The sequence below is a fragment of the Haematobia irritans genome, chromosome 1 (genome assembly GCF_050003625.1).
Source record: "Haematobia irritans isolate KBUSLIRL chromosome 1, ASM5000362v1, whole genome shotgun sequence".
In the NCBI taxonomy this organism is placed as follows: domain Eukaryota; kingdom Metazoa; phylum Arthropoda; class Insecta; order Diptera; family Muscidae; genus Haematobia; species Haematobia irritans.
Window position 1 is genome coordinate 161,490,586 of NC_134397.1, and position 72,089 is coordinate 161,562,674.

Consider the following 72,089-nt stretch of genomic DNA (forward strand, 5'->3'; position numbering starts at 1 on the left):
GACTTTAATTCGTGACCACCCCCAAAAAATTGAAAAATCCATCCAAACCTAAAAAAATTTAAATTTTTATATGAAAAACTTCTTTTGCCCATATCTCCTTAAATATGCGTCCTAGAGCGAAAAGGACTTTAATTCGTGACCACCCCCAAAAAATTGAAAAATCCACCCAAAACCTAAAAAAATTGAAATTTTTATATGAAAAACTTCTTTTGCCCATATATCCTTAAATATGCGTCCTAGAGCGAAAAGGACTTTAATTCGTGACCTCCCCCAAAAAATTGAAAAATCCATCCAAAACCTAAAAAAATTTAAATTTTTATATGAAAAACTTCTTTTGCCCATATCTCCTAAACTAAGCGTCCTAGAGCGAAAAGGACTTTAATTCGTGACCACCCCCAAAAAATTGAAAAATCCACCCAAAACCTAAAAAAATTGAAATTTTTATATGAAAAACTTCTTTTGCCCATATCTCCTTAAATATGCGTCCTAGAGCGAAAAGGACTTTAATTCGTGACCTCCCCCAAAAAATTGAAAAATCCACCCAAAACCTAAAAAAATTGAAATTTTTATATGAAAATCTTCTTTTGCCCATATCCCCTTAAATATGCGTCCTAGAGCGAAAAGGACTTTAATTCGTGACCTCCCCCAAAACATTGAAAAATCCACCCAAAACCTAAAAAAATTGAAATTTTTATATGAAAAACTTCTTTTGCCCATATCTCCTTAAATATGCGTCCTAGAGCGAAAAGGACTTTAATTCGTGACCTCCCCCAAAAAATTGAAAAATCCATCCAAAACCTAAAAAAATTTAAATTTTTATATGAAAAACTTCTTTTGCCCATATCTCCTTAAATATGCGTCCTAGAGTGAAAAGGACTTTAATTCGTGACCACCCCCAAAAAATTGAAAAATCCATCCAAAACCTAAAAAAATTTAAATTTTTATATGAAAAACTTCTTTTGCCCATATCTCCTAAACTAAGCGTCCTAGAGCGAAAAGGACTTTAATTCGTGACCACCCCCAAAAAATTGAAAAATCCACCCAAAACCTAAAAAAATTGAAATTTTTATATGAAAAACTTCTTTTGCCCATATCTCCTTAAATATGCGTCCTAGAGCGAAAAGGACTTTAATTCGTGACCTCCCCCAAAAAATTGAAAAATCCACCCAAAACCTAAAAAAATTGAAATTTTTATATGAAAATCTTCTTTTGCCCATATCCCCTTAAATATGCGTCCTAGAGCGAAAAGGACTTTAATTCGTGACCTCCCCCAAAACATTGAAAAATCCACCCAAAACCTAAAAAAATTGAAATTTTTATATGAAAAACTTCTTTTGCCCATATCTCCTTAAATATGCGTCCTAGAGCGAAAAGGACTTTAATTCGTGACCTCCCCCAAAAAATTGAAAAATCCACCCAAAACCTAAAAAAAATTAAATTTGTATATGAAAAACTTCTTTTGCCCATATCTCCTTAAATATGCGTCCTAGAGCGAAAAGGACTTTAATTCGTGACCTCCCCCAAAAAATTGAAAAATCCATCCAAAACCTAAAAAAATTTTATATGAAAAACTTCTTTTGCCCATATCTCCTAACTAAGCGTCCTAGAGCGAAAAGGACTTTAATTCGTGACCTCCCCCAAAAAATTGAAAAATCCATCCAAAACCTAAAAAATTTAAATTTTTATATGAAAAACTTCTTTTGCCCATATCTCCTTAAATATGCGTCCTAGAGCGAAAAGGACTTTAATTCGTGACCTCCCCCAAAAAATTGAAAAATCCACCCAAAACCTAAAAAAATTTAAATTTTTATATGAAAAACTTCTTTTGCCCATATCTCCTTAAATATGCGTCCTAGAGCGAAAAGGACTTTAATTCGTGACCACCCCCAAAAAATTGAAAAATCCATCCAAACCTAAAAAAATTTAAATTTTTATATGAAAAACTTCTTTTGCCCATATCTCCTTAAATATGCGTCCTAGAGCGAAAAGGACTTTAATTCGTGACCTCCCCCAAAAAATTGAAAAATCCATCCAAAACCTAAAAAAATTTAAATTTTTATATGAAAAACTTCTTTTGCCCATATCTCCTAAACTAAGCGTCCTAGAGCGAAAAGGACTTTAATTCGTGACCTCCCCCAAAAAATTGAAAAATCCACCCAAAACCTAAAAAAATTTAAATTTTTATATGAAAAACTTCTTTTGCCCATATCTCCTTAAATATGCGTCCTAGAGCGAAAAGGACTTTAATTCGTGACCACCCCCAAAAAATTGAAAAATCCATCCAAACCTAAAAAAATTTAAATTTTTATATGAAAAACTTCTTTTGCCCATATCTCCTTAAATATGCGTCCTAGAGCGAAAAGGACTTTAATTCGTGACCACCCCCAAAAAATTGAAAAATCCACCCAAAACCTAAAAAAATTGAAATTTTTATATGAAAAACTTCTTTTGCCCATATATCCTTAAATATGCGTCCTAGAGCGAAAAGGACTTTAATTCGTGACCTCCCCCAAAAAATTGAAAAATCCATCCAAAACCTAAAAAAATTTAAATTTTTATATGAAAAACTTCTTTTGCCCATATCTCCTAAACTAAGCGTCCTAGAGCGAAAAGGACTTTAATTCGTGACCACCCCCAAAAAATTGAAAAATCCACCCAAAACCTAAAAAAATTGAAATTTTTATATGAAAAACTTCTTTTGCCCATATCTCCTTAAATATGCGTCCTAGAGCGAAAAGGACTTTAATTCGTGACCTCCCCCAAAAAATTGAAAAATCCACCCAAAACCTAAAAAAATTGAAATTTTTATATGAAAATCTTCTTTTGCCCATATCCCCTTAAATATGCGTCCTAGAGCGAAAAGGACTTTAATTCGTGACCTCCCCCAAAACATTGAAAAATCCACCCAAAACCTAAAAAAATTGAAATTTTTATATGAAAAACTTCTTTTGCCCATATCTCCTTAAATATGCGTCCTAGAGCGAAAAGGACTTTAATTCGTGACCTCCCCCAAAAAATTGAAAAATCCATCCAAAACCTAAAAAAATTTAAATTTTTATATGAAAAACTTCTTTTGCCCATATCTCCTTAAATATGCGTCCTAGAGTGAAAAGGACTTTAATTCGTGACCACCCCCAAAAAATTGAAAAATCCATCCAAAACCTAAAAAAATTTAAATTTTTATATGAAAAACTTCTTTTGCCCATATCTCCTAAACTAAGCGTCCTAGAGCGAAAAGGACTTTAATTCGTGACCACCCCCAAAAAATTGAAAAATCCACCCAAAACCTAAAAAAAATTAAATTTTTATATGAAAAACTTCTTTTGCCCATATCTCCTTAAATATGCGTCCTAGAGCGAAAAGGACTTTAATTCGTGACCTCCCCCAAAAAATTGAAAAATCCATCCAAAACCTAAAAAAATTTTATATGAAAAACTTCTTTTGCCCATATCTCCTAACTAAGCGTCCTAGAGCGAAAAGGACTTTAATTCGTGACCTCCCCCAAAAAATTGAAAAATCCATCCAAAACCTAAAAAAATTTAAATTTTTATATGAAAAACTTCTTTTGCCCATATCTCCTTAAATATGCGTCCTAGAGCGAAAAGGACTTTAATTCGTGACCTCCCCCAAAAAATTGAAAAATCCACCCAAAACCTAAAAAAATTGAAATTTTTATATGAAAATTCTTCTTTTGCCCATATCCCCTTAAATATGCGTCCTAGAGCGAAAAGGACTTTAATTCGTGACCTCCCCCAAAAAATTGAAAAATCCACCCAAAACCTAAAAAAATTGAAATTTTTATATGAAAAACTTCTTTTGCCCATATCTCCTTAAATATGCGTCCTAGAGCGAAAAGGACTTTAATTCGTGACCTCCCCCAAAAAATTGAAAAATCCATCCAAAACCTAAAAAAATTTAAATTTTTATATGAAAAACTTCTTTTGCCCATATCTCCTTAAATATGCGTCCTAGAGTGAAAAGGACTTTAATTCGTGACCACCCCCAAAAAATTGAAAAATCCATCCAAAACCTAAAAAAATTTAAATTTTTATATGAAAAACTTCTTTTGCCCATATCTCCTAAACTAAGCGTCCTAGAGCGAAAAGGACTTTAATTCGTGACCACCCCCAAAAAATTGAAAAATCCACCCAAAACCTAAAAAAATTGAAATTTTTATATGAAAAACTTCTTTTGCCCATATCTCCTTAAATATGCGTCCTAGAGCGAAAAGGACTTTAATTCGTGACCTCCCCCAAAAAATTGAAAAATCCATCCAAAACCTAAAAAAATTTAAATTTTTATATGAAAAACTTCTTTTGCCCATATCTCCTAAACTAAGCGTCCTAGAGCGAAAAGGACTTTAATTCGTGACCACCCCCAAAAAATTTAAAAATCCACCCAAAACCTAAAAAAATTGAAATTTTTATATGAAAAACTTCTTTTGCCCATATCTCCTTAAATATGCGTCCTAGAGCGAAAAGGACTTTAATTCGTGACCACCCCCAAAAAATTGAAAAATCCACCCAAAACCTAAAAAAATTTAAATTTTTATATGAAAAACTTCTTTTGCCCATATCTCCTTAAATATGCGTCCTAGAGCGAAAAGGACTTTAATTCGTGACCACCCCCAAAAAATTGAAAAATCCATCCAAAACCTAAAAAAATTGAAATTTTTATATGAAAAACTTCTTTTGCCCATATCTCCTTAAATATGCGTCCTAGAGCGAAAAGGACTTTAATTCGTGACCTCCCCCAAAAAATTGAAAAATCCATCCAAAACCTAAAAAAATTTAAATTTTTATATGAAAAACTTCTTTTGCCCATATCTCCTAAACTAAGCGCCCTAGAGCGAAAAGGACTTTAATTCGTGACCACCCCCAAAAAATTGAAAAATCCACCCAAAACCTAAAAAAATTGAAATTTTTATATGAAAAACTTCTTTTGCCCATATCTCCTTAAATATGCGTCCTAGAGCGAAAAGGACTTTAATTCGTGACCACCCCCAAAAAATTGAAAAATCCATCCAAAACCTAAAAAAATTTAAATTTTTATATGAAAAACTTCTTTCGCCCATATCTCCTAAACTAAGCGTCCTAGAGCGAAAAGGACTTTAATTCGTGACCACCCCCAAAAAATTGAAAAATCCACCCAAAACCTAAAAAAATTTAAATTTTTATATGAAAAACTTCTTTTGCCCATATCTCCTTAAATATGCGTCCTAGAGCGAAAAGGACTTTAATTCGTGACCACCCCCAAAAAATTGAAAAATCCATCCAAACCTAAAAAAATTTAAATTTTTATATGAAAAACTTCTTTTGCCCATATCTCCTTAAATATGCGTCCTAGAGCGAAAAGGACTTTAATTCGTGACCTCCCCCAAAAAATTGAAAAATCCATCCAAAACCTAAAAAAATTGAAATTTTTATATGAAAAACTTCTTTTGTCCATATCTCCTAAACTAAGCGTCCTAGAGCGAAAAGGACTTTAATTCGTGACCTCCCCCAAAAAATTGAAAAATCCACCCAAAACCTAAAAAAATTTAAATTTTTATATGAAAAACTTCTTTTGCCCATATCTCCTTAAATATGCGTCCTAGAGCGAAAAGGACTTTAATTCGTGACCACCCCCAAAAAATTGAAAAATCCATCCAAACCTAAAAAAATTTAAATTTTTATATGAAAAACTTCTTTTGCCCATATCTCCTTAAATATGCGTCCTAGAGCGAAAAGGACTTTAATTCGTGACCTCCCCCAAAAAATTGAAAAATCCATCCAAAACCTAAAAAAATTTAAATTTTTATATGAAAAACTTCTTTTGCCCATATCTCCTAAACTAAGCGTCCTAGAGCGAAAAGGACTTTAATTCGTGACCACCCCCAAAAAATTGAAAAATCCACCCAAAACCTAAAAAAATTGAAATTTTTATATGAAAAACTTCTTTTGCCCATATCTCCTTAAATATGCGTCCTAGAGCGAAAAGGACTTTAATTCGTGACCTCCCCCAAAAAATTGAAAAATCCACCCAAAACCTAAAAAAATTGAAATTTTTATATGAAAATCTTCTTTTGCCCATATCCCCTTAAATATGCGTCCTAGAGCGAAAAGGACTTTAATTCGTGACCTCCCCCAAAAAATTGAAAAATCCACCCAAAACCTAAAAAAATTGAAATTTTTATATGAAAAACTTCTTTTGCCCATATCTCCTTAAATATGCGTCCTAGAGCGAAAAGGACTTTAATTCGTGACCTCCCCCAAAAAATTGGAAAATCCATCCAAAACCTAAAAAAATGTAAATTTTTATATGAAAAACTTCTTTTGCCCATATCTCCTTAAATATGCGTCCTAGAGTGAAAAGGACTTTAATTCGTGACCACCCCCAAAAAATTGAAAAATCCATCCAAAACCTAAAAAAATTTAAATTTTTATATGAAAAACTTCTTTTGCCCATATCTCCTAAACTAAGCGTCCTAGAGCGAAAAGGACTTTAATTCGTGACCACCCCCAAAAAATTGAAAAATCCACCCAAAACCTAAAAAAATTGAAATTTTTATATGAAAAACTTCTTTTGCCCATATCTCCTTAAATATGCGTCCTAGAGCGAAAAGGACTTTAATTCGTGACCTCCCCCAAAAAATTGAAAAATCCAACCAAAACCTAAAAAAATTTAAATTTTTATATGAAAAACTTCTTTTGCCCATATCTCCTAAACTAAGCGTCCTAGAGCGAAAAGGACTTTAATTCGTGACCACCCCCAAAAAATTTAAAAATCCACCCAAAACCTAAAAAAATTGAAATTTTTATATGAAAAACTTCTTTTGCCCATATCTCCTTAAATATGCGTCCTAGAGCGAAAAGGACTTTAATTCGTGACCACCCCCAAAAAATTGAAAAATCCACCCAAAACCTAAAAAAATTTAAATTTTTATATGAAAAACTTCTTTTGCCCATATCTCCTTAAATATGCGTCCTAGAGCGAAAAGGACTTTAATTCGTGACCACCCCCAAAAAATTGAAAAATCCATCCAAAACCTAAAAAAATTGAAATTTTTATATGAAAAACTTCTTGGACAAACTTCATGTTTGCCCAAATTCTTATGAATTTAATTATTTTTTTTTATTTATGAAGTTTTATGAATTACACATTAATGAATTACATTTTTGAATTAATGAATTATGAATTAAATTGTACTCTCTATTTTGCTTTGAATCATAAATGTGAATTATTTTCAATAACTTTTAGTAAAATCTTACTAAATTATTATCGATAAAAATCTATTGTGAATTTTTCCTAAATGAATTTAGTACTCTAAGCTCTCATCGGTTTAAGACGCTTTCTTTTGTATTCACTTTCCCTCCAACTTTCAAACGGTGAGCATCAAAACCCATTTCTCCTCTCCTTTACTTTCTTCTCTATTTTCAATAAAACATTGTATTATCATCTAAACTAAAACATCTCTGTGTTATCATTTATTTTCTTTCCGGTTGGTTACTTCCTCAAAACATTGTTGATTGTTTCTCATTGCTCTGAGAAATAATCAACAAAACCCGCTCATACAGTCCACTTGCTTTCTACAGGGGTATTTCACCAAACAACAAATCACCTGGTTGCTCCACTTCTCTGCTTTGAAATCCCCCCAACCCTTTCATGGTCCTCCGTAGCCGTTCACTGGTAACTACACCATAACATCCACAAACATCAACATTAACATCACAATCCACAACACTAAGGTAATCCCCCATCTCTTTACCATAGTTAGTTGTGTGAAACCGCCGGTAAGTGATACAAATCACAAAACGAACGTATGCAAACACAAAAAATCGGGAGTGATCGGTAGTGAAACGCGAAAAAAACATTATAAAAAGGTAAAAAAAAAATTATTAAAACGTTTAAAAAAGTGTTAAAAGTCAATTAAAAACAGTAAAAAATAAGAAAAGTGTCCGATAAAATTTGTAAAAATTATATAAAAGTGAAGAAAATAAGGTTTAAGTCCCAAAAAGTATAAAATATATTGGTAAAAGTTAGAATAAAATCGTTAAAAGCCTGTCAAACTTCAAATAATTCCCCAAAACTTTGCTAAACTCCCATAAAAAAATTATTTCCAATCCGCCAAAACATAATAAAAGAAGCAATATTCCCTATATCGGTCGAAAAAATTGTGTTTGCAAACGGTTGTTTGTATGTATGTATGTATATGTCCCAATATCTCTAAAAATTTGAAGTGCAAAAGTGCGAATTTTCTTATTATATTTGTGCAAAGGAAAAAAAGTGAAAATCCTGTAATTTCCCTGGTTGTCCGTCCGTTTAACGGTACCAAAACAGTTATTTCTGAGAAAAAATCGTCCAAAAAATTTGCAAAGTGAAGGTCAAAGCGGTCAAAGAATTTAATATTCATGCGTATGTCTCTATTAATGTATGTTTGTTTGTATATCATGTCAACATATGCATAAACGAAGTTCAGTGACTTTGCAATGTAAATGTAAAAGTAAATGAAAGAATAAGAAGAAGAATTTTCACTTATGCTTTGCAAATAAATTCATTGCAATTAGATTTTACTTTTGTGAACATAAAAATAACCGAAACCAGTGCAATTGTGATTAAAAACAAGAAAGAAAAAGAAATCATTTCCACTATTATCCACTATCATAGAAACAGGTATTTCTATTATTTTTTCATTTGGTTTATTTCCACTAATTCTTCCGTTTGATCTCATCAAATATATTCCACAATAACAATGTACATATGATCATATGATAATCATTGTTGTTTAGTGTGTTGCCATATTAATCCCACTAACATAATAAAAAGGTGTGAAATTGACTGGAATTCAAATGTTTGGAATTGAAAACATATTATATGATAATTACCATTTGGAAATATGTTACCGAAAGTAAAATAGAAGACAATACACCGGTTTGATCGTATTACACATTCAATTTCACATACACACATTACATACAATTGCACAATCATCTCTATATCATCGCACAAGCACTAATCCCATTTGCACTTTATTAATTTTTACAAATCATGAATATATATTAACATACACCGAAATTAAAATCAACATATCATTTATTTATATTATTTATTTATCGAAAAATTTATTTGAGTGTCGAATATACTGTACATGCAAAAAATTAATGCATACACAGAGAGAAAAATTAATCAAATCCCAATAATATTGAAACGAATACCCAAAAGAATACAAACACATACAGCCATTTGTGGTACATTTAATTTTGCACAACAATTCAGCATCATAAAAATTTCGGCAATACACGTTGAAAAATACACTGTGAAAATTTTTCTGTCGTTTAATTAAATACACTTGGAAAATCGCCATTTTCGTTTAAATGCAATTATCAAAATATCATAAAATAAAACTATTGGTCCAAGTACACTTGGGAAAAAATATATAGAAAGAATTAAATTTCTGCCCAAATTACACTTAGAAAAAATACTAATTTGAGAAAAAAAAACACGCGTAAAATTTAATTTTGATCGAAATATTCTAAAAATTAATTATTTGCATCAAAATAGAATTTAAAGGAATATTATAAAAGGGAAGTAATTAAATAATTTGATCGAATTACACTGAAAAAAAATATATATAAAAATTTAAAAATCCGAAATACACTTAAAAAAAATATTATAAAGTCAATAATTTGGATTAAAACTACACACAAACCAATTTTGCAAAGCCAGATTAAAATACACTCAAAAAATTACAAGATTTTGATAAAATTACACTCAAAAAAAAAAGTTTGCTAAATTTGATTAAATTCACTTACAAATATCAAGTTTGATAAAAGTACACTCTACAAAAATTAAATACAATTAAAAAATCTAAAATTCACTGAAAAACTAAGACATTTTTCAAACAATGCACTCAAAAAAAAAAAAAAATCTGATTAATAATGTTGAATAAATACACTTAATAAATTGTTTTTTTTTAATTAAAACACAATAAACGCAAATTACTAAAAAAAAAAAAAATAAAAAATACAAAGAAATGAAAATTCTCTAATTTTATCAAAGTACACTGCGAAAAAGTAATTTTGATCAAAAAGCAAAATTCTCTAATTTTCATCAAAATATATTAAAAAAAATCCAAATTTTATTAAAATCTCTAATTTCGATCAAATACACTCAACAAAATATTTTCGAATTTTGATCTGAACGCATTAAAAATATTTGTAATTTCGATCATATCTCTCGTATAAAATATAAAAATTGCTTATTATTATTATTAATTTTGGTTTGCACACAAAATCCAAAATTTTATTAAAATATTTACATTATTTGTCAAATACGCGTAAAATCAAAATTGGCTACGAAAAAAAAAAATTGAAACATACCCAGTACACTTTAAGAAATTTTCTTCGGTATCATCATAATACACTGCAGAGAAAACTCAATTTCAATCTGAATTACACTGAAGAAAATAACTCTCGATTTAATTAAGTACATTACGGAAAATTATTCAAAATTACGACACTCAGAAAAATTTTTCCTTTGTCACCCAAAATATACACTGATCAAATCAACGATTGCAACTACACTCAAAACCAACATCAAAGTATGGTTTATGTATAACTCACCAAAATAACAGGTAAATTGTGTAAAGTGAACATACAACGAATATTATTTGAAATCAAAACTAGCGGCTTATATGGAAAATTGTGAACATTTTTCGCAATTTCCGAATCCGAACAATAACTACATCTCTGCTCATATGTTTAAAAAGTCGAAAATATCATCGCAAAACCTAGTTGGATGATAAAACACATTTTTATCGCTATAAAATATAACATTTACATCTCTGCTTATACGATTAAAAAGTGAAATCTAATCTCAATGCCGAGTTGGCTGGTAAAACATAATTTTCTCGCTCTGTAAAATTAACATCTCTTGCTCTGTGAGCTGTATTATTATATTTGTCTATTGTGCTATATCGAAATTTGAAGAAATTTTTGAACTTTATTAAGGATATATGATTTTTTCGAAGACACTCAAGAAAGTCGTATTTCTTTTGAATTGGTTCAATATATTTCTCGTTGAAACTTAAATTTCTCGCTCTGTGAAGCTTACTATTATATGGCCTGTTGTGCTTACAAGAGTATTTGGAGGAATTGTTGAACTTTCTTGGAGACATATGATTTTTTTCTATTCTAATGAATTTTAGAAAGTCATAGTTCATTTGAATGAGTTCAATATATTTCGCTAAAATCGAACTTTACTGTGAAACACTCTCAATGAAATTTGATAACATCTTCTCTCCTCAATGAAAGATAAAACTTTGTTTTTTATGAAAATCCTCTATTTCTGTTGAAAATTTGGTTTAAATCAACTTTTATCGAAATTGAATTCGTCAATGTCGTCACATTCTATATAAAATAGAACATCTCGGTATTTGTGGGAACAAAATTAAAATTTTTTCGATTACATTTCATGAACTGCAATCAATTAAAATTGATTCATTACATTTCTTTGCATATTTAACTCATCAATTATTCTCTTGAATAAATAAACTACTATATTTTCGCAACATTTGCAAGCACCGCTAATTAGTTTATTAGTCAGGAGATACATTTTCTCATTAAACGCGACTAAACGGTTGGAGGTCACCCGTAAAAACTTCACATTTACATTTCATATACGTGAACATTTTGGTTCTCACTGAGTATCAACGATTCTGTTTTATTCCATCGATAAATCCCGCAGATTCGATTTTCCCGACTAAGTCGACGGATTTTAATAACGATATAATTTGATTTATTACCGATATGAATCCTACAAATAATCCTAGTGACCCTTCATCTGGACATTCTGGATCCAGCGGTTCTTCAAATATCAAAGCGGCAGGAACTGCATCTCCTGCTTACGACAGATTTCTCTTCGATTGTGAATATTTGATACTTTTCTGTACACAATTCGAACAGTGTGATATCGGAGACCAAACGGACTCTGTATTGGAAGTCAAATTGGAAGACTTGGAAAAAAGATGGCAACAACTTCAAACTTCGTACCAAACTATAATGCTATCTCCAAGCTCTACTGATCCAAAGGACATTAAGGCTAATGCTAAGATAAATTTCAATGCCAGTTCAGAGGCATATTATACCGCAAGGTCTCAAATTTTAGATATTCTAAGAATATCTGGAGGCCATACACGACAACAAGCCAGACATAGTCTAATTCCCGAATATGTTCCGCAGAATCGAATTCCTGTTCCAATCTCCTCTCATGACTCGAACGACAGCTATATTAAAGTCCCTCCTTGTGATACCGAGGTGTTTAAAGGTGGTTACGAGGAGTGGCCCTCGTTCCGTGACATGTTCACGGCAGTTTATGTCAATCATCCGAAATTAACCCCCGCTCAAAAACTTTACCATTTACGCAATAAGACCAGAGGCCCAGCTGGAGCAATTGTCAAGCGTTATACTTTATGCAATGAGAATTTCTCTTTAGCGTGGGACGCGCTCAAGTCTCGCTATGAGAATAAGCGAGTTTTGGTCGACAATCAATTAAAAATTCTCTTTAATATACCCGTTGCATCTGTAGAGAACAGTGAATCAATTCAAAGGATTCAATCTACAGTTAATGATTGTTTATGTACACTTCGAACGCTCGATGTCGACGTAAGTGGTTGGGATCCAATTCTCATTTATTTAATTTCTACTAAATTACCCGATGAGACTCTTTCTCTATGGGAACAATCCCTTAGATCTCATCGAGAATTGCCAACATGGAACCAACTTGATGAATTTTTGATAAATAGATTCGAAGTAGTTGAACGCATATCAAGTATTCGATACACCAAGCAGCAACATACCAACTCATCTCAAATCTCCAATAAAACTGATCATACCATTAAAGGCTCATCTCAGGGCTCTGGCAAGATTCAAACGTATCATTCTCAGGAAAAACTTGCATCTACATGCATTCTTTGTGAAACAAATCATACTTTGCGAGTTTGTCCGAAGTTCCGACAACTTACCGCACAACAACGTGTAGATGTGGTATATAAAAATAAAATTTGCAGTAATTGTCTTTCATCATCTCACCTCAAAACGAACTGCAAAAGCATTAACACTTGTATTATTTGCCATAAATCCCATCACAGTTTGCTTCATCTCAGAAATAATTACAATGAGAATAAAAACCGAGGTCCTGTAAACAATGAATCTATAAATGAAAGCCAGAATCATCAAAAGCCCACTAAAAATGTTACAAATCAATTGCCGTTAGATGAAGGTCCCTCTTCGTCAAGGCAAATTAATTCCTCACACATTCAAGCAAATTTTGCTTCAAATAATGATATGATTTTGCTTCGAACTGCTTTAGTGCAGATTGAACACATGGGAGAATTTTTCACGGTCAGAGCTCTAATAGATCCGGGCTCTCAACGAACTTTTATTTCTCAGCGAATCCAGAACCTATTAAAGCTTCCAACAATTAAGGCCAACTTTGAGATATCAGGAATTGGAGGTCAAATTCAGAAATCTGACAAGCTATGCCAGATGGTTATAGTTTCGAAAAACCGAGACATTCGTTTTAGCGTATCTGCTATTGTATTACCAAATGTAACCAAGAAACTTCCTACTGTTTCATTCGAAATTCCGAATCCTTCTGAATTAAACGATCTCGAGTTGGCGGATCCACATTTTAATAAGTCTTCCCATATTGATTTGGTTCTTGGAAACGATTCTGAACGTTTCATTAACATTGACGGAATCAAAAAGAATATATGTGGAGAAACCTCTGCGTATAATACAATATTCGGTTGGGTACTTAGTGGTCCAATGCGGACTGAAACTATATTATCATTCTCTGTAAATGTTCTCGAATCCGAAGGGACTGCTCTCAGCGATTTGTTGAGAAAATTTTGGGAACAGGAAGAAGTACCAACCTCCCATCTCGTCTCAGCTGCTGATGCGTTCTGTGAGGAATTTTATAAAAAAACTACTACTCGAATTTCAAATGGTCGTTACATGGTGAGACTTCCTTTTAGGGAAGAGTTTTCTCAATCAATGTACTTGGGCTCATCGAGATTTATTGCTATGGCACAATATAATCATATGGAACACAATTTATCCAAGAATTCTGAATTAAGAACTCAATACAATGAAGTTCTCAACGAGTACATTGAACTTGACCACGCAGAAGAGACATCGTCTCGTGAAATATGTTCCGATGGCAAGTTTAACTCATTTTATTTACCACACCATGCGGTGATACGACCCGAACACAAGTCGACAAAAGTTCGAATCGTCTTTAATGCATCACGGAAAACAAAGTCAGGTTTCTCCCTGAATGATGTATTGCATACGGGTCCGACTTTACAATCTGATCTCACCTCTATAATTTTGAATTGGCGAAAATATCAATACGTTTTCTGCGGTGATATTCAGAAAATGTATAGACAAATTCTTTTACACCCGCATGACAGACCCTACCAACGTATTTTATTCCGGGGTTCTACAGATGGTCCTATCAAAGACTATCAACTTAAAACTGTCACTTTTGGCATCAACTGTGCCCCTTTTCTCGCTATACGCACTCTATTGCAATTGGCATCTGATTATGAAGGAAAATATCCCAGAGTTGCGGAGATTCTAAGGCGGGAGACATATGTTGATGACATTTTGTCGGGAGGTTTCTCAATGGAAGAAGCCCTGAAGGCACAAGCTGAATTAATTGAAGTTTTAACTCAAGCAGGATTTCCTCTCAAGAAAATAATAGCAAATGACCCGGAATTACTTTCTCACATCCCATCTCAAGATTTATACGATTCAGACTTCTTGCGGTTTCATGAATCAAGTTCAACAAAAACTTTAGAAGTGAAATGGAACGCTTTATCCGATTCATTCACATATTCATTGAAACCCTTTGAATGTAATCAATTGATGACAAAGCGCATGGTATTATCCGCTATTGCGCAATTATTTGATCCTGCGGGGTGGATAGCTCCAGTCATCATCAGATCCAAAATCTTAATGCAGCAGTTATGGCTCGAAGGTATTGGATGGGATGACAACCTTAGCCCAGAATCTCAATCAACCTGGGAGAGGCTTGTGTCTGATCTTTCTCACGTGAATTCCATTACTATACCAAGATGGTTACAATACTGTCCAAGTGACAAACTAGAGATTCACGGTTTCTCAGATGCGTCTCAGGCCGCATATTGTGCATGCGTTTATATTCGCTGCCAAACTCAAAAATTTGTCGTCTTCTCTAATCTGCTTGTTGCTAAAAGTAAAGTTGCACCGCTTAAACCAGTTTGTTTACCGAGATTGGAATTGAATGGCGCATATCTTTTAGCGAAGCTGGTTAAATACGTTGTCTCAACATTAAACTTTAAATTCAGTGCCATAACATTATGGACAGATTCTTCCATAGTACTGGGATGGCTTTCGAAACCCCCTTGGTCTTGGGAGACATATGTGGCGAATCGGACTGCTCAGATTCACGATCTGGTTCCGGAAGGTATTTGGCGTCATGTTCCCACGCATGATAACCCAGCCGATTTAGGCACTAGGGGCTGCCGGCCCCAAGATTTGGTTGATAATTCTTTATGGTTTAATGGTCCGAACTGGTTGACTAGGCCACACACAGCCTGGCCAGAAGATAATCCCCTTGTGGCTCCGGAGATCGGAAAACGTACAACCGTTCACACATATCATGATGCGATTGAGGAGCCAGACATCTTACTCAGATTTTCGTCCTATACTCGTGCATTACGAGTAATATCATATATGTTTAGATTTTACAACAATTGTCTCAGTCGAATTAAATCGGGATCGAGACTTTCGCAACCATTTCTTACGCAACATGAGGTGAAATTGGTGAAATTTCGTCTAATCACATTATCTCAGAGTAAATTTTACCCAGTTGAATATAACAATCTCCTTCAGTCTAAATTAATAGAAAATAAGAGCACATTGAAGTGTTTGAATCCTTTTCTTGATCAAGAGAATATTATGCGAGTGAATGGAAGGCTTGCTGATTCATCTCTGTCGTACAACGAACGCTACCCTATAATTCTTCCGGGGAATTCTCGTCTCTGCCTTTTATATTTGTCACACTTACACCAGGTGCTGGCACACGCTGATTGTACCCTAATGTGTAGGATGGTACAAACAGAATTTTATATCTCACGCCTGAAACCAAGAGTGAAAAGTATCATACATAAATGTAAAACATGCATCATATTTAAACAGAAATCATGCAGCCAAATAATGGCTCCTCTTCCACCCTTGAGGTGTACTCTTTCTCCTCCCTTTCATATAACAGGCATTGATTTTGCAGGGCCTTTTGAACTAAAAAGTTCCACATTGCGAAGATCTCCTATCATAAAAGGCTACGTTTCAATTTCTGTCTGTTTCGCGACTAAAGCTATCCATTTGGAGCCTTGCTCGGAACTCTCATCTCTGGCATTTGAAGCCGCATTCACACGATTCGTCGGGAGGCGGGGGCTACCCCAAAGGGTTGTTTCCGATAATGGGAGAAATTTTATTGGGGCTAGTCGGAAAATGCTGAAAGAATTCGCCAGCTTTGTTAAAACGACAGCTCACGATATCTCTCAGAAATATTCAGCTCATGGCTTCGAATGGCAATTTATTCCACCCCACGCACCCCATATGGGAGGACTGTGGGAATCGGCGGTCAAAAGCTTTAAGCATCATTTTAAGCGCATTGCTGGAGCACACCGATTCACGTTTGAACAATTTGCAACAATTCTCGCACGAATAGAGGGAATTCTCAATTCACGACCGATCTCAGCAATCTCAGAGGATCCCTCAGATTTGTTGGCACTGACACCCGGTCATTTTTTAAAAGGGTCACCGATCATGTCCTTCCCAGAAACACCAGCACAGAATATTTCACTAGTTAATAGATGGACGAAGTTGAAAGCTCTTCACCACCAATTTGCCATAAGGTGGAAAGAGGACTACCTCAAAACTCTACATAAACGATATAAATGGAAAAACTCTTCTCCGAATTTAAAGATAGGTGATCTCGTTGCAGTAATGGATGATATGCTTCCACCTAACGACTGGCGTTTAGGTCGAATTGTTGATACTCACCGTGGTTCCGATGATAATATACGGGTGGCGGATGTTAGAATCGCATCCGGGATAATCACACGACCAATTGTTAAATTATGCTACTTACCACTTCTAGATCAAACTCCTTCCGACTCATCCACCTAACATTAGAAACTCTCATGATCATTTCTTTTCCCAACTTTTTCTTTCCCACTCCATTTCCATTTCCTACACTAAAGTCATATCCCATTACAGATCCTTTCATCCCAAAATGTCGTATCATCGGGTTTATGAATGCGCCATTTGCAAGGAAAGGCACTCTTTGCGTGACTGTCCTATTTTTATTATGATGACGGTAGCGGATAGACGGGTTACAGTACGCAATCACAAGTACTGTATGAACTGCCTCGCGAAAAGCCACACTGTTGAGAACTGCCACTCTTCGCAAACGTGCCGAAAGTGCGGTTACCAGCACCATACGATGCTTCACCCTCAGATCTCCTTGACTCCTACAGCCACGACTCCATCCTGCTTCACCCCGAGAACGACTACTAGAAGACCCAACACCACTCCGCAAACCAATGCATCTACACGACGACGGCCGACAGTAACTCGTATTGTAAGGACGTGGAAGAAGAATCCGATAGCCCAGTATCCTACCTCGACGACCCGGAGGACAACGAAACCGAACAGAGCCAATAAGAAGAAGAAGCGTCCAGCAAAGGCAAAACTGAACCAGAATGTGCTCGCCGAGGCCATCAAGTCCTTAGCCACGGTCCTATGCCAACAAGATCTTGCGTGAGAGCAAGGCCGGGGGCATGGACAAACTTCATGTTTGCCCAAATTCTTATGAATTTAATTATTTTTTTTATTTATGAAGTTTTATGAATTACACATTAATGAATTACATTTTTGAATTAATGAATTATGAATTAAATTGTACTCTCTATTTTGCTTTGAATCATAAATGTGAATTATTTTCAATAACTTTTAGTAAAATCTTACTAAATTATTATCGATAAAAATCTATTGTGAATTTTTCCTAAATGAATTTAGTACTCTAAGCTCTCATCGGTTTAAGACGCTTTCTTTTGTATTCACTTTCCCTCCAACTTTCAAACGGTGAGCATCAAAACCCATTTCTCCTCTCCTTTACTTTCTTCTCTATTTTCAATAAAACATTGTATTATCATCTAAACTAAAACATCTCTGTGTTATCATTTATTTTCTTTCCGGTTGGTTACTTCCTCAAAACATTGTTGATTGTTTCTCATTGCTCTGAGAAATAATCAACAAAACCCGCTCATACAGTCCACTTGCTTTCTACAGGGGTATTTCACCAAACAACAAATCACCTGGTTGCTCCACTTCTCTGCTTTGAAATCCCCCCAACCCTTTCACTTCTTTTGCCCATATCTCCTTAAATATGCGTCCTAGAGCGAAAAGGACTTTAATTCGTGACCTCCCCCAAAAAATTGAAAAATCCATCCAAAACCTAAAAAAATTTAAATTTTTATATGAAAAACTTCTTTTGCCCATATCTCCTAAACTAAGCGCCCTAGAGCGAAAAGGACTTTAATTCGTGACCACCCCCAAAAAATTGAAAAATCCACCCAAAACCTAAAAAAATTGAAATTTTTATATGAAAAACTTCTTTTGCCCATATCTCCTTAAATATGCGTCCTAGAGCGAAAAGGACTTTAATTCGTGACCACCCCCAAAAAATTGAAAAATCCATCCAAAACCTAAAAAAATTTAAATTTTTATATGAAAAACTTCTTTCGCCCATATCTCCTAAACTAAGCGTCCTAGAGCGAAAAGGACTTTAATTCGTGACCACCCCCAAAAAATTGAAAAATCCACCCAAAACCTAAAAAAATTTAAATTTTTATATGAAAAACTTCTTTTGCCCATATCTCCTTAAATATGCGTCCTAGAGCGAAAAGGACTTTAATTCGTGACCACCCCCAAAAAATTGAAAAATCCATCCAAACCTAAAAAAATTTAAATTTTTATATGAAAAACTTCTTTTGCCCATATCTCCTTAAATATGCGTCCTAGAGCGAAAAGGACTTTAATTCGTGACCTCCCCCAAAAAATTGAAAAATCCATCCAAAACCTAAAAAAATTTAAATTTTTATATGAAAAACTTCTTTTGCCCATATCTCCTAAACTAAGCGTCCTAGAGCGAAAAGGACTTTAATTCGTGACCTCCCCCAAAAAATTGAAAAATCCACCCAAAACCTAAAAAAATTTAAATTTTTATATGAAAAACTTCTTTTGCCCATATCTCCTTAAATATGCGTCCTAGAGCGAAAAGGACTTTAATTCGTGACCACCCCCAAAAAATTGAAAAATCCATCCAAACCTAAAAAAATTTAAATTTTTATATGAAAAACTTCTTTTGCCCATATCTCCTTAAATATGCGTCCTAGAGCGAAAAGGACTTTAATTCGTGACCACCCCCAAAAAATTGAAAAATCCACCCAAAACCTAAAAAAATTGAAATTTTTATATGAAAAACTTCTTTTGCCCATATCTCCTTAAATATGCGTCCTAGAGCGAAAAGGACTTTAATTCGTGACCTCCCCCAAAAAATTGAAAAATCCACCCAAAACCTAAAAAAATTGAAATTTTTATATGAAAATCTTCTTTTGCCCATATCCCCTTAAATATGCGTCCTAGAGCGAAAAGGACTTTAATTCGTGACCTCCCCCAAAAAATTGAAAAATCCACCCAAAACCTAAAAAAATTTAAATTTTTATATGAAAAACTTCTTTTGCCCATATCTCCTTAAATATGCGTCCTAGAGCGAAAAGGACTTTAATTCGTGACCTCCCCCAAAAAATTGAAAAATCCATCCAAAACCTAAAAAAATTTAAATTTTTATATGAAAAACTTCTTTTGCCCATATCTCCTTAAATATGCGTCCTAGAGCGAAAAGGACTTTAATTCGTGACCACCCCCAAAAAATTGAAAAATCCATCCAAACCTAAAAAAATTTAAATTTTTATATGAAAAACTTCTTTTGCCCATATCTCCTTAAATATGCGTCCTAGAGCGAAAAGGACTTTAATTCGTGACCTCCCCCAAAAAATTGAAAAATCCATCCAAAACCTAAAAAAATTTAAATTTTTATATGAAAAACTTCTTTTGCCCATATCTCCTAAACTAAGCGTCCTAGAGCGAAAAGGACTTTAATTCGTGACCTCCCCCAAAAAATTGAAAAATCCACCCAAAACCTAAAAAAATTTAAATTTTTATATGAAAAACTTCTTTTGCCCATATCTCCTTAAATATGCGTCCTAGAGCGAAAAGGACTTTAATTCGTGACCACCCCCAAAAAATTGAAAAATCCATCCAAACCTAAAAAAATTTAAATTTTTATATGAAAAACTTCTTTTGCCCATATCTCCTTAAATATGCGTCCTAGAGCGAAAAGGACTTTAATTCGTGACCACCCCCAAAAAATTGAAAAATCCACCCAAAACCTAAAAAAATTGAAATTTTTATATGAAAAACTTCTTTTGCCCATATCTCCTTAAATATGCGTCCTAGAGCGAAAAGGACTTTAATTCGTGACCACCCCCAAAAAATTGAAAAATCCACCCAAAACCTTAAAAAATTGAAATTTTTATATGAAAAACTTCTTTTGCCCATATCTCCTTAAATATGCGTCCTAGAGCGAAAAGGACTTTAATTCGTGACCACCCCCAAAAAATTGAAAAATCCACCCAAAACCTAAAAAAAATTAAATTTTTATATGAAAAACTTCTTTTGCCCATATCTCCTTAAATATGCGTCCTAGAGCGAAAAGGACTTTAATTCGTGACCACCCCCAAAAAATTTAAAAATCCATCCAAAACCTAAAAAAAATTAATTTTTTATATGAAAAACTTCTTTTGCCCATATCTCCTTAAATATGCGTCCTAGAGCGAAAAGGACTTTAATTCGTGACCTCCCCCAAAAAATTGAAAAATCCACCCAAAACCTAAAAAAATTGAAATTTTTATATGAAAATCTTCTTTTGCCCATATCTCCTTAAATATGCGTCCTAGAGCGAAAAGGACTTTAATTCGTGACCTCCCCCAAAAAATTGAAAAATCCATCCAAAACCTAAAAAAATTTAAATTTTTATATGAAAAACTTATTTTGCCCATATCTCCTTAAATATGCGTCCTAGAGCGAAAAGGACTTTAATTCGTGACCACCCCCAAAAAATTGAAAAATCCATCCAAAACCTAAAAAAATTGAAATTTTTATATGAAAAATTTCTTTTGCCCATATCTCCTTAAATATGCGTCCTAGAGCGAAAAGGACTTTAATTCGTGACCTCCCCCAAAAAATTGAAAAATCCATCCAAAACCTAAAAAAATTTAAATTTTTATATGAAAAACTTCTTTTGCCCATATCTCCTAAACTAAGCGTCCTAGAGCGAAAAGGACTTTAATTCGTGACCACCCCCAAAAAATTGAAAAATCCACCCAAAACCTAAAAAAATTGAAATTTTTATATGAAAAACTTCTTTTGCCCATATCTCCTTAAATATGCGTCCTAGAGCGAAAAGGACTTTAATTCGTGACCACCCCCAAAAAATTTAAAAATCCATCCAACACCTAAAAAAATTTAAATTCTTATATGAAAAACTTCTTTTGCCCATATCTCCTAAACTAAGCGTCCTAGAGCGAAAAGGACTTTAATTCGTGACCTCCCCCAAAAAATTGAAAAATCCACCCAAAACCTAAAAAAATTTAAATTTTTATATGAAAAACTTCTTTTGCCCATATCTCCTTAAATATGCGTCCTAGAGCGAAAAGGACTTTAATTCGTGACCTCCCCCAAAAAATTGAAAAATCCATCCAAAACCTAAAAAAATTTAAATTTTTATATGAAAAACTTCTTTTGCCCATATCTCCTAAACTAAGCGTCCTAGAGCGAAAAGGACTTTAATTCGTGACCACCCCCAAAAAATTGAAAAATCCACGCAAAACCTAAAAAAATTGAAATTTTTATATGAAAACTTCTTTTGCCCATATCTCCTTAAATATGCGTCCTAGAGCGAAAAGGACTTTAATTCGTGACCTCCCCCAAAAAATTGAAAAATCCATCCAAAACCTAAAAAAATTTAAATTTTTATATGAAAAACTTCTTTTGCCCATATCTCCTAAACTAAGCGTCCTAGAGCGAAAAGGACCTTAATGGACAACCCCCAAAAAATTGAAAAATCCACCCAAAACCTAAAAAAATTTAAATTTTTATATGAAAAACTTCTTTTGCCCATATCTCCCAAACTAAGCGTCCTAGAGCGAAAAGGACTTTAATTCGTGACCACCCCCAAAAAATTGAAAAATCCATCCAAAACCTAAAAAAATTTAAATTCTTATAGAAAAAACTTCTTTTGCCCATATCTCCTAAACTAAGCGTCCTAGAGCGAAAAGGACTTTAATTCGTGACCACCCCCAAAAAATTGAAAAATCCATCCAAACCTAAAAAAATTTAAATTTTTATATGAAAAACTTCTTTTGCCCATATCTCCTTAAATATGCGTCCTAGAGCGAAAAGGACTTTAATTCGTGACCTCCCCCAAAAAATTGAAAAATCCACCCAAAACCTAAAAAAATTTAAATTTTTATATGAAAAACTTCTTTTGCCCATATCTCCTTAAATATGCGTCCTAGAGCGAAAAGGACTTTAATTCGTGACCTCCCCCAAAAAATTGAAAAATCCACCCAAAACCTAAAAAAATTGAACTTTTTATATGAAAAACTTCTTTTGCCCATATCTCCTTAAATATGCGTCCTAGAGCGAAAAGGACTTTAATTCGTGACCTCCCCCAAAAAATTGAAAAATCCATCCAAAACCTAAAAAAATTTAAATTTTTATATGAAAAACTTCTTTTGCCCATATCTCCTTAAATATGCGTCCTAGAGTGAAAAGGACTTTAATTCGTGACCTCCCCCAAAAAATTGAAAAATCCATCCAAAACCTAAAAAAATTTAAATTTTTATATGAAAAACTTCTTTTGCCCATATCTCCTAAACTAAGCGTCCTAGAGCGAAAAGGACTTTAATTCGTGACCACCCCCAAAAAATTGAAAAATCCACCCAAAACCTAAAAAAATTGAAATTTTTATATGAAAAACTTCTTTTGCCCATATCTCCTTAAATATGCGTCCTAGAGCGAAAAGGACTTTAATTCGTGACCTCCCCCAAAAAATTGAAAAATCCATCCAAAACCTAAAAAAATTTAAATTTTTATATGAAAAACTTCTTTTGCCCATATCTCCCAAACTAAGCGTCCTAGAGCGAAAAGACTTTAATTCGTGACCTCCCCCAAAAAATTGAAAAATCCACCCAAAACCTAAAAAAATTTAAATTTTTATATGAAAAACTTCTTTTGCCCATATCTCCTTAAATATGCGTCCTAGAGCGAAAAGGACTTTAATTCGTGACCTCCCCCAAAAAATTGAAAAATCCATCCAAAACCTAAAAAAATTTAAATTTTTATATGAAAAACTTCTTTTGCCCATATCTCCTTAAATATGCGTCCTAGAGCGAAAAGGACTTTAATTCGTGACCACCCCCAAAAAATTGAAAAATCTCTCAAAACCTAAAAAAATTGAAATTTTTATATGAAAAACTTCTTTTGCCCATATCTCCTTAAATATGCGTCCTAGAGCGAAAAGGACTTTAATTCGTGACCTCCCCCAAAAAATTGAAAAATCCATCCAAAACCTAAAAAATTTAAATTTTTATATGAAAAACTTCTTTTGCCCATATCTCCTAAACTAAGCGTCCTAGAGCGAAAAGGACTTTAATTCGTGACCTCCCCCAAAAAATTGCAAAATCCATCCAAAACCTAAAAAAATTTAAATTTTTATATGAAAAACTTCTTTTGCCCATATCTCCTAAACTAAGCGTCCTAGAGCGAAAAGGACTTTAATTCGTGACCACCCCCAAAAAATTGAAAAATCCACCCAAAACCTAAAAAAATTGAAATTTTTATATGAAAAACTTCTTTTGCCCATATCTCCTTAAATATGCGTCCTAGAGCGAAAAGGACTTTAATTCGTGACCTCCCCCAAAAAATTGAAAAATCCATCCAAAACCTAAAAAAATTTAAATTTTTATATGAAAAACTTCTTTTGCCCATATCTCCCAAACTAAGCGTCCTAGAGCGAAAAGGACTTTAATTCGTGACCACCCCCAAAAAATTGAAAAATCCATCCAAAACCTAAAAAAATTTAAATTCTTATATGAAAAACTTCTTTTGCCCATATCTCCTAAACTAAGCGTCCTAGAGCGAAAAGGACTTTAATTCGTGACCTCCCCCAAAAAATTGAAAAATCCACCCAAAACCTAAAAAAAATGAAATTTTTATATGAAAAACTTCTTTTGCCCATATCTCCTTAAATATGCGTCCTAGAGCGAAAAGGACTTTAATTCGTGACCTCCCCCAAAAAATTGAAAAATCCATCCAAAACCTAAAAAAATTGAAATTTTTATATGAAAAACTTCTTTTGCCCATATCTCCTTAAATATGCGTCCTAGAGCGAAAAGGACTTTAATTCGTGACCACCCCAAAAAAATTGAAAAATCCATCCAAAACCTAAAAAAATTTAAATTTTTATATGAAAAACTTCTTTTGCCCATATCTCCTAAACTAAGCGTCCTAGAGCGAAAAGGACTTTAATTCGTGACCACCCCCAAAAAATTGAAAAATCCACCCAAAACCTAAAAAAATTTAAATTTTTATATGAAAAACTTCTTTTGCCCATATCTCCTTAAATATGCGTCCTAGAGCGAAAAGGACTTTAATTCGTGACCTCCCCCAAAAAATTGAAAAATCCATCCAAAACCTGAAAAAATTGAAATTTTTATATGAAAAACTTCTTTTGCCCATATCTCCTTAAATATGCGTCCTAGAGCGAAAAGGACTTTAATTCGTGACCACCCCCAAAAAATTGAAAAATCCATCCAAAACCTAAAAAAATTTAAATTTTTATATGAAAAACTTCTTTTGCCCATATCTCCTAAACTAAGCGTCCTAGAGCGAAAAGGACTTTAATTCGTGACCACCCCCAAAAAATTGAAAAATCCACCCAAAACCTAAAAAAATTTAAATTTTTATATGAAAAACTTCTTTTGCCCATATCTCCTAAACTAAGCGTCCTAGAGCGAAAAGGACTTTAATTCGTGACCTCCCCCAAAAAATTGAAAAATCCACCCAAAACCTAAAAAAATTGAAATTTTTATATGAAAAACTTCTTTTGCCCATATCTCCTTAAATATGCGTCCTAGAGCGAAAAGGACTTTAATTCGTGACCTCCCCCAAAAAATTGAAAAATCCATCCAAAATCTAAAAAAATTTAAATTTTTATATGAAAAACTTCTTTTGCCCATATCTCCTAAACTAAGCGTCCTAGAGCGAAAAGGACTTTAATTCGTGACCACCCCCAAAAAATTGAAAAATCCACCCAAAACCTAAAAAAATTGAAATTTTTATATGAAAAACTTCTTTTGCCCATATCTCCTTAAATATGCGTCCTAGAGCGAAAAGGACTTTAATTCGTGACCTCCCCCAAAAAATTGAAAAATCCATCCAAAACCTAAAAAAATTTAAATTTTTATATGAAAAACTTCTTTTGCCCATATCTCCTTAAATATGCGTCCTAGAGCGAAAAGGACTTTAATTCGTGACCTCCCCCAAAAAATTGCAAAATCCATCCAAAACCTAAAAAAATTTACATTTTTATATGAAAAACTTCTTTTGCCCATATCTCCTAAACTAAGCGTCCTAGAGCGAAAAGGACTTTAATTCGTGACCTCCCCCAAAAAATTGAAAAATCCACCCAAAACCTAAAAAAATTGAAATTTTTATATGAAAAACTTCTTTTGCCCATATCTCCTTAAATATGCGTCCTAGAGCGAAAAGGACTTTAATTCGTGACCTCCCCCAAAAAATTGAAAAATCCATCCAAAATCTAAAAAAATTTAAATTTTTATATGAAAAACTTCTTTTGCCCATATCTCCTAAACTAAGCGTCCTAGAGCGAAAAGGACTTTAATTCGTGACCACCCCCAAAAAATTGAAAAATCCACCCAAAACCTACAAAAATTGAAATTTTTATATGAAAAACTTCTTTTGCCCATATCTCCTTAAATATGCGTCCTAGAGCGAAAAGGACTTTAATTCGTGACCTCCCCCAAAAAATTGAAAAATCCATCCAAAACCTAAAAAAATTTAAATTTTTATATGAAAAACTTCTTTTGCCCATATCTCCTTAAATATGCGTCCTAGAGCGAAAAGGACTTTAATTCGTGACCACCCCCAAAAAATTGAAAAATCCACCCAAAACCTAAAAAAATTGAAATTTTTATATGAAAAACTTCTTTTGCCCATATCTCCTTAAATATGCGTCCTAGAGCGAAAAGGACTTTAATTCGTGACCTCCCCCAAAAAATTGAAAAATCCATCCAAAACCTAAAAAAATTTAAATTTTTATATGAAAAACTTCTTTTGCCCATATCTCCTAAACTAAGCGTCCTAGAGCGAAAAGGACTTTAATTCGTGACCTCCCCCAAAAAATTGAAAAATCCACCCAAAACCTAAAAAAATTTAAATTTTTATATGAAAAACTTCTTTTGCCCATATCTCCTAAACTAAGCGTCCTAGAGCGAAAAGGACTTTAATTCGTGACCTCCCCCAAAAAATTGAAAAATCCATCCAAAACCTAAAAAAATTTAAATTTTTATATGAAAAACTTCTTTTGCCCATATCTCCTAAACTAAGCGTCCTAGACCGAAAAGGACTTTAATTCGTGACCACTCCCAAAAAATTGAAAAATCCATCCAAAAACTAAAAAAATTTAAATTTTTATATGAAAAACTTCTTTTGCCCATATCTCCTAAACTAAGCGTCCTAGAGCGAAAAGGACTTTAATTCGTGACCACCCCCAAAAAATTGAAAAATCCACCCAAAACCTACAAAAATTGAAATTTTTATATGAAAAACTTCTTTTGCCCATATCTCCTTAAATATGCGTCCTAGAGCGAAAAGGACTTTAATTCGTGACCTCCCCCAAAAAATTGAAAAATCCATCCAAAACCTAAAAAAATTTAAATTTTTATATGAAAAACTTCTTTTGCCCATATCTCCTTAAATATGCGTCCTAGAGCGAAAAGGACTTTAATTCGTGACCACCCCCAAAAAATTGAAAAATCCACCCAAAACCTAAAAAAATTGAAATTTTTATATGAAAAACTTCTTTTGCCCATATCTCCTTAAATATGCGTCCTAGAGCGAAAAGGACTTTAATTCGTGACCTCCCCCAAAAAATTGAAAAATCCATCCAAAACCTAAAAAAATTTAAATTTTTATATGAAAAACTTCTTTTGCCCATATCTCCTAAACTAAGCGTCCTAGAGCGAAAAGGACTTTAATTCGTGACCTCCCCCAAAAAATTGAAAAATCCACCCAAAACCTAAAAAAATTTAAATTTTTATATGAAAAACTTCTTTTGCCCATATCTCCTAAACTAAGCGTCCTAGAGCGAAAAGGACTTTAATTCGTGACCTCCCCCAAAAAATTGAAAAATCCATCCAAAACCTAAAAAAATTTAAATTTTTATATGAAAAACTTCTTTTGCCCATATCTCCTAAACTAAGCGTCCTAGACCGAAAAGGACTTTAATTCGTGACCACTCCCAAAAAATTGAAAAATCCATCCAAAAACTAAAAAAATTTAAATTTTTATATGAAAAACTTCTTTTGCCCATATCTCCTAAACTAAGCGTCCTAGAGCGAAAAGGACTTTAATTCGTGACCACCCCCAAAAAATTGAAAAATCCACCCAAAACCTAAAAAAATTTAAATTTTTATATGAAAAACTTCTTTTGCCCATATCTCCTTACATATGCGTCCTAGAGCGAAAAGGACTTTAATTCGTGACCTCCCCCAAAAAATTGAAAAATCCATCCAAAACCTAAAAAAATTTAAATTTTTATATGAAAAACTTCTTTTGCCCATATCTCCTTAAAAATGCGTCCTAGAGCGAAAAGGACTTTAATTCGTGACCACCCCCAAAAAATTGAAAAATCCATCCAAAACCTAAAAAAGTTTAAATTTTTGTATGAAAAACTTCTTTTGCCCATATCTCCTTACATATGCGTCCTAGAGCGAAAAGGACTTTAATTCGTGACCTCCCCCAAAAAATTGAAAAATCCATCCAAAACCTAAAAAAATTTAAATTTTTATATGAAAAACTTCTTTTGCCCATATCTCCTTAAATATGCGTCCTAGAGCGAAAAGGACTTTAATTCGTGACCACCCCCAAAAAATTGAAAAATCCATCCAAAACCTAAAAAAATTGAAATTTTTATATGAAAAACTTCTTTTGCCCATATCTCCTTAAATATGCGTCCTAGAGCGAAAAGGACTTTAATTCGTGACCTCCCCCAAAAAATTGAAAAATCCATCCAAAACCTAAAAAAATTTAAATTTTTATATGAAAAACTTCTTTTGCCCATATCTCCTAAACTAAGCGTCCTAGAGCGAAAAGGACTTTAATTCGTGACCTCCCCCAAAAAATTGAAAAATCCACCCAAAACCTAAAAAAATTTAAATTTTTATATGAAAATCTTCTTTTGCCCATATCTCCTTAAATATGCGTCCTAGAGCGAAAAGGACTTTAATTCGTGACTTCCCCCAAAAAATTGAAAAATCCATCCAAAACATAAAAAAATTTAAATTTTTATATGAAAAACTTCTTTTGCCCATATCTCCTTAAATATGCGTCCTAGAGCGAAAAGGACTTTAATTCGTGACCACCCCCAAAAAATTGAAAAATCCATCCAAAACCTAAAAAAATTTAAATATTTATATGAAAAACTTCTTTTGCCCATATCTCCTTAAATATGCGTCCTAGAGCGAAAAGGACTTTAATTCGTGACCTCCCCCAAAAAATTGAAAAATCCATCCAAAACCTAAAAAAAATTAAATTTTTATATGAAAAACTTCTTTTGCCCATATCTCCTAAACTAAGCGTCCTAGAGCGAAAAGGACTTTAATTCGTGACCACCCCCAAAAAATTGAAAAATCCACCCAAAACCTAAAAAAATTTAAATTTTTATATGAAAAACTTCTTTTGCCCATATCTCCTAAACTAAGCGTCCTAGAGCGAAAAGGACTTTAATTCGTGACCTCCCCCAAAAAATTGAAAAATCCATCCAAAACCTAAAAAAATTTAAATTTTTATATGAAAAACTTCTTTTGCCCATATCTCCTTAAATATGCGTCCTAGAGCGAAAAGGAATTTAATTCGTGACCACCCCCAAAAAATTGAAAAATCCACCCAAAACCTAAAAAAAATTAAATTTTTATATGAAAAACTTCTTTTGCCCATATCTCCTTAAATATGCGTCCTAGAGCGAAAAGGACTTTAATTCGTGACCTCCCCCAAAAAATTGAAAAATCCATCCAAAACCTAAAAAAATTTAAATTTTTATATGAAAAACTTCTTTTGTCCATATCTCCTAAACTAAGCGTCCTAGAGCGAAAAGGACTTTAATTCGTGACCTCCCCCAAAAAATTGAAAAATCCATCCAAAACCTAAAAAAATTTAAATTTTTATATGAAAAACTTCTTTTGCCCATATCTCCTAAACTAAGCGTCCTAGAGCGAAAAGGACTTTAATTCGTGACCACCCCCAAAAAATTGAAAAATCCATCCAAAAACTAAAAAAATTGAAATTTTTATATGAAAAACTTCTTTTGCCCATATCTCCTAAACTAAGCGTCCTAGAGCGAAAAGGACTTTAATTCGTGACCACCCCCAAAAAATTGAAAAATCCACCCAAAACCTAAAAAAATTTAAATTTTTATATGAAAAACTTCTTTTGCCCATATCTCCTTACATATGCGTCCTAGAGCGAAAAGGACTTTAATTCGTGACCTCCCCCAAAAAATTGAAAAATCCATCCAAAACCTAAAAAAATTTAAATTTTTATATGAAAAACTTCTTTTGCCCATATCTCCTTAAATATGCGTCCTAGAGCGAAAAGGACTTTAATTCGTGACCACCCCCAAAAAATTGAAAAATCCATCCAAAACCTAAAAAAATTTAAATTTTTATATGAAAAACTTCTTTTACCCATATCTCCTTACATATGCGTCCTAGAGCGAAAAGGACTTTAATTCGTGACCTCCCCCAAAAAATTGAAAAATCCATCCAAAACCTAAAAAAATTTAAATTTTTATATGAAAAACTTCTTTTGCCCACATCTCCTTAAATATGCGTCCTAGAGCGAAAAGGACTTTAATTCGTGACCACCCCCAAAAAATTGAAAAATCCATCCAAAACCTAAAAAAATTGAAATTTTTATATGAAAAACTTCTTTTGCCCATATCTCCTTAAATATGCGTCCTAGAGCGAAAAGGACTTTAATTCGTGACCTCCCCCAAAAAATTGAAAAATCCATCCAAAACCTAAAAAAATTTAAATTTTTATATGAAAAACTTCTTTTGCCCATATCTCCTAAACTAAGCGTCCTAGAGCGAAAAGGACTTTAATTCGTGACCTCCCCCAAAAAATTGAAAAATCCACCCAAAACCTAAAAAAATTTAAATTTTTATATGAAAATCTTCTTTTGCCCATATCTCCTTAAATATGCGTCCTAGAGCGAAAAGGACTTTAATTCGTGACCTCCCCCAAAAAATTGAAAAATCCATCCAAAACCTAAAAAAATTTAAATTTTTATATGAAAAACTTCTTTTGCCCATATCTCCTTAAATATGCGTCCTAGAGCGAAAAGGACTTTAATTCGTGACCACCCCCAAAAAATTGAAAAATCCATCCAAAACCTAAAAAAATTTAAATTTTTATATGAAAAACTTCTTTTGCCCATATCACCTTAAATATGCGTCCTAGAGCGAAAAGGACTTTAATTCGTGACCTCCCCCAAAAAATTGAAAAATCCATCCAAAACCTAAAAAAAATTAAATTTTTATATGAAAAACTTCTTTTGCCCATATCTCCTAAACTAAGCGTCCTAGAGCGAAAAGGACTTTAATTCGTGACCTCCCCCAAAAAATTGAAAAATCCACCCAAAACCTAAAAAAATTGAAATTTTTATATGAAAAACTTCTTTTGCCCATATCTCCTTAAATATGCGTCCTAGAGCGAAAAGGACTTTAATTCGTGACCTCCCCCAAAAAATTGAAAAATCCATCCAAAACCTAAAAAAATTTAAATTTTTATATGAAAAACTTCTTTTGCCCATATCTCCTAAACTAAGCGTCCTAGAGCGAAAAGGACTTTAATTCGTGACCACCCCCAAAAAATTTAAAAATCCACCCAAAACCTAAAAAAATTGAAATTTTTATATGAAAATCTTCTTTTGCCCATATCTCCTTAAATATGCGTCCTAGAGCGAAAAGGACTTTAATTCGTGACCTCCCCCAAAAAATTGAAAAATCCATCCAAAACCTAAAAAAATTTAAATTTTTATATGAAAAACTTCTTTTGCCCATATCTCCTAAACTAAGCGTCCTAGAGCGAAAAGGACTTTAATTCGTGACCTCCCCCAAAAAATTGAAAAATCCACCCAAAACCTAAAAAAATTGAAATTTTTATATGAAAAACTTCTTTTGCCCATATCTCCTTAAATATGCGTCCTAGAGCGAAAAGGACTTTAATTCGTGACCTCCTCCAAAAAATTGAAAAATCCATCCAAAATCTAAAAAAATTTAAATTTTTATATGAAAAACTTCTTTTGCCCATATCTCCTAAACTAAGCGTCCTAGAGCGAAAAGGACTTTAATTCGTGACCACCCCCAAAAAATTGAAAAATCCACCCAAAACCTAAAAAAATTGAAATTTTTATATGAAAAACTTCTTTTGCCCATATCTCCTTAAATATGCGTCCTAGAGCGAAAAGGACTTTAATTCGTGACCACCCCAAAAAAATTGAAAAATCCATCCAAAACCTAAAAAAATTTAAATTTTTATATGAAAAACTTCTTTTGCCCATATCTCCTAAACTAAGCGTCCTAGAGCGACAAGGACTTTCATTCGTGACCACCCCCAAAAAATTGAAAAATCCACCCAAAACCTAAAAAAATTGAAATTTTTATATGAAAAACTTCTTTTGCCCATATCTCCTTAAATATGCGTCCTAGAGCGAAAAGGACTTTAATTCGTGACCACCCCAAAAAAATTGAAAAATCCATCCAAAACCTAAAAAAATTTAAATTTTTATATGAAAAACTTCTTTTGCCCATATCTCCTTAAATATGCGTCCTAGAGCGAAAAGGACTTTAATTCGTGACCTCCCCCAAAAAATTGAAAAATCCATCCAAAACCTAAAAAAATTTAAATTTTTATATGAAAAACTTCTTTTGCCCATATCTCCTAAACTAAGCGTCCTAGAGCGAAAAGGACTTTAATTCGTGACCACCCCCAAAAAATTGAAAAATCCACCCAAAACCTAAAAAAATTTAAATTTTTATATGAAAAACTTCTTTTGCCCATATCTCCTTAAATATGCGTCCTAGAGCGAAAAGGACTTTAATTCGTGACCTCCCCCAAAAAATTGAAAAATCCATCCAAAACCTGAAAAAATTTAAATTTTTATATGAAAAACTTCTTTTGCCCATATCTCCTTAAATATGCGTCCTAGAGCGAAAAGGACTTTAATTCGTGACCACCCCCAAAAAATTGAAAAATCCATCCAAAACCTAAAACAATTTAAATTTTTATATGAAAAACTTCTTTTGCCCATATCTCCTAAACTAAGCGTCCTAGAGCGAAAAGGACTTTAATTCGTGACCACCCCCAAAAAATTGAAAAATCCATCCAAAACCTAAAAAAAATTAAATTTTTATATGAAAAACTTCTTTTGCCCATATCTCCTTAAATATGCGTCCTAGAGCGAAAAGGACTTTAATTCGTGACCACCCCCAAAAAATTGAAAAATCCATCCAAAACCTAAAAAAATTTAAATTTTTATATGAAAAACTTCTTTTGCCCATATCTCCTTAAATATGCGTCCTAGAGCGAAAAGGACTTTAATTCGTGACCACCCCCAAAAAATTGAAAAATCCATCCAAAACCTAAAAAAATTTAAATTTTTATATGAAAAACTTCTTTTGCCCATATCTCCTAAACTAAGCGTCCTAGAGCGAAAAGGACTTTAATTCGTGACCACCCCCAAAAAATTGAAAAATCCATCCAAAACCTAAAAAAATTTAAATTTTTATATGAAAAACTTCTTTTGCCCATATCTCCTTAAATATGCGTCCTAGAGCGAAAAGGACTTTAATTCGTGACCTCCCCCAAAAAATTGAAAAATCCATCCAAAACCTGAAAAAATTTAATTTTTTATATGAAAAACTTCTTTTGCCCATATCTCCTTAAATATGCGTCCTAGAGCGAAAAGGACTTTAATTCGTGACCTCCCCCAAAAAATTGAAAAATCCATCCAAAACCTAAAAAAATTTAAATTTTTATATGAAAAACTTCTTTTGCCCATATCTCCTTAAATATGCGTCCTAGAGCGAAAAGGACTTTAATTCGTGACCACCCCCAAAAAATTGAAAAATCCACCCAAAACCTAAAAAAATTTAAATTTTTATATGAAAAACTTATTTTGCCCATATCTCCTTAAATATGCGTCCTAGAGCGAAAAGGACTTTAATTCGTGACCTCCCCCAAAAAATTGAAAAATCCATCCAAAACCTAAAAAAATTTAAATTTTTATATGAAAAACTTCTTTTGCCCATATCTCCTAAACTAAGCGTCCTAGAGCGAAAAGGACTTTAATTCGTGACCTCCCCCAAAAAATTGAAAAATCCACCCAAAACCTAAAAAAATTGAAATTTTTATATGAAAAACTTCTTTTGCCCATATCTCCTTAAATATGCGTCCTAGAGCGAAAAGGACTTTAATTCGTGACCTCCCCCAAAAAATTGAAAAATCCATCCAAAACCTAAAAAAATTTAAATTTTTATATGAAAAACTTCTTTTGCCCATATCTCCTAAACTAAGCGTCCTAGAGCGAAAAGGACTTTAATTCGTGACCACCCCCAAAAAATTTAAAAATCCACCCAAAACCTAAAAAAATTGAAATTTTTATATGAAAATCTTCTTTTGCCCATATCTCCTTAAATATGCGTCCTAGAGCGAAAAGGACTTTAATTCGTGACCTCCCCCAAAAAATTGAAAAATCCATCCAAAACCTAAAAAAATTTAAATTTTTATATGAAAAACTTCTTTTGCCCATATCTCCTAAACTAAGCGTCCTAGAGCGAAAAGGACTTTAATTCGTGACCTCCCCCAAAAAATTGAAAAATCCACCCAAAACCTAAAAAAATTGAAATTTTTATATGAAAAACTTCTTTTGCCCATATCTCCTTAAATATGCGTCCTAGAGCGAAAAGGCCTTTAATTCGTGACCTCCTCCAAAAAATTGAAAAATCCATCCAAAATCTAAAAAAATTTAAATTTTTATATGAAAAACTTCTTTTGCCCATATCTCCTAAACTAAGCGTCCTAGAGCGAAAAGGACTTTAATTCGTGACCACCCCCAAAAAATTGAAAAATCCACCCAAAACCTAAAAAAATTGAAATTTTTATATGAAAAACTTCTTTTGCCCATATCTCCTTAAATATGCGTCCTAGAGCGAAAAGGACTTTAATTCGTGACCACCCCAAAAAAATTGAAAAATCCATCCAAAACCTAAAAAAATTTAAATTTTTATATGAAAAACTTCTTTTGCCCATATCTCCTAAACTAAGCGTCCTAGAGCGACAAGGACTTTCATTCGTGACCACCCCCAAAAAATTGAAAAATCCACCCAAAACCTAAAAAAATTGAAATTTTTATATGAAAAACTTCTTTTGCCCATATCTCCTTAAATATGCGTCCTAGAGCGAAAAGGACTTTAATTCGTGACCACCCCAAAAAAATTGAAAAATCCATCCAAAACCTAAAAAAATTTAAATTTTTATATGAAAAACTTCTTTTGCCCATATCTCCTAAACTAAGCGTCCTAGAGCGAAAAGGACTTTAATTCGTGGCCACCCCCAAAAAATTGAAAAATCCACCCAAAACCTAAAAAAATTGAAATTTTTATATGAAAAACTTCTTTTGCCCATATCTCCTTAAATATGCGTCCTAGAGCGAAAAGGACTTTAATTCGTGACCTCCCCCAAAAAATTTAAAAATCCATCCAAAACCTAAAAAAATTTAAATTTTTATATGAAAAACTTCTTTTGCCCATATCTCCTAAACTAAGCGTCCTAGAGCGAAAAGGACTTTAATTCGTGACCACCCCCAAAAAATTGAAAAATCCACCCAAAACCTAAAAAAATTTAAATTTTTATATGAAAAACTTCTTTTGCCCATATCTCCTTAAATATGCGTCCTAGAGCGAAAAGGACTTTAATTCGTGACCTCCCCCAAAAAATTGAAAAATCCATCCAAAACCTGAAAAAATTTAAATTTTTATATGAAAAACTTCTTTTGCCCATATCTCCTTAAATATGCGTCCTAGAGCGAAAAGGACTTTAATTCGTGACCACCCCCAAAAAATTGAAAAATCCATCCAAAACCTAAAAAAATTTAAATTTTTATATGAAAAACTTCTTTTGCCCATATCTCCTAAACTAAGCGTCCTAGAGCGAAAAGGACTTTAATTCGTGACCACCCCCAAAAAATTGAAAAATCCATCCAAAACCTAAAAAAATTTAAATTTTTATATGAAAAACTTCTTTTGCCCATATCTCCTTAAATATGCGTCCTAGAGCGAAAAGGACTTTAATTCGTGACCACCCCCAAAAAATTGAAAAATCCATCCAAAACCTAAAAAAATTGAAATTTTTATATGAAAAACTTCTTTTGCCCATATCTCCTTAAATATGCGTCCTAGAGCGAAAAGGACTTTAATTCGTGACCACCCCCAAAAAATTGAAAAATCCATCCAAAACCTAAAAAAATTTAAATTTTTATATGAAAAACTTCTTTTGCCCATATCTCCTAAACTAAGCGTCCTAGAGCGAAAAGGACTTTAATTCGTGACCACCCCCAAAAAATTGAAAAATCCATCCAAAACCTAAAAAAATTTAAATTTTTATATGAAAAACTTCTTTTGCCCATATCTCCTTAAATATGCGTCCTAGAGCGAAAAGGACTTTAATTCGTGACCACCCCCAAAAAATTGAAAAATCCATCCAAAACCTAAAAAAATTTAAATTTTTATATGAAAAACTTCTTTTGCCCATATCTCCTTAAATATGCGTCCTAGAGCGAAAAGGACTTTAATTCGTGACCACCCCCAAAAAATTGAAAAATCCATCCAAAACCTAAAAAAATTTAAATTTTTATATGAAAAACTTCTTTTGCCCATATCTCCTTAAATATGCGTCCTAGAGCGAAAAGGACTTTAATTCGTGACCTCCCCCAAAAAATTGAAAAATCCATCCAAAACCTGAAAAAATTTAATTTTTTATATGAAAAACTTCTTTTGCCCATATCTCCTTAAATATGCGTCCTAGAGCGAAAAGGACTTTAATTCGTGACCTCCCCCAAAAAATTGAAAAATCCATCCAAAACCTAAAAAATTTAAATTTTTATATGAAAAACTTCTTTTGCCCATATCTCCTTAAATATGCGTCCTAGAGCGAAAAGGACTTTAATTCGTGACCTCCCCCAAAAAATTGAAAAATCCATCCAAAACCTAAAAAAATTTAAATTTTTATATGAAAAACTTCTTTTGCCCATATCTCCTAAACTAAGCGTCCTAGAGCGAAAAGGACTTTAATTCGTGACCTCCCCCAAAAAATTGAAAAATCCACCCAAAACCTAAAAAAATTGAAATTTTTATATGAAAAACTTCTTTTGCCCATATCTCCTTAAATATGCGTCCTAGAGCGAAAAGGACTTTAATTCGTGACCTCCCCCAAAAAATTGAAAAATCCATCCAAAATCTAAAAAAATTTAAATTTTTATATGAAAAACTTTTGCCCATATCTCCTAAACTAAGCGTCCTAGAGCGAAAAGGACTTTAATTCGTGACCACCCCCAAAAAATTGAAAAATCCACCCAAAACCTAAAAAAATTGAAATTTTTATATGAAAAACTTCTTTTGCCCATATCTCCTTAAATATGCGTCCTAGAGCGAAAAGGACTTTAATTCGTGACCTCCCCCAAAAAATTGAAAAATCCATCCAAAACCTAAAAAAATTTAAATTTTTATATGAAAAACTTCTTTTGCCCATATCTCCTTAAATATGCGTCCTAGAGCGAAAAGGACTTTAATTCGTGACCTCCCCCAAAAAATTGAAAAATCCATCCAAAACCTAAAAAAATTTAAATTTTTATATGAAAAACTTCTTTTGCCCATATCTCCTTAAATATGCGTCCTAGAGCGAAAAGGACTTTAATTCGTGACCACCCCCAAAAAATTGAAAAATCCATCCAAAACCTAAAAAAATTTAAATTTTTGTATGAAAAACTTCTTTTGCCCATATCGCCTTACATATGCGTCCTAGAGCGAAAAGGACTTTAATTCGTGACCTCCCCCAAAAAATTGAAAAATCCATCCAAAACCTAAAAAAATTTAAATTTTTATATGAAAAACTTCTTTTGCCTATATCTCCTTAAATATGCGTCCTAGAGCGAAAAGGACTTTAATTCGTGACCACCCCCAAAAAATTGAAAAATCCATCCAAAACCTAAAAAAATTGAAATTTTTATATGAAAAACTTCTTTTGCCCATATCTCCTTAAATATGCGTCCTAGAGCGAAAAGAACTTTAATTCGTGACCTCCCCCAAAAAATTGAAAAATCCATCCAAAACCTAAAAAAATTTAAATTTTTATATGAAAAACTTCTTTTGCCCATATCTCCTAAACTAAGCGTCCTAGAGCGAAAAGGACTTTAATTCGTGACCTCCCCCAAAAAATTGAAAAATCCACCCAAAACCTAAAAAAATTTAAATTTTTATATGAAAATCTTCTTTTGCCCATATCTCCTTAAATATGCGTCCTAGAGCGAAAAGGACTTTAATTCGTGACCTCCCCCAAAAAATTGAAAAATCCATCCAAAACCTAAAAAAATTTAAATTTTTATATGAAAAACTTCTTTTGCCCATATCTCCTTAAATATGCGTCCTAGAGCGAAAAGGACTTTAATTCGTGACCTCCCCCAAAAAATTGAAAAATCCATCCAAAACCTAAAAAAATTTAAATTTTTATATGAAAAACTTCTTTTGCCCATATCTCCTAAACTAAGCGTCCTAGAGCGAAAAGGACTTTAATTCGTGACCACCCCCAAAAAATTGAAAAATCCATCCAAAACCTAAAAAAATTTAAATTTTTATATGAAAAACTTCTTTTGCCCATATCTCCTTAAATATGCGTCCTAGAGCGAAAAGGACTTTAATTCGTGACCTCCCCCAAAAAATTGAAAAATCCATCCAAAACCTAAAAAAAATTAAATTTTTATATGAAAAACTTCTTTTGCCCATATCTCCTAAACTAAGCGTCCTAGAGCGAAAAGGACTTTAATTCGTGACCACCCCCAACAAATTGAAAAATCCACCCAAAACCTAAAAAAATTGAAATTTTTATATGAAAAACTTCTTTTGCCCATATCTCCTTAAATATGCGTCCTAGAGCGAAAAGGACTTTAATTCGTGACCTCCCCCAAAAAATTGAAAAATCCATCCAAAACCTAAAAAAATTTAAATTTTTATATGAAAAACTTCTTTTGCCCATATCTCCTAAACTAAGCGTCTTAGAGCGAAAAGGACTTTAATTCGTGACCTCCCCCAAAAAATTGAAAAATCCACCCAAAACCTAAAAAAATTTAAATTTTTATATGAAAAACTTCTTTTGCCCATATCTCCTAAACTAAGCGTCCTAGAGCGAAAAGGACTTTAATTCGTGACCTCCCCCAAAAAATTGAAAAATCCATCCAAAACCTAAAAAAATTTAAATTTTTATATGAAAAACTTCTTTTGCCCATATCTCCTAAACTAAGCGTCCTAGAGCGAAAAGGACTTTAATTCGTGACCACCCCCAAAAAATTGAAAAATCCATCCAAAAACTAAAAAAATTTAAATTTTTATATGAAAAACTTCTTTTGCCCATATCTCCTTAAATATGCGTCCTAGAGCGAAAAGGACTTTAATTCGTGACCACCCCCAAAAAATTGAAAAATCCTTCCAAAACCTAAAAAAAATTAAATTTTTATATGAAAAACTTTTTTACCCATATCTCCTTACATATGCGTCCTAGAGCGAAAAGGACTTTAATTCGTGACCTCCCCCAAAAAATTGAAAAATCCATCCAAAACCTAAAAAAATTTAAATTTTTATATGAAAAACTTCTTTTGCCCACATCTCCTTAAATATGCGTCCTAGAGCGAAAAGGACTTTAATTCGTGACCACCCCCAAAAAATTGAAAAATCCACCCAAAACCTAAAAAAATTGAAATTTTTATATGAAAAACTTCTTTTGCCCATATCTCCTTAAATATGCGTCCTAGAGCGAAAAGGACTTTAATTCGTGACCTCCCCCAAAAAATTGAAAAATCCATCCAAAACCTAAAAAAATTTAAATTTTTATATGAAAAACTTCTTTTGCCCATATCTCCTTAAATATGCGTCCTAGAGCGAAAAGGACTTTAATTCGTGACCTCCCCCAAAAAATTGAAAAATCCATCCAAAACCTAAAAAAAATTAAATTTTTATATGAAAAACTTCTTTTGCCCATATCTCCTTAAATATGCGTCCTAGAGCGAAAAGGACTTTAATTCGTGACCACCCCCAAAAAATTGAAAAATCCATCCAAAACATAAAAAAATTGAAATTTTTATATGAAAAACTTCTTTTGCCCATATCTCCTTAAATATGCGTCCTAGAGCGAAAAGGACTTTAATTCGTGACCTCCCCCAAAAAATTGAAAAATCCATCCAAAACCTAAACAAATTTAAATTTTTATATGAAAAACTTCTTTTGCCCATATCTCCTAAACTAAGCGTCCTAGAGCGAAAATGACTTTAATTCGTGACCTCCCCCAAAAAATTGAAAAATCCACTCAAAACCTAAAAAAATTTAATTTTTTATATGAAAAACTTCTTTTGCCCATATCTCCTTAAATATGCGTCCTAGAGCGAAAAGGACTTTAATTCGTGACCTCCCCCAAAAAATTGAAAAATCCATCCAAAACCTAAAAAAATTTAAATTTTTATATGAAAAACTTCTTTTGCCCATATCTCCTAAACTAAGCGTCCTAGAGCGAAAAGGACTTTAATTCGTGACCATCCCCAAAAAATTGAAAAATCCACCCAAAACCTAAAAAAATTGAATGAAAAACTTCTTTTGCCCATATCTCCTTAAATATGCGTCCTAGAGCGAAAAGGACTTTAATTCGTGACCTCCCCCAAAAAATTGAAAAATCCACCCAAAACCTAAAAAAATTGAAATTTTTATATGAAAATCTTCTTTTGCCCATATCCCCTTAAATATGCGTCCTAGAGCGAAAAGGACTTTAATTCGTGACCTCCCCCAAAAAATTGAAAAATCCACCCAAAACCTAAAAAAATTGAAATTTTTATATGAAAAACTTCTTTTGCCCATATCTCCTTAAATATGCGTCCTAGAGCGAAAAGGACTTTAATTCGTGACCTCCCCCAAAAAATTGAAAAATCCATCCAAAACCTAAAAAAATTTAAATTTTTATATGAAAAACTTCTTTTGCCCATATCTCCTTAAATATGCGTCCTAGAGCGAAAAGGACTTTAATTCGTGACCTCCCCCAAAAAATTGAAAAATCCATCCAAAACCTAAAAAAATTTAAATTTTTATATGAAAAACTTCTTTTGCCCATATCTCCTAAACTAAGCGTCCTAGAGCGAAAAGGACTTTAATTCGTGACCTCCTCCAAAAAATTGAAAAATCCACCCAAAACCTAAAAAAATTGAAATTTTTATATGAAAATCTTCTTTTGCCCATATCTCCTTAAATATGCGTCCTAGAGCGAAAAGGACTTTAATTCGTGACCTCCCCCAAAAAATTTAAAAATCCATCCAAAACCTAAAAAAATTTAAATTTTTATATGAAAAACTTCTTTTGCCCATATCTCCTTAAATATGCGTCCTAGAGCGAAAAGGACTTTAATTCGTGACCACCCCCAAAAAATTGAAAAATCCATCCAAAACCTAAAAAAATTTAAATTTTTATATGAAAAACTTCTTTTGCCCATATCTCCTTAAATATGCGTCCTAGAGCGAAAAGGACTTTAATTCGTGACCTCCCCCAAAAAATTGAAAAATCCATCCAAAACCTAAAAAAAATTAAATTTTTATATGAAAAACTTCTTTTGCCCATATCTCCTAAACTAAGCGTCCTAGAGCGAAAAGGACTTTAATTCGTGACCTCCCCCAAAAAATTGAAAAATCCACCCAAAACCTAAAAAAATTGAAATTTTTATATGAAAAACTTCTTTTGCCCATATCTCCTTAAATATGCGTCCTAGAGCGAAAAGGACTTTAATTCGTGACCTCCCCCAAAAAATTGAAAAATCCATCCAAAATCTAAAAAAATTTAAATTTTTATATGAAAAACTTCTTTTGCCCATATCTCCTAAACTAAGCGTCCTAGAGCGAAAAGGACTTTAATTCGTGACCACCCCCAAAAAATTGAAAAATCCATCCAAAACCTAAAAAAAATTTAAATTTTTATATGAAAAACTTCTTTTGCCCATATCTCCTTAAATATGCGTCCTAGAGCGAAAAGGACTTTAATTCGTGACCTCCCCCAAAAAATTGAAAAATCCATCCAAAACCTAAAAAAATTTAAATTTTTATATGAAAAACTTCTTTTGCCCATATCTCCTAAACTAAGCGTCCTAGAGCGAAAAGGACTTTAATTCGTGACCTCCCCCAAAAAATTGAAAAATCCACCCAAAACCTAAAAAAATTGAAATTTTTATATGAAAAACTTCTTTTGCCCATATCTCCTTAAATATGCGTCCTAGAGCGAAAAGGACTTTAATTCGTGACCTCCCCCAAAAAATTGAAAAATCCATCCAAAATCTAAAAAAATTTTAATTTTTATATGAAAAACTTCTTTTGCCCATATCTCCTAAACTAAGCGTCCTAGAGCGAAAAGGACTTTAATTCGTGACCTCCCCCAAAAAATTGAAAAATCCACCCAAAACCTAAAAAAATTGAAATTTTTATATGAAAAACTTCTTTTGCCCATATCTCCTTACATATGCGTCCTAGAGCGAAAAGGACTTTAATTCGTGACCTCCCCCAAAAAATTGAAAAATCCATCCAAAACCTAAAAAAATTTAAATTTTTATATGAAAAACTTCTTTTGCCTATATCTCCTTAAATATGCGTCCTAGAGCGAAAAGGACTTTAATTCGTGACCACCCCCAAAAAATTGAAAAATCCATCCAAAACCTAAAAAAATTGAAATTTTTATATGAAAAACTTCTTTTGCCCATATCTCCTTAAATATGCGTCCTAGAGCGAAAAGGACTTTAATTCGTGACCTCCCCCAAAAAATTGAAAAATCCATCCAAAACCTAAAAAAATTTAAATTTTTATATGAAAAACTTCTTTTGCCCATATCTCCTAAACTAAGCGTCCTAGAGCGAAAAGGACTTTAATTCGTGACCTCCCCCAAAAAATTGAAAAATCCACCCAAAACCTAAAAAAATTTAAATTTTTATATGAAAATCTTCTTTTGCCCATATCTCCTTAAATATGCGTCCTAGAGCGAAAAGGACTTTAATTCGTGACCTCCCCCAAAAAATTGAAAAATCCATCCAAAACCTAAAAAAATTTAAATTTTTATATGAAAAACTTCTTTTGCCCATATCTCCTTAAATATGCGTCCTAGAGCGAAAAGGACTTTAATTCGCGACCACCCCCAAAAAATTGAAAAATCCATCCAAAACCTAAAAAAAATTAAATTTTTATATGAAAAACTTCTTTTGCCCATATCTCCTTAAATATGCGTCCTAGAGCGAAAAGGACTTTAATTCGTGACCTCCCCCAAAAAATTGAAAAATCCATCCAAAACCTAAAAAAAATTAAATTTTTATATGAAAAACTTCTTTTGCCCATATCTCCTAAACTAAGCGTCCTAGAGCGAAAAGGACTTTAATTCGTGACCACCCCCAACAAATTGAAAAATCCACCCAAAACCTAAAAAAATTGAAATTTTTATATGAAAAACTTCTTTTGCCCATATCTCCTTAAATATGCGTCCTAGAGCGAAAAGGACTTTAATTCGTGACCTCCCCCAAAAAATTGAAAAATCCATCCAAAACCTAAAAAAATTTAAATTTTTATATGAAAAACTTCTTTTGCCCATATCTCCTAAACTAAGCGTCTTAGAGCGAAAAGGACTTTAATTCGTGACCTCCCCCAAAAAATTGAAAAATCCACCCAAAACCTAAAAAAATTTAAATTTTTATATGAAAAACTTCTTTTGCCCATATCTCCTAAACTAAGCGTCCTAGAGCGAAAAGGACTTTAATTCGTGACCTCCCCCAAAAAATTGAAAAATCCATCCAAAACCTAAAAAAATTTAAATTTTTATATGAAAAACTTCTTTTGCCCATATCTCCTAAACTAAGCGTCCTAGAGCGAAAAGGACTTTAATTCGTGACCACCCCCAAAAAATTGAAAAATCCATCCAAAAACTAAAAAAATTTAAATTTTTATATGAAAAACTTCTTTTGCCCATATCTCCTTAAATATGCGTCCTAGAGCGAAAAGGACTTTAATTCGTGACCACCCCCAAAAAATTGAAAAATCCATCCAAAACCTAAAAAAAATTAAATTTTTATATGAAAAACTTTTTTACCCATATCTCCTTACATATGCGTCCTAGAGCGAAAAGGACTTTAATTCGTGACCTCCCCCAAAAAATTGAAAAATCCATCCAAAACCTAAAAAAATTTAAATTTTTATATGAAAAACTTCTTTTGCCCACATCTCCTTAAATATGCGTCCTAGAGCGAAAAGGACTTTAATTCGTGACCACCCCCAAAAAATTGAAAAATCCATCCAAAACCTAAAAAAATTGAAATTTTTATATGAAAAACTTCTTTTGCCCATATCTCCTTAAATATGCGTCCTAGAGCGAAAAGGACTTTAATTCGTGACCTCCCCCAAAAAATTGAAAAATCCATCCAAAACCTAAAAAAATTTAAATTTTTATATGAAAAACTTCTTTTGCCCATATCTCCTAAACTAAGCGTCCTAGAGCGAAAAGGACTTTAATTCGTGACCTCCCCCAAAAAATTGAAAAATCCACCCAAAACCTAAAAAAATTTAAATTTTTATATGAAAATCTTCTTTTGCCCATATCTCCTTAAATATGCGTCCTAGAGCGAAAAGGACTTTAATTCGTGACCTCCCCCAAAAAATTGAAAAATCCATCCAAAACCTAAAAAAATTTAAATTTTTATATGAAAAACTTCTTTTGCCCATATCTCCTTAAATATGCGTCCTAGAGCGAAAAGGACTTTAATTCGTGACCACCCCCAAAAAATTGAAAAATCCATCCAAAACCTAAAAAAAATTAAATTTTTATATGAAAAACTTCTTTTGCCCATATCTCCTTAAATATGCGCCCTAGAAAAGGACTTTAATTCGTGACCACCCCCAAAAAATTGAAAAATCCATCCAAAACATAAAAAAATTGAAATTTTTATATGAAAAACTTCTTTTGCCCATATCTCCTTAAATATGCGTCCTAGAGCGAAAAGGACTTTAATTCGTGACCTCCCCCAAAAAATTGAAAAATCCATCCAAAACCTAAACAAATTTAAATTTTTATATGAAAAACTTCTTTTGCCCATATCTCCTAAACTAAGCGTCCTAGAGCGAAAATGACTTTAATTCGTGACCTCCCCCAAAAAATTGAAAAATCCACTCAAAACCTAAAAAAATTTAATTTTTTATATGAAAAACTTCTTTTGCCCATATCTCCTTAAATATGCGTCCTAGAGCGAAAAGGACTTTAATTCGTGACCTCCCCCAAAAAATTGAAAAATCCATCCAAAACCTAAAAAAATTTAAATTTTTATATGAAAAACTTCTTTTGCCCATATCTCCTAAACTAAGCGTCCTAGAGCGAAAAGGACTTTAATTCGTGACCACCCCCAAAAAATTGAAAAATCCACCCAAAACCTAAAAAAATTGAATGAAAAACTTCTTTTGCCCATATCTCCTTAAATATGCGTCCTAGAGCGAAAAGGACTTTAATTCGTGACCTCCCCCAAAAAATTGAAAAATCCACCCAAAACCTAAAAAAATTGAAATTTTTATATGAAAATCTTCTTTTGCCCATATCCCCTTAAATATGCGTCCTAGAGCGAAAAGGACTTTAATTCGTGACCTCCCCCAAAAAATTGAAAAATCCACCCAAAACCTAAAAAAATTGAAATTTTTATATGAAAAACTTCTTTTGCCCATATCTCCTTAAATATGCGTCCTAGAGCGAAAAGGACTTTAATTCGTGACCTCCCCCAAAAAATTGAAAAATCCATCCAAAACCTAAAAAAATTTAAATTTTTATATGAAAAACTTCTTTTGCCCATATCTCCTTAAATATGCGTCCTAGAGCGAAAAGGACTTTAATTCGTGACCTCCCCCAAAAAATTGAAAAATCCATCCAAAACCTAAAAAAATTTAAATTTTTATATGAAAAACTTCTTTTGCCCATATCTCCTAAACTAAGCGTCCTAGAGCGAAAAGGACTTTAATTCGTGACCTCCTCCAAAAAATTGAAAAATCCACCCAAAACCTAAAAAAATTGAAATTTTTATATGAAAATCTTCTTTTGCCCATATCTCCTTAAATATGCGTCCTAGAGCGAAAAGGACTTTAATTCGTGACCTCCCCCAAAAAATTGAAAAATCCATCCAAAACCTAAAAAAATTTAAATTTTTATATGAAAAACTTCTTTTGCCCATATCTCCTTAAATATGCGTCCTAGAGCGAAAAGGACTTTAATTCGTGACCACCCCCAAAAAATTGAAAAATCCATCCAAAACCTAAAAAAATTTAAATTTTTATATGAAAAACTTCTTTTGCCCATATCTCCTTAAATATGCGTCCTAGAGCGAAAAGGACTTTAATTCGTGACCTCCCCCAAAAAATTGAAAAATCCATCCAAAACCTAAAAAAAATTAAATTTTTATATGAAAAACTTCTTTTGCCCATATCTCCTAAACTAAGCGTCCTAGAGCGAAAAGGACTTTAATTCGTGACCTCCCCCAAAAAATTGAAAAATCCACCCAAAACCTAAAAAAATTGAAATTTTTATATGAAAAACTTCTTTTGCCCATATCTCCTTAAATATGCGTCCTAGAGCGAAAAGGACTTTAATTCGTGACCTCCCCCAAAAAATTGAAAAATCCATCCAAAATCTAAAAAAATTTAAATTTTTATATGAAAAACTTCTTTTGCCCATATCTCCTAAACTAAGCGTCCTAGAGCGAAAAGGACTTTAATTCGTGACCACCCCCAAAAAAATGAAAAATCCATCCAAAACCTAAAAAAAAATTAAATTTTTATATGAAAAACTTCTTTTGCCCATATCTCCTTAAATATGTGTCCTAGAGCGAAAAGGACTTTAATTCGTGACCTCCCCCAAAAAATTGAAAAATCCATCCAAAACCTAAAAAAATTTAAATTTTTATATGAAAAACTTCTTTTGCCCATATCTCCTAAACTAAGCGTCCTAGAGCGAAAAGGACTTTAATTCGTGACCTCCCCCAAAAAATTGAAAAATCCACCCAAAACCTAAAAAAATTGAAATTTTTATATGAAAAACTTCTTTTGCCCATATCTCCTTAAATATGCGTCCTAGAGCGAAAAGGACTTTAATTCGTGACCTCCCCCAAAAAATTGAAAAATCCATCCAAAATCTAAAAAAAATTAAATTTTTATATGAAAAACTTCTTTTGCCCATATCTCCTAAACTAAGCGTCCTAGAGCGAAAAGGACTTTAATTCGTGACCACCCCCAAAAAATTGAAAAATCCACCCAAAACCGAAAAAAAATTGAAATTTTTATATGAAAAACTTCTTTTGCCCATATCTCCTTAAATATGCGTCCTAGAGCGAAAAGGACTTTAATTCGTGACCACCCCAAAAAAATTGAAAAATCCATCCAAAACCTAAAAAAATTTAAATTTTTATATGAAAAACTTCTTTTGCCCATATCTCCTAAACTAAACGTCCTAGAGCGAAAAGGACTTTAATTCGTGACCACCCCCAAAAAAATGAAAAATCCACCCAAAACCTAAAAAAAATTAAATTTTTATATGAAAAACTTCTTTTGCCCATATCTCCTTAAATATGCGTCCTAGAGCGAAAAGGACTTTAATTCGTGACCTCCCCCAAAAAATTGAAAAATCCATCCAAAACCTAAAAAAATTTAAATTTTTATATGAAAAACTTCTTTTGCCCATATCTCCTAAACTAAGCGTCCTAGAGCGAAAAGGACTTTAATTCGTGACCTCCCCCAAAAAATTGAAAAATCCACCCAAAACCTAAAAAAATTAAATTTTTATATGAAAAACTTCTTTTGCCCATATCTCCTTAAATATGCGTCCTAGAGCGAAAAGGACTTTAATTCGTGACCTCCCCCAAAAAATTGAAAAATCCATCCAAAACCTAAAAAAATTTAAATTTTTATATGAAAAACTTCTTTTGCCCATATCTCCTAAACTAAGCGTCCTAGAGCGAAAAGGACTTTAATTCGTGACCACCCCCAAAAAATTGAAAAATCCATCCAAAACCTAAAAAAATTTAAATTTTTATATGAAAAACTTCTTTTGCCCATATCTCCTAAACTAAGCGTCCTAGAGCGAAAAGGACTTTAATTCGTGACCACCCCCAAAAAATTGATAAATCCATCCAAAACCTAAAAAAAATTAAATTTTTATATGAAAAACTTCTTTTGCCCATATCTCCTTAAATATGCGTCCTAGAGCGAAAAGGACTTTAATTCGTGACCTCCCCCAAAAAATTGAAAAATCCATCCAAAACCTAAAAAAAAATTAAATTTTTATATGAAAAACTTCTTTTGCCCATATCTCCTAAACTAAGCGTCCTAGCGCGAAAAGGACTTTAATTCGTGACCTCCCCCAAAAAATTGAAAAATCCACCCAAAACCTAAAAAAATTTAAATTTTTATATGAAAAACTTCTTTTGCCCATATCTCCTTAAATATGCGTCCTAGAGCGAAAAGGACTTTAATTCGTGACCTCCCCCAAAAAATTGAAAAATCCATCCAAAACCTAAAAAAATTTAAATTTTTATATGAAAAACTTCTTTTGCCCATATCTCCTAAACTAAGCGTCCTAGAGCGAAAAGGACTTTAATTCGTGACCACCCCCAAAAAATTGAAAAATCCACCCAAAACCTAAAAAAATTGAAATTTTTATATGAAAAACTTCTTTTGCCCATATCTCCTTAAATATGCGTCCTAGAGCGAAAAGGACTTTAATTCGTGACCTCCCCCAAAAAATTGAAAAATCCACCCAAAACCTAAAAAAATTGAAATTTTTATATGAAAATCTTCTTTTGCCCATATCTCCTTAAATATGCGTCCTAGAGCGAAAAGGACTTTAATTCGTGACCTCCCCCAAAAAATTGAAAAATCCACCCAAAACCTAAAAAAATTGAAATTTTTATATGAAAAACTTCTTTTGCCCATATCTCCTAAACTAAGCGTCCTAGAGCGAAAAGGACTTTAATTCGTGACCACCCCCAAAAAATTGAAAAATCCACCCAAAACCTAAAAAAAATTAAATTTTTATATGAAAAACTTCTTTTGCCCATATCTCCTTAAATATGCGTCCTAGAGCGAAAAGGACTTTAATTCGTGACCACCCCCAAAAAATTGAAAAATCCACCCAAAACCTAAAAAAAATTAAATTTTTATATGAAAAACTTCTTTTGCCCATATCTCCTTAAATATGCGTCCTAGAGCGAAAAGGACTTTAATTCGTGACCTCCCCCAAAAAATTGAAAAATCCATCCAAAACCTAAAAAAATTTAAATTTTTATATGAAAAACTTCTTTTGCCCATATCTCCTAAACTAAGCGTCCTAGAGCGAAAAGGACTTTAATTCGTGACCACCCCCAAAAAATTGAAAAATCCACCCAAAACCTAAAAAAATTTTAATTTTTATATGAAAAACTTCTTTTGCCCATATCTCCTTAAATATGCGTCCTAGAGCGAAAAGGACTTTAATTCGTGACCACCCCCAAAAAATTGAAAAATCCATCCAAAACCTAAAAAAATTTAAATTTTTATATGAAAAACTTCTTTTGCCCATATCTCCTAAACTAAGCGTCCTAGAGCGAAAAGGACTTTAATTCGTGACCACCGCCAAAAAATTGAAAAATCCACCCAAAACCTAAAAAAATTGAAATTTTTATATGTAAAACTTCTTTTGCCCATATCTCCTTAAATATGCGTCCTAGAGCGAAAAGGACTTTAATTCGTGACCTCCCCCAAAAAAATTGAAAAATCCATCCAAAACCTAAAAAAATTTACATTTTTATATGAAAAACTTCTTTTGCCCATATCTCCTTAAATATGCGTCCTAGAGCGAAAAGGACTTTAATTCGTGACCTCCCCCAAAAAATTGAAAAATCCATCCAAAACCTAAAAAAATTTAAATTTTTATATGAAAAACTTCTTTTGCCCATATCTCCTAAACTAAGCGTCCTAGAGCGAAAAGGACTTTAATTTGTGACCACCCCCAAAAAATTGAAAAATCCACCCAAAACCTAAAAAAATTGAAATTTTTAGATGAAAAACTTCTTTTGCCCATATCTCCTTAAATATGCGTCCTAGAGCGAAAAGGACTTTAATTCGTGACCACCCCCAAAAAATTGAAAAATCCACCCAAAACCTAAAAAAATTTAAATTTTTATATGAAAAACTTCTTTTGCCCATATCTCCTAAACTAAGCGTCCTAGAGCGAAAAGGACTTTAATTCGTGACCTCCCCCAAAAAATTGAAAAATCCACCCAAAACCTAAAAAAATTGAAATTTTTATATGAAAAACTTCTTTTGCCCATATCTCCTTAAATATGCGTCCTAGAGCGAAAAGGACTTTAATTCGTGACCTCCCCCAAAAAATTGAAAAATCCATCCAAAATCTAAAAAAATTTAAATTTTTATATGAAAAACTTCTTTTGCCCATATCTCCTAAACTAAGCGTCCTAGAGCGAAAAGGACTTTAATTCGTGACCACCCCCAAAAAATTGAAAAATCCACCCAAAACCTAAAAAAATTGAAATTTTTATATGAAAAACTTCTTTTGCCCATATCTCCTTAAATATGCGTCCTAGAGCGAAAAGGACTTTAATTCGTGACCTCCCCCAAAAAATTGAAAAATCCATCCAAAATCTAAAAAAATTTAAATTTTTATATGAAAAACTTCTTTTGCCCATATCTCCTAAACTAAGCGTCCTAGAGCGAAAAGGACTTTAATTCGTGACCACCCCCAAAAAATTGAAAAATCCACCCAAAACCTAAAAAAATTGAAATTTTTATATGAAAAACTTCCTAGAGCGAAAAGGACTTTAATTCGTGACCACCCCCAAAAAATTGAAAAATCCACCCAAAACCTAAAAAAATTAAATTTTTATATGAAAAACTTCTTTTGCCCATATCTCCTTAAATATGCGTCCGAGAGCGAAAAGGACTTTAATTCGTGACCTCCCCCAAAAAATTGAAAAATCCATCCAAAACCTAAAAAAATTTAAATTTTTATATGAAAAACTTATTTTGCCCATATCTCCTAAACTAAGCGTCCTAGAGCGAAAAGGACTTTAATTCGTGACCACCCCCAAAAAATTGAAAAATCCACCCAAAACCTAAAAAAATTGAAATTTTTATATGAAAAACTTCTTTTGCCCATATCTCCTTAAATATGCGTCCTAGAGCGAAAAGGACTTTAATTCGTTTAAAAAAATTTAAATTTTTATATGAAAAACTTCTTTTGCCCATATCTCCTTAAATATGCGTCCTAGAGCGAAAAGGACTTTAATTCGTGACCTCCCCCAAAAAATTGAAAAATCCATCCAAAATCTAAAAAAATTTAAATTTTTATATGAAAAACTTATTTTGCCCATATCTCCTAAACTAAGCGTCCTAGAGCGAAAAGGACTTTAATTCGTGACCACCCCCAAAAAATTGAAAAATCCATCCAAAACCTAAAAAAATTTAAATTTTTATATGAAAAACTTCTTTTGCCCATATCTCCTTAAATATGCGTCCTAGAGCGAAAAGGACTTTAATTCGTGACCTCCCCCAAAAAATTGAAAAATCCATCCAAAACCTAAAAAAATTTAAATTTTTATATGAAAAACTTCTTTTGCCCATATCTCCTAAACTAAGCGTCCTAGAGCGAAAAGGACTTTAATTCGTGACCTCCCCCAAAAAATTGAAAAATCCACCCAAAACCTAAAAAAATTGAAATTTTTATATGAAAAACTTCTTTTGCCCATATCTCCTTAATTATGCGTCCTAGAGCGAAAAGGACTTTAATTCGTGACCTCCCCCAAAAAATTGAAAAATCCATCCAAAATCTAAAAAAATTTAAATTTTTATATGAAAAACTTCTTTTGCCCATATCTCCTAAACTAAGCGTCCTAGAGCGAAAAGGACTTTAATTCGTGACCACCCCCAAAAAATTTAAAAATCCACCCAAAACCTAACAAAAATTGAAATTTTTATATGAAAAACTTCTTTTGCCCATATCTCCTTAAATATGCGTCCTAGAGCGAAAAGGACTTTAATTCGTGACCACCCCAAAAAAATTGAAAAATCCATCCAAAACCTAAAAAAATTTAAATTTTTATATGAAAAACTTCTTTTGCCCATATCTCCTAAACTAAGCGTCCTAGAGCGAAAAGGACTTTAATTCGTGACCACCCCCAAAAAATTGAAAAATCCACCCAAAACCTAAAAAAAATTAAATTTTTATATGAAAAACTTCTTTTGCCCATATCTCCTAAAATATGCGTCCTAGAGCGAAAAGGACTTTAATTCGTGACCTCCCCCAAAAAATTGAAAAATCCATCCAAAACCTAAAAAAATTTAAATTTTTATATGAAAAACTTCTTTTGCCCATATCTCCTAAACTAAGCGTCCTAGAGCGAAAAGGACTTTAATTCGTGACCACCCCCAAAAAATTGAAAAATCCACCCAAAACCTAAAAAAATTAAATTTTTATATGAAAAACTTCTTTTGCCCATATCTCCTTAAATATGCGTCCTAGAGCGAAAAGGACTTTAATTCGTGACCTCCCCCAAAAAATTGAAAAATCCATCCAAAACCTAAAAAAATTTAAATTTTTATATGAAAAACTTCTTTTGCCCATATCTCCTAAACTAAGCGTCCTAGAGCGAAAAGGACTTTAACTCGTGACCACCCCCAAAAAATTGAAAAATCCACCCAAAACCTAAAAAAATTGAAATTTTTATATGAAAAACTTCTTTTGCCCATATCTCCTTAAATATGCGTCCTAGAGCGAAAAGGACTTTAATTCGTGACCACCCCCAAAAAATTGAAAAATCCATCCAATACCTAAAAAAATTGAAATTTTTATATGAAAAACTTCTTTTGCCCATATCTCCTTAAATATGCGTCCTAGAGCGAAAAGGACTTTAATTCGTGACCACCCCCAAAAAATTGAAAAATCCATCCAAAACCTAAAAAAATTTAAATTTTTATATGAAAAACTTCTTTTGCCCATATCTCCTAAACTAAGCGTCCTAGAGCGAAAAGGACTTTAATTCGTGACCACCCCCAAAAAATTGAAAAATCCACCCAAAACCTAAAAAAAATTGAAATTTTTATATGAAAAACTTCTTTTGCCCATATCTCCTTAAATATGCGTCCTAGAGCGAAAAGGACTTTAATTCGTGACCACCCCCAAAAAATTGAAAAATCCACCCAAAACCTAAAAAAATTTAAATTTTTATATGAAAAACTTCTTTTGCCCATATCTCCTTAAATATGCGTCCTAGAGCGAAAAGGACTTTAATTCGTGACCACCCCCAAAAAATTGAAAAATCCATCCAAAACCTAAAAAAATTTAAATTTTTATATGAAAAACTTCTTTTGCCCATATCTCCTAAACTAAGCGTCCTAGAGCGAAAAGGACTTTAATTCGTGACCACCCCCAAAAAATTGAAAAATCCATCCAAAACCTAAAAAAATTTAAATTTTTATATGAAAAACTTCTTTTGCCCATATCTCCTTAAATATGCGTCCTAGAGCGAAAAGGACTTTAATTCGTGACCTCCCCCAAAAAATTGGAAAATCCATCCAAAACCTAAAAAAATTTAAATTTTTATATGAAAAACTTCTTTTGCCCATATCTCCTAAACTAAGCGTCCTAGAGCGAAAAGGACTTTAATTCGTGACCACCCCCAAAAAATTGAAAAATCCACCCAAAACCTAAAAAAATTGAAATTTTTATATGAAAACTTCTTTTGCCCATATCTCCTTAAATATGCGTCCTAGAGCGAAAAGGACTTTAATTCGTGACCACCCCCAAAAAATTGAAAAATCCATCCAAAACCTAAAAAAATTGAAATTTTTATATGAAAAACTTCTTTTGCCCATATCTCCTTAAATATGCGTCCTAGAGCGAAAAGACTTTAATTCGTGACCTCCCCCAAAAAATTGAAAAATCCACCCAAAACCTAAAAAAAAATTGAAATTTTTATATGAAAAACTTCTTTTGCCCATATCTCCTTAAATATGCGTCCTAGAGCGAAAAGGACTTTAATTCGTGACCACCCCCAAAAAATTGAAAAATCCATCCAAAACCTAAAAAAATTTAAATTTTTATATGAAAAACTTCTTTTGCCCATATCTCCTTAAATATGCGTCCTAGAGCGAAAAGGACTTTAATTCGTGACCACCCCCAAAAAATTGAAAAATCCATCCAAAACCTAAAAAAATTGAAATTTTTATATGAAAAACTTCTTTTGCCCATATCTCCTTAAATATGCGTCCTAGAGCGAAAAGGACTTTAATTCGTGACCACCCCCAAAAAATTGAAAAATCCATCCAAAACCTAAAAAAATTTAAATTTTTATATGAAAAACTTCTTTTGCCCATATCTCCTAAACTAAGCGTCCTAGAGCGAAAAGGACTTTAATTCGTGACCACCCCCAAAAAATTGAAAAATCCACCCAAAACCTAAAAAAAATTGAAATTTTTATATGAAAAACTTCTTTTGCCCATATCTCCTTAAATATGCGTCCTAGAGCGAAAAGGACTTTAATTCGTGACCACCCCCAAAAAATTGAAAAATCCATCCAAAACCTAAAAAAATTTAAATTTTTATATGAAAAACTTCTTTTGCCCATATCTCCTTAAATATGCGTCCTAGAGCGAAAAGGACTTTAATTCGTGACCACCCCCAAAAAATTGAAAAATCCATCCAAAACCTAAAAAAATTTAAATTTTTATATGAAAAACTTCTTTTGCCCATATCTCCTAAACTAAGCGTCCTAGAGCGAAAAGGACTTTAATTCGTGACCACCCCCAAAAAATTGAAAAATCCATCCAAAACCTAAAAAAATTTATTTTTTTATATGAAAAACTTCTTTTGCCCATATCTCCTAAACTAAGCGTCCTAGAGCGAAAAGGACTTTAATTCGTGACCACCCCCAAAAAATTGAAAAATCCATCCAAAACCTAAAAAAATTTAAATTTTTATATGAAAAACTTCTTTTGCCCATATCTCCTTAAATATGCGTCCTAGAGCGAAAAGGACTTTAATTCGTGACCTCCCCCAAAAAATTGGAAAATCCATCCAAAACCTAAAAAAATTTAAATTTTTATATGAAAAACTTCTTTTGCCCATATCTCCTAAACTAACCGTCCTAGAGCGAAAAGGACTTTAATTCGTGACAACCCCCAAAAAATTGAAAAATCCACCCAAAACCTAAAAAAATTGAAATTTTTATACGAAAAACTTCTTTTGTCCATATCTCCTTAAATATGCGTCCTAGAGCGAAAAGGACTTTAATTCGTGACCTCCCCCAAAAAATTGAAAAATCCATCCAAAACCTAAAAAAATTTAAATTTTTATATGAAAAACTTCTTTTGCCCATATCTCCTAAACTAAGCGTCCTAGAGCGAAAAGGACTTTAATTCGTGACCACCCCCAAAAAATTGAAAAATCCACCCAAAACCTAAAAAAATTAAATTTTTATATGAAAAACTTCTTTTGCCCATATCTCCTTAAATATGCGTCCTAGAGCGAAAAGGACTTTAATTCGTGACCTCCCCCAAAAAATTGAAAAATCCATCCAAAACCTAAAAAAATTTAAATTTTTATATGAAAAACTTCTTTTGCCCATATCTCCTAAACTAAGCGTCCTAGAGCGAAAAGGACTTTAATTCGTGACCACCCCCAAAAAATTGAAAAATCCACCCAAAACCTAAAAAAATTAAATTTTTATATGAAAAACTTCTTTTGCCCATATCTCCTTAAATATGCGTCCTAGAGCGAAAAGGACTTTAATTCGTGACCTCCCCCAAAAAATTGAAAAATCCATCCAAAACCTAAAAAAATTTAAATTTTTATATGAAAAACTTCTTTTGCCCATATCTCCTTAAATATGCGTCCTAGAGCGAAAAGGACTTTAATTCGTGACCTCCCCCAAAAAAATTGAAAAATCCGCCCAAAACCTAAAAAAATTGAAATTTTTATATGAAAAACTTCTTTTGCCCATATCTCCTTAAATATGCGTCCTAGAGCGAAAAGGACTTTAATTCGTGACCACCCCCAAAAAATTGAAAAATCCATCCAAAACCTAAAAAAATTGAAATTTTTATATGAAAAACTTCTTTTGCCCATATCTCCTTAAATATGCGTCCTAGAGCGAAAAGGACTTTAATTCGTGACCACCCCCAAAAAATTGAAAAATCCATCCAAAACCTAAAAAAATTTAAATTTTTATATGAAAAACTTCTTTTGCCCATATCTCCTAAACTAAGCGTCCTAGAGCGAAAAGGACTTTAATTCGTGACCACCCCCAAAAAATTGAAAAATCCACCCAAAACCTAAAAAAAATTGAAATTTTTATATGAAAAACTTCTTTTGCCCATATCTCCTTAAATATGCGTCCTAGAGCGAAAAGGACTTTAATTCGTGACCACCCCCAAAAAATTGAAAAATCCACCCAAAACCTAAAAAAATTTAAATTTTTATATGAAAAACTTCTTTTGCCCATATCTCCTTAAATATGCGTCCTAGAGCGAAAAGGACTTTAATTCGTGACAACCCCCAAAAAATTGAAAAATCCATCCAAAACCTAAAAAAATTTAATTTTTTATATGAAAAACTTCTTTTGCCCATATCTCCTAAACTAAGCGTCCTAGAGCGAAAAGGACTTTAATTCGTGACCACCCCCAAAAAATTGAAAAATCCATCCAAAACCTAAAAAAATTTAAATTTTTATATGAAAAACTTCTTTTGCCCATATCTCCTTAAATATGCGTCCTAGAGCGAAAAGGACTTTAATTCGTGACCTCCCCCAAAAAATTGAAAAATCCATCCAAAACCTAAAAAAATTTAAATTTTTATATGAAAAACTTCTTTTGCCCATATCTCCTAAACTAAGCGTCCTAGAGCGAAAAGGACTTTAATTCGTGACCTCCCCCAAAAAATTGAAAAATCCACCCAAAACCTAAAAAAATTGAAATTTTTATATGAAAACTTCTTTTGCCCATATCTCCTTAAATATGCGTCCTAGAGCGAAAAGGACTTTAATTCGTGACCTCCCCCAAAAAATTGAAAAATCCATCCAAAACCTAAAAAAATTTAAATTTTTATATGAAAAACTTCTTTTGCCCATATCTCCTAAACTAAGCGTCCTAGAGCGAAAAGGACTTTAATTCGTGACCACCCCCAAAAAATTGAAAAATCCACCCAAAACCTAAAAAAATTAAATTTTTATATGAAAAACTTCTTTTGCCCATATCTTCTTAAATATGCGTCCTAGAGCGAAAAGGACTTTAATTCGTGACCTCCCCCAAAAAATTGAAAAATCCATCCAAAACCTAAAAAAATTTAAATTTTTATATGAAAAACTTCTTTTGCCCATATCTCCTAAACTAAGCGTCCTAGAGCGAAAAGGACTTTAATTCGTGACCACCCCCAAAAAATTGAAAAATCCACCCAAAACCTAAAAAAATTAAATTTTTATATGAAAAACTTCTTTTGCCCATATCTCCTTAAATATGCGTCCTAGAGCGAAAAGGACTTTAATTCGTGACCACCCCCAAAAAATTGAAAAATCCATCCAAAACCTAAAAAAATTTAAATTTTTATATGAAAAACTTCTTTTGCCCATATCTCCTAAACTAAGCGTCCTAGAGCGAAAAGGACTTTAATTCGTGACCACCCCCAAAAAATTGAAAAATCCATCCAAAACCTAAAAAAATTTAAATTTTTATATGAAAAACTTCTTTAAATATGCGTCCTAGAGCGAAAAGGACTTTAATTCGTGACCTCCCCCAAAAAAATTGAAAAATCCATCCAAAACCTAAAAAAATTTAAATTTTTATATGAAAAACTTCTTTTGCCCATATCTCCTTAAATATGCGTCCTAGAGCGAAAAGGACTTTAATTCGTGACCTCCCCCAAAAAAATTGAAAAATCCATCCAAAACCTAAAAAATTTTAAATTTTTATATGAAAAACTTCTTTTGCCCATATCTCCTTAAATATGCGTCCTAGAGCGAAAAGGACTTTAATTCGTGACCTCCCCCAAAAAAATTGAAAAATCCATCCAAAACCTAAAAAATTTTAAATTTTTATATGAAAAACTTCTTTTGCCCATATCTCCTTAAATATGCGTCCTAGAGCGAAAAGGACTTTAATTCGTGACCTCCCCCAAAAAATTGAAAAATCCATCCAAAACCTAAAAAAATTTAAATTTTTATATGAAAAACTTCTTTTGCCCATATCTCCTAAACTAAGCGTCCTAGAGCGAAAAGGACTTTAATTCGTGACCACCCCCAAAAAATTGAAAAATCCACCCAAAACCTAAAAAAATTGAAATTTTTATATGAAAAACTTCTTTTGCCCATAACTCCTTAAATATGCGTCCTAGAGCGAAAAGGACTTTAATTCGTGACCTCCCCCAAAAAATTGAAAAATCCACCCAAAACCTAAAAAAATTGAAATTTTTATATGAAAATCTTCTTTTGCCCATATCTCCTTAAATATGCGTCCTAGAGCGAAAAGGACTTTAATTCGTGACCTCCCCCAAAAAATTGAAATATCCACCCAAAACCTAAAAAAATTGAAATTTTTATATGAAAAACTTCTTTTGCCCATATCTCCTAAACTAAGCGTCCTAGAGCGAAAAGGACTTTAATTCGTGACCTCCCCCAAAAAATTGAAAAATCCACCCAAAACCTAAAAAAATTGAAATTTTTATATGAAAAACTTCTTTTGCCCATATCTCCTTAATTATGCGTCCTAGAGCGAAAAGGACTTTAATTCGTGACCACCCCAAAAAAATTGAAAAATCCATCCAAAACCTAAAAAAATTAAAATTTTTATATGAAAAACTTCTTTTGCCCATATCTCCTAAACTAAGCGTCCTAGAGCGAAAAGGACTTTAATTCGTGACCACCCCCAAAAAATTGAAAAATCCACCCAAAACCTAAAAAAAATTAAATTTTTATATGAAAAACTTCTTTTGCCCATATCTCCTTAAATATGCGTCCTAGAGCGAAAAGGACTTTAATTCGTGACCTCCCCCAAAAAATTGAAAAATCCATCCAAAACCTAAAAAAATTTAAATTTTTATATGAAAAACTTCTTTTGCCCATATCTCCTTAAATATGCGTCCTAGAGCGAAAAGGACTTTAATTCGTGACCTCCCCCAAAAAAATTGAAAAATCCACCCAAAACCTAAAAAAATTGAAATTTTTATATGAAAAACTTCTTTTGCCCATATCTCCTTAAATATGCGTCCTAGAGCGAAAAGGACTTTAATTCGTGACCACCCCCAAAAAATTGAAAAATCCATCCAAAACCTAAAAAAATTGAAATTTTTATATGAAAAACTTCTTTTGCCCATATCTCCTTAAATATGCGTCCTAGAGCGAAAAGGACTTTAATTCGTGACCACCCCCAAAAAATTGAAAAATCCATCCAAAACCTAAAAAAATTTAAATTTTTATATGAAAAACTTCTTTTGCCCATATCTCCTAAACTAAGCGTCCTAGAGCGAAAAGGACTTTAATTCGTGACCACCCCAAAAAAATTGAAAAATCCACCCAAAACCTAAAAAAAATTGAAATTTTTATATGAAAAACTTCTTTTGCCCATATCTCCTTAAATATGCGTCCTAGAGCGAAAAGGACTTTAATTCGTGACCACCCCCAAAAAATTGAAAAATCCACCCAAAACCTAAAAAAATTTAAATTTTTATATGAAAAACTTCTTTTGCCCATATCTCCTTAAATATGCGTCCTAGAGCGAAAAGGACTTTAATTCGTGACAACCCCCAAAAAATTGAAAAATCCATCCAAAACCTAAAAAAATTTAATTTTTTATATGAAATACTTCTTTTGCCCATATCTCCTAAACTAAGCGTCCTAGAGCGAAAAGGACTTTAATTCGTGACCACCCCCAAAAAATTGAAAAATCCATCCAAAACCTAAAAAAATTTAAATTTTTATATGAAAAACTTCTTTTGCCCATATCTCCTTAAATATGCGTCCTAGAGCGAAAAGGACTTTAATTCGTGACCTCCCCCAAAAAATTGAAAAATCCATCCAAAACCTAAAAAAATTTAAATTTTTATATGAAAAACTTCTTTTGCCCATATCTCCTAAACTAAGCGTCCTAGAGCGAAAAGGACTTTAATTCGTGACCACCCCCAAAAAATTGAAAAATCCACCCAAAACCTAAAAAAATTGAAATTTTTATATGAAAACTTCTTTTGCCCATATCTCCTTAAATATGCGTCCTAGAGCGAAAAGGACTTTAATTCGTGACCTCCCCCAAAAAATTGAAAAATCCATCCAAAACCTAAAAAAATTTAAATTTTTATATGAAAAACTTCTTTTGCCCATATCTCCTAAACTAAGCGTCCTAGAGCGAAAAGGACTTTAATTCGTGACCACCCCCAAAAAATTGAAAAATCCACCCAAAACCTAAAAAAATTAAATTTTTATATGAAAAACTTCTTTTGCCCATATCTCCTTAAATATGCGTCCTAGAGCGAAAAGGACTTTAATTCGTGACCTCCCCCAAAAAATTGAAAAATCCATCCAAAACCTAAAAAAATTTAAATTTTTATATGAAAAACTTCTTTTGCCCATATCTCCTAAACTAAGCGTCCTAGAGCGAAAAGGACTTTAATTCGTGACCACCCCCAAAAAATTGAAAAATCCACCCAAAACCTAAAAAAATTAAATTTTTATATGAAAAACTTCTTTTGCCCATATCTCCTTAAATATGCGTCCTAGAGCGAAAAGGACTTTAATTCGTGACCACCCCCAAAAAATTGAAAAATCCATCCAAAACCTAAAAAAATTTAAATTTTTATATGAAAAACTTCTTTAAATATGCGTCCTAGAGCGAAAAGGACTTTAATTCGTGACCTCCCCCAAAAAAATTGAAAAATCCATCCAAAACCTAAAAAAATTTAAATTTTTATATGAAAAACTTCTTTTGCCCATATCTCCTTAAATATGCGTCCTAGAGCGAAAAGGACTTTAATTCGTGACCTCCCCCAAAAAAATTGAAAAATCCATCCAAAACCTAAAAAATTTTAAATTTTTATATGAAAAACTTCTTTTGCCCATATCTCCTTAAATATGCGTCCTAGAGCGAAAAGGACTTTAATTCGTGACCACCCCCAAAAAATTGAAAAATCCATCCAAAACCTAAAAAAATTTAAATTTTTATATGAAAAACTTCTTTTGCCCATATCTCCTTAAATATGCGTCCTAGAGCGAAAAGGACTTTAATTCGTGACCTCCCCCAAAAAATTGAAAAATCCATCCAAAACCTAAAAAAAATTAAATTTTTATATGAAAAACTTCTTTTGCCCATATCTCCTAAACTAAGCGTCCTAGAGCGAAAAGGACTTTAATTCGTGACCTCCCCCAAAAAATTGAAAAATCCACCCAAAACCTAAAAAAATTGAAATTTTAATATGAAAAACTTCTTTTGCCCATATCTCCTTAAATATGCGTCCTAGAGCGAAAAGGACTTTAATTCGTGACCTCCCCCAAAAAATTGAAAAATCCATCCAAAACCTAAAAAAATTTAAATTTTTATATGAAAAACTTCTTTTGCCCATATCTCCTAAACTAAGCGTCCTAGAGCGAAAAGGACTTTAATTCGTGACCACCCCCAAAAAATTGAAAAATCCACCCAAAACCTAAAAAAATTGAAATTTTTATATGAAAAACTTCTTTTGCCCATATCTCCTTAAATATGCGTCCTAGAGCGAAAAGGACTTTAATTCGTGACCTCCCCCAAAAAATTGAAAAATCCACCCAAAACCTAAAAAAATTGAAATTTTTATATGAAAATCTTCTTTTGCCCATATCTCCTTAAATATGCGTCCTAGAGCGAAAAGGACTTTAATTCGTGACCTCCCCCAAAAAATTGAAAAATCCACCCAAAACCTAAAAAAATTGAAATTTTTATATGAAAAACTTCTTTTGCCCATATCTCCTAAACTAAGCGTCCTAGAGCGAAAAGGACTTTAATTCGTGACCACCCCCAAAAAATTGAAAAATCCACCCAAAACCTAAAAAAAATTTAAATTTTTATATGAAAAACTTCTTTTGCCCATATCTCCTTAAATATGCGTCCTAGAGCGAAAAGGACTTTAATTCGTGACCACCCCCAAAAAATTGAAAAATCCATCCAAAACCTAAAAAAATTTAAATTTTTATATGAAAAACTTCTTTTGCCCATATCTCCTAAACTAAGCGTCCTAGAGCGAAAAGGACTTTAATTCGTGACCTCCCCCAAAAAATTGAAAAATCCACCCAAAACCTAAAAAAATTGAAATTTTTATATGAAAATCTTCTTTTGCCCATATCTCCTTAATTATGCGTCCTAGAGCGAAAAGGACTTTAATTCGTGACCTCCCCCAAAAAATTGAAAAATCCATCCAAAATCTAAAAAAATTTAAATTTTTATATGAAAAACTTCTTTTGCCCATATCTCCTAAACTAAGCGTCCTAGAGCGAAAAGGACTTTAATTCGTGAACTCCCCCAAAAAATTGAAAAATCCACCCAAAACCTAAAAAAAATTGAAATGTTTATATGAAAAACTTCTTTTGCCCATATCTCCTTAAATATGCGTCCTAGAGCGAAAAGGACTTTAATTCGTGACCACCCCAAAAAAATTGAAAAATCCATCCAAAACCTAAAAAAATTTAAATTTTTATATGAAAAACTTCTTTTGCCCATATCTCCTAAACTAAGCGTCCTAGAGCGAAAAGGACTTTAATTCGTGACCACCCCCAAAAAATTGAAAAATCCACCCAAAACCTAAAAAAAATTAAATTTTTATATGAAAAACTTCTTTTGCCCATATCTCCTTAAATATGCGTCCTAGAGCGAAAAGGACTTTAATTCGTGACCTCCCCCAAAAAATTGAAAAATCCATCCAAAACCTAAAAAAATTTAAATTTTTATATGAAAAACTTCTTTTGCCCATGTCTCCTAAACTAAGCGTCCTAGAGCGAAAAGGACTTTAATTCGTGACCACCCCCAAAAAATTGAAAAATCCACCCAAAACCTAAAAAAATTAAATTTTTATATGAAAAACTTCTTTTGCCCATATCTCTTTAAATATGCGTCCTAGAGCGAAAAGGACTTTAATTCGTGACCTCCCCCAAAAAATTGAAAAATCCATCCAAAACCTAAAAAAATTTAAATTTTTATATGAAAAACTTCTTTTGCCCATATCTCCTAAACTAAGCGTCCTAGAGCGAAAAGGACTTTAATTCGTGACCACCCCCAAAAAATTGAAAAATCCACCCAAAATCTAAAAAAATTGAAATTTTTATATGAAAAACTTCTTTTGCCCATATCTCCTTAAATATGCGTCCTAGAGCGAAAAGGACTTTAATTCGTGACCACCCCCAAAAAATTGAAAAATCCATCCAAAACCTAAAAAAATTTAAATTTTTATATGAAAAACTTCTTTTGCCCATATCTCCTAAACTAAGCGTCCTAGAGCGAAAAGGACTTTAATTCGTGACCACCCCCAAAAAATTGAAAAATCCATCCAAAACCTAAAAAAATTTAAATTTTTATATGAAAAACTTCTTTTGCCCATATCTCCTTAAATATGCGTCCTAGAGCGAAAAGGACTTTAATTCGTGACCTCCCCCAAAAAAATTGAAAAATCCATCCAAAACCTAAAAAAATTTAAATTTTTATATGAAAAACTTCTTTTGCCCATATCTCCTTAAATATGCGTCCTAGAGCGAAAAGGACTTTAATTCGTGACCTCCCCCAAAAAAATTGAAAAATCCATCCAAAATCTAAAAAAATTTAAATTTTTATATGAAAAACTTCTTTTGCCCATATCTCCTTAAATATGCGTCCTAGAGCGAAAAGGACTTTAATTCGTGACCACCCCCAAAAAATTGAAAAATCCATCCAAAACCTAAAAAAATTTAAATTTTTATATGAAAAACTTCTTTTGCCCATATCTCCTTAAATATGCGTCCTAGAGCGAAAAGGACTTTAATTCGTGACCTCCCCCAAAAAATTGAAAAATCCATCCAAAACCTAAAAAAAATTAAATTTTTATATGAAAAACTTCTTTTGCCCATATCTCCTAAACTAAGCGTCCTAGAGCGAAAAGGACTTTAATTCGTGACCACCCCCAAAAAATTGAAAAATCCACCCAAAACCTAAAAAAAATTTAAATTTTTATATGAAAAACTTCTTTTGCCCATATCTCCTTAAATATGCGTCCTAGAGCGAAAAGGACTTTAATTCGTGACCACCCCCAAAAAATTGAAAAATCCATCCAAAACCTAAAAAAATTTAAATTTTTATATGAAAAACTTCTTTTGCCCATATCTCCTTAAATATGCGTCCTAGAGCGAAAAGGACTTTAATTCGTGACCTCCCCCAAAAAATTGAAAAATCCATCCAAAACCTAAAAAAAATTAAATTTTTATATGAAAAACTTCTTTTGCCCATATCTCCTAAACTAAGCGTCCTAGAGCGAAAAGGACTTTAATTCGTGACCACCCCCAAAAAATTGAAAAATCCACCCAAAACCTAAAAAAAATTGAAATTTTTATATGAAAAACTTCTTTTGCCCATATCTCCTTAAATATGCGTCCTAGAGCGAAAAGGACTTTAATTCGTGACCACCCCCAAAAAATTGAAAAATCCACCCAAAACCTAAAAAAATTGAAATTTTTATATGAAAAACTTCTTTTGCCCATATCTCCTTAAATATGCGTCCTAGAGCGAAAAGGACTTTAATTCGTGACCACCCCCAAAAAATTGAAAAATCCATCCAAAACCTAAAAAAATTTAAATTTTTATATGAAAAACTTCTTTTGCCCATATCTCCTAAACTAAGCGTCCTAGAGCGAAAAGGACTTTAATTCGTGACCACCCCCAAAAAATTGAAAAATCCATCCAAAACCTAAAAAAATTTAAATTTTTATATGAAAAACTTCTTTAAATATGCGTCCTAGAGCGAAAAGGACTTTAATTCGTGACCTCCCCCAAAAAAATTGAAAAATCCATCCAAAACCTAAAAAAAATTAAATTTTTATATGAAAAACTTCTTTTGCCCATATCTCCTTAAATATGCGTCCTAGAGCGAAAAGGACTTTAATTCGTGACCTCCCCCAAAAAAATTGAAAAATCCATCCAAAACCTAAAAAATTTTAAATTTTTATATGAAAAACTTCTTTTGCCCATATCTCCTTAAATATGCGTCCTAGAGCGAAAAGGACTTTAATTCGTGACCACCCCCAAAAAATTGAAAAATCCATCCAAAACCTAAAAAAATTTAAATTTTTATATGAAAAACTTCTTTTGCCCATATCACCTTAAATATGCGTCCTAGAGCGAAAAGGACTTTAATTCGTGACCTCCCCCAAAAAATTGAAAAATCCATCCAAAACCTAAAAAAAATTAAATTTTTATATGAAAAACTTCTTTTGCCCATATCTCCTAAACTAAGCGTCCTAGAGCGAAAAGGACTTTAATTCGTGACCTCCCCCAAAAAATTGAAAAATCCACCCAAAACCTAAAAAAATTGAAATTTTTATATGAAAAACTTCTTTTGCCCATATCTCCTTAAATATGCGTCCTAGAGCGAAAAGGACTTTAATTCGTGACCTCCCCCAAAAAATTGAAAAATCCATCCAAAACCTAAAAAAATTTAAATTTTTATATGAAAAACTTCTTTTGCCCATATCTCCTAAACTAAGCGTCCTAGAGCGAAAAGGACTTTAATTCGTGACCACCCCCAAAAAATTGAAAAATCCACCCAAAACCTAAAAAAAATTGAAATTTTTATATGAAAAACTTCTTTTGCCCATATCTCCTTAAATATGCGTCCTAGAGCGAAAAGGACTTTAATTCGTGACCTCCCCCAAAAAATTGAAAAATCCACCCAAAACCTAAAAAAATTTAAATTTTTATATGAAAATCTTCTTTTGCCCATATCTCCTTAAATATGCGTCCTAGAGCGAAAAGGACTTTAATTCGTGACCTCCCCCAAAAAATTGAAAAATCCACCCAAAACCTAAAAAAATTGAAATTTTTATATGAAAAACTTCTTTTGCCCATATCTCCTAAACTAAGCGTCCTAGAGCGAAAAGGACTTTAATTCGTGACCACCCCCAAAAAATTGAAAAATCCACCCAAAACCTAAAAAAAATTTAAATTTTTATATGAAAAACTTCTTTTGCCCATATCTCCTTAAATATGCGTCCTAGAGCGAAAACGACTTTAATTCGTGACCACCCCCACAAAATTGAAAAATCCATCCAAAACCTAAAAAAATTTAAATTTTTATATGAAAAACTTCTTTTGCCCATATCTCCTAAACTAAGCGTCCTAGAGCGAAAAGGACTTTAATTCGTGACCACCCCCAAAAAATTGAAAAATCCACCCAAAACCTAAAAAAATTGAAATTTTTATATGAAAAACTTCTTTTGCCCATATCTCCTTAATTATGCGTCCTAGAGCGAAAAGGACTTTAATTCGTGACCTCCCCCAAAAAAATGAAAAATCCATCCAAAATCTAAAAAAATTTAAATTTTTATATGAAAAACTTCTTTTGCCCATATCTCCTAAACTAAGCGTCCTAGAGCGAAAAGGACTTTAATTCGTGAACTCCCCCAAAAAATTGAAAAATCCACCCAAAACCTAAAAAAAATTGAAATTTTTATATGAAAAACTTCTTTTGCCCATATCTCCTTAAATATGCGTCCTAGAGCGAAAAGGACTTTAATTCGTGACCACCCCAAAAAAATTGAAAAATCCATCCAAAACCTAAAAAAATTTAAATTTTTATATGAAAAACTTCTTTTGCCCATATCTCCTAAACTAAGCGTCCTAGAGCGAAAAGGACTTTAATTCGTGACCACCCCCAAAAAATTGAAAAATCCACCCAAAACCTAAAAAAAATTAAATTTTTATATGAAAAACTTCTTTTGCCCATATCTCCTTAAATATGCGTCCTAGAGCGAAAAGGACTTTAATTCGTGACCTCCCCCAAAAATTTGAAAAATCCATCCAAAACCTAAAAAAATTTAAATTTTTATATGAAAAACTTCTTTTGCCCATATCTCCTAAACTAAGCGTCCTAGAGCGAAAAGGACTTTAATTCGTGACCACCCCCAAAAAATTTAAAAATCCACCCAAAACCTAAAAAAATTAAATTTTTATATGAAAAACTTCTTTTGCCCATATCTCCTTAAATATGCGTCCTAGAGCGAAAAGGACTTTAATTCGTGACCTCCCCCAAAAAATTGAAAAATCCATCCAAAACCTAAAAAAATTGAAATTTTTATATGAAAAACTTCTTTTGCCCATATCTCCTAAACTAAGCGTCCTAGAGCGAAAAGGACTTTAATTCGTGACCACCCCCAAAAAATTGAAAAATCCACCCAAAATCTAAAAAAATTGAAATTTTTATATGAAAAACTTCTTTTGCCCATATCTCCTTAAATATGCGTCCTAGAGCGAAAAGGACTTTAATTCGTGACCACCCCCAAAAAATTGAAAAATCCATCCAAAACCTAAAAAAATTTAAATTTTTATATGAAAAACTTCTTTTGCCCATATCTCCTAAACTAAGCGTCCTAGAGCGAAAAGGACTTTAATTCGTGACCACCCCCAAAAAATTGAAAAATCCATCCAAAACCTAAAAAAATTTAAATTTTTATATGAAAAACTTCTTTTGCCCATATCTCCTTAAATATGCGTCCTAGAGCGAAAAGGACTTTAATTCGTGACCTCCCCCAAAAAAATTGAAAAATCCATCCAAAACCTAAAAAAATTTAAATTTTTATATGAAAAACTTCTTTTGCCCATATCTCCTTAAATATGCGTCCTAGAGCGAAAAGGACTTTAATTCGTGACCTCCCCCAAAAAAATTGAAAAATCCATCCAAAACCTAAAAAAATTTAAATTTTTATATGAAAAACTTCTTTTGCCCATATCTCCTTAAATATGCGTCCTAGAGCGAAAAGGACTTTAATTCGTGACCACCCCCAAAAAATTGAAAAATCCATCCAAAACCTAAAAAAATTTAAATTTTTATATGAAAAACTTCTTTTGCCCATATCTCCTTAAATATGCGTCCTAGAGCGAAAAGGACTTTAATTCGTGACCTCCCCCAAAAAATTGAAAAATCCATCCAAAACCTAAAAAAAATTAAATTTTTATATGAAAAACTTCTTTTGCCCATATCTCCTAAACTAAGCGTCCTAGAGCGAAAAGGACTTTAATTCGTGACCACCCCCAACAAATTGAAAAATCCACCCAAAACCTAAAAAAAATTTAAATTTTTATATGAAAAACTTCTTTTGCCCATATCTCCTTAAATATGCGTCCTAGAGCGAAAAGGACTTTAATTCGTGACCACCCCCAAAAAATTGAAAAATCCATCCAAAACCTAAAAAAATTTAAATTTTTATATGAAAAACTTCTTTTGCCCATATCTCCTTAAATATGCGTCCTAGAGCGAAAAGGACTTTAATTCGTGACCTCCCCCAAAAAATTGAAAAATCCACCCAAAACCTAAAAAAATTGAAATTTTTATATGAAAAACTTCTTTTGCCCATATCTCCTAAACTAAGCGTCCTAGAGCGAAAAGGACTTTAATTCGTGACCACCCCCAAAAAATTGAAAAATCCACCCAAAACCTAAAAAAATTGAAATTTTTATATGAAAAACTTCTTTTGCCCATATCTCCTTAAATATGCGTCCTAGAGCGAAAAGGACTTTAATTCGTGACCTCCCCCAAAAAATTGAAAAATCCACCCAAAACCTAAAAAAATTGAAATTTTTATATGAAAAACTTCTTTTGCCCATATCTCCTTAAATATGCGTCCTAGAGCGAAAAGGACTTTAATTCGTGACCTCCCCCAAAAAATTGAAAAATCCATCCAAAATCTAAAAAAATTTAAATTTTTATATGAAAAACTTCTTTTGCCCATATCTCCTAAACTAAGCGTCCTAGAGCGAAAAGGACTTTAATTCGTGAAAAAATTGAAAAATCCACCCAAAACCTAAAAAAATTTAAATTTTTATATGAAAAACTTCTTTTGCCCATATCTCCTTAAATATGCGTCCTAGAGCGAAAAGGACTTTAATTCGTGACCACCCCCAAAAAATTGAAAAATCCATCCAAAACCTAAAAAAATTTAAATTTTTATATGAAAAACTTCTTTTGCCCATATCTCCTTAAATATGCGTCCTAGAGCGAAAAGGACTTTAATTCGTGACCTCCCCCAAAAAATTGAAAAATCCATCCAAAACCTAAAAAAAATTAAATTTTTATATGAAAAACTTCTTTTGCCCATATCTCCTAAACTAAGCGTCCTAGAGCGAAAAGGACTTTAATTCGTGACCACCCCCAAAAAATTGAAAAATCCACCCAAAACCTAAAAAAAATTTAAATTTTTATATGAAAAACTTCTTTTGCCCATATCTCCTTAAATATGCGTCCTAGAGCGAAAAGGACTTTAATTCGTGACCACCCCCAAAAAATTGAAAAATCCATCCAAAACCTAAAAAAATTTAAATTTTTATATGAAAAACTTCTTTTGCCCATATCTCCTTAAATATGCGTCCTAGAGCGAAGAGGACTTTAATTCGTGACCACCCCCAAAAAATTGAAAAATCCACCCAAAACCTAAAAAAATTGAAATTTTTATATGAAAAACTTCTTTTGCCCATATCTCCTTAAATATGCGTCCTAGAGCGAAAAGGACTTTAATTCGTGACCACCCCCAAAAAATTGAAAAATCCATCCAAAACCTAAAAAAATTTAAATTTTTATATGAAAAACTTCTTTTGCCCATATCTCCTAAACTAAGCGTCCTAGAGCGAAAAGGACTTTAATTCGTGACCACCCCCAAAAACTTCTTTTGCCCATATCTCCTAAACTAAGCGTCCTAGAGCGAAAAGGACTTTAATTCGTGACCACCCCCAAAAAATTGAAAAATCCACCCAAAACCTAAAAAAATTTAAATTTTTATATGAAAAACTTCTTTTGCCCATATCTCCTTAAATATGCGTCCTAGAGCGAAAAGGACTTTAATTCGTGACCACCCCCAAAAAATTGAAAAATCCATCCAAAACCTAAAAAAATTTAAATTTTTATATGAAAAACTTCTTTTGCCCATATCTCCTAAACTAAGCGTCCTAGAGCGAAAAGGACTTTAATTCGTGACCACCCCCAAAAAATTGAAAAATCCACCCAAAACCTAAAAAAATTGAAATTTTTATATGAAAAACTTCTTTTGCCCATATCTCCTTAAATATGCGTCCTAGAGCGAAAAGGACTTTAATTCGTGACCTCCCCCAAAAAATTGAAAAATCCACCCAAAACCTAAAAAAATTGAAATTTTTATATGAAAAACTTCTTTTGCCCATATCTCCTTAAATATGCGTCCTAGAGCGAAAAGGACTTTAATTCGTGACCTCCCCCAAAAAATTGAAAAATCCATCCAAAATCTAAAAAAATTTAAATTTTTATATGAAAAACTTCTTTTGCCCATATCTCCTAAACTAAGCGTCCTAGAGCGAAAAGGACTTTAATTCGTGACCACCCCCAAAAAATTGAAAAATCCACCCAAAACCTAAAAAAATTGAAATTTTTATATGAAAAACTTCTTTTGCCCATATCTCCTTAAATATGCGTCCTAGAGCGAAAAGGACTTTAATTCGTGACCTCCCCCAAAAAATTGAAAAATCCACCCAAAACCTAAAAAAATTGAAATTTTTATATGAAAAACTTCTTTTGCCCATATCTCCTTAAATATGCGTCCTAGAGCGAAAAGGACTTTAATTCGTGACCTCCCCCAAAAAATTGAAAAATCCATCCAAAATCTAAAAAAATTTAAATTTTTATATGAAAAACTTCTTTTGCCCATATCTCCTAAACTAAGCGTCCTAGAGCGAAAAGGACTTTAATTCGTGACCACCCCCAAAAAATTGAAAAATCCACCCAAAACCTAAAAAAATTGAAATTTTTATATGAAAAACTTCTTTTGCCCATATCTCCTTAAATATGCGTCCTAGAGCGAAAAGGACTTTAATTCGTGACCACCCCCAAAAAATTGAAAAATCCATCCAAAACCTAAAAAAATTTAAATTTTTATATGAAAAACTTCTTTTGCCCATATCTCCTAAACTAAGCGTCCTAGAGCGAAAAGGACTTTAATTCGTGACCACCCCCAAAAAATTGGAAAATCCACCCAAAACCTAAAAAAATTTAAATTTTTATATGAAAAACTTCTTTTGCCCATATCTCCTAAACTAAGCGTCCTAGAGCGAAAAGGACTTTAATTCGTGACCACCCCCAAAAAATTGAAAAATCCACCCAAAACCTAAAAAAATTTAAATTTTTATATGAAAAACTTCTTTTGCCCATATCTCCTTAAATATGCGTCCTAGAGCGAAAAGGACTTTAATTCGTGACCTCCCCCAAAAAATTGAAAAATCCATCCAAAACCTAAAAAAATTTAAATTTTTATATGAAAAACTTCTTTTGCCCATATCTCCTAAACTAAGCGTCCTAGAGCGAAAAGGACTTTAATTCGTGACCACCCCCAAAAAATTGAAAAATCCACCCAAAACCTAAAAAAATTGAAATTTTTATATGAAAAACTTCTTTTGCCCATATCTCCTTAAATATGCGTCCTAGAGCGAAAAGGACTTTAATTCGTGACCACCCCAAAAAAATTGAAAAATCCACCCAAAACCTAAAAAAATTTAAATTTTTATATGAAAAACTTCTTTTGCCCATATCTCCTAAACTAAGCGTCCTAGAGCGAAAAGGACTTTAATTCGTGACCACCCCCAAAAAATTGAAAAATCCACCCAAAACCTAAAAAAATTTAAATTTTTATATGAAAAACTTCTTTTGCCCATATCTCCTTAAATATGCGTCCTAGAGCGCATATTTAAATTTTTATATGAAAAACTTCTTTTGCCCATATCTCCTAAACTAAGCGTCCTAGAGCGAAAAGGACTTTAATTCGTGACCACCGCCAAAAAATTGAAAAATCCACCCAAAACCTAAAAAAATTGAAATTTTTATATGAAAAACTTCTTTTGCCCATATCTCCTTAAATATGCGTCCTAGAGCGAAAAGGACTTTAATTCGTGACCTCCCCCAAAAAAATTGAAAAATCCATCCAAAACCTAAAAAAATTTAAATTTTTATATGAAAAACTTCTTTTGCCC

The 72,089-nt window shown here is 32.5% G+C and overlaps 2 protein-coding genes across 2 annotated transcripts; both read left to right on the forward strand.

Annotated features, from left to right (window-relative positions):
* Positions 1 to 7,244: 7,244 nt before the first annotated feature.
* LOC142242878 (uncharacterized) lies at positions 7,245 to 17,870 on the forward strand. The gene is made up of 2 exons (XM_075314381.1): positions 7,245 to 7,727; positions 17,307 to 17,870. The coding sequence occupies exon 2, from the start codon at positions 17,323 to 17,325 to the stop codon at positions 17,851 to 17,853; it is 531 nt and encodes a 176-aa protein (XP_075170496.1). The 5' UTR covers positions 7,245 to 7,727; positions 17,307 to 17,322; the 3' UTR covers positions 17,854 to 17,870.
* On the forward strand, positions 11,787 to 17,216 carry LOC142232915 (uncharacterized). Its single transcript, XM_075303634.1, has one exon. The coding sequence runs from the start codon at positions 11,787 to 11,789 to the stop codon at positions 17,214 to 17,216; it is 5,430 nt and encodes a 1,809-aa protein (XP_075159749.1).
* Positions 17,871 to 72,089: the final 54,219 nt, after the last annotated feature.

What these genes read in the sequence shown, in the direction of transcription:
- LOC142232915 (XM_075303634.1), top strand. Translation starts at nt 11,787, where the DNA reads ATGAATCCTACAAATAATCCTAGTGACCCTTCATCTGGACATTCTGGA.
- LOC142242878 (XM_075314381.1), top strand. Translation starts at nt 17,323, where the DNA reads ATGTCGTATCATCGGGTTTATGAATGCGCCATTTGCAAGGAAAGGCAC.